The 72089-nt window shown below is 38.1% G+C and overlaps 1 protein-coding gene across 1 annotated transcript; it reads right to left on the bottom strand.

Moving 5' to 3' along the window:
- Positions 1-22339: 22339 nt before the first annotated feature.
- Positions 22340-35153, bottom strand: LOC108997872 (zinc finger CCCH domain-containing protein ZFN-like). The gene is made up of 7 exons (XM_018974261.2): positions 34778-35153; positions 32609-32766; positions 31736-31798; positions 30335-30454; positions 25337-25627; positions 24170-24499; positions 22340-22893 (listed from the first exon to the last, which is right to left on the bottom strand). The coding sequence occupies exons 1-7, from the start codon at positions 35133-35135 to the stop codon at positions 22612-22614; spliced, it is 1602 nt and encodes a 533-aa protein (XP_018829806.1). The 5' UTR covers positions 35136-35153; the 3' UTR covers positions 22340-22611.
- Positions 35154-72089: the final 36936 nt, after the last annotated feature.

Genomic DNA, 72089 nt, shown 5'->3' with positions numbered 1-72089 from the left:
TTAGTTTCATATTTTCTAGAATAAAATTGCTTTTATGACATAAATTTACTCAATTTATTCATTTAATTTTTTTGGAAGATATTTTATTAGACAAATCTTTTATGAAATAAATGCTAATTTCATGTTATTAAATATGATATCTCTTGCCGAGTTTATTTTATGAAAAACACGTGACACTCCTATCCTACGGGAAGGGGGTGTTACAAATTTTCTCTCCTAATAGTTAGCATCCTGAGGCGGATCTCCAATCAACAAGCTCCTCATCTCCTCCAATAGAGATGGCAAATAGGTTTGAGTCTTGTGGCTTAGAGAATCAGCCCCAACATTAGCCTTCTTGTAGTGATATTTAATCTCACATTAGTAATCACTAATGGTCTCAACCCATCTTCTCTACCTCATATTTAGATTCTTCTTACTGAACAAATACTTGAGGCTCTTATGATTCGTGTATATCTCACACTTTTTCCCATACAGATAATGCCTCCAAATTTTCAATGCAAAGACTACAACAGCTAATTCTAAGTCGTGAGTAGGGTAATTTTGTTCGTGGTCCTTGAGTTGTTGTGAAGCATAAGCAACGACTCTTCCTTGTTGCATCAGAACACATCCTAATCACATCTTAGAGGCATCACTGTAAACTACATAAGACTTATGTGGTTCAGGTAAATCCAACATAGGTGCTGAGGTTAATCTCTTCTTCAGCTTTGGAAAACTTTTCTCACATTCTTCACTCCAAACATACTTGGCATTCTTTCTCATAAGTGTCGTCAAAGGGCTAGAGAGTTTAGAAAACCCTTCTACAAACCTCTGGTAGTATCCTGCTAGTCTGAGGAAACTACGTATCTCATGGGCATTAGTTGGCCTTTGCCATTCTGTTATAGCGTCAATCTTAGCAAGGTCTATTGCCACTCCCTTACTAGAAATGGCATGTCCCAAAAATTTCACAACATATAAGCTAGAACTCATACTTACTAAGCTAAGAGTAAAGCTAATGTTCTTGCAGCGCGTCTTGAATACAATCCTTAGATGCCTTTTATGTTCTTCATCACTTCAAGAATATATTAGTATGTCATCTATGAATACCACTACAAAATTGTCTAAGTATTGCCTGAAGATTCGATTCATCAAATCCATAAATGTTGTTGGAGCATCTGTCAATTTGAAAGGCATAGCCAAAAACTTGAAATGCCCATAACGAGTTCGAAAGGCAGTCTTAGGTACGTCCTAATCCCTGATCGTGAGTTCAAAAGGCATAGACCTTAGCCTTCACAGGGGTCTTTACTTTGCCACCTGGCATTGCTGCTCCTCCAGGCGTGTTCTGTGGAAAATTCTGAATCATGTGGCCGGTTTGACCAAATCTGAAGCAACCTCCCATAGCCAGTCGACACTCATCGTTATGCCTTTTTCCGTATTGTCGACAAGGAGGTAGAGTGACGGGTGCTGGGTTCCTAACTACGACGCCCTTCCCTTTGTTCAAGGTAGCGGGGACCTTTCTTTTCTCCATACTTCCTCCAGGAGAATAAGGCAATCCTCTTTTTTGATCCGCTTGGGCTTGAGTGATCAGCCCTCATTTCTCCACTTATGCTATCGAAGCGACATTGACTAGTTCTTGAAAATTCTCTATTCGCAGGTAGGCTACTTGGTTTCGAATATGAGGTTGCAAACCATCCTGAAACTTCTTCGCTTGCATTTTATCCATACCGATCAGATGAGGTGCGAATCTTCCCAATTCCATAAAACGAGTAGCATATTGATCGACCGTCATGTTACCTTGGGTCAAGTTTGCAAAACCTAGGGCCTTATGCTGTTTGGCCATCTCTGGAAAGAAACGATTATCGAACTCGGTCTTAAATCAATCCCATGTGAGTGCAACTAGACCACCTAACTCTTGAGTCAATAACTGTCATTTGGTATCTCACCATATACCGGCTTCTCCCTAGAGCATGTGTCCGGTACATTGGACTTTCTATTCCTTCGTGCATCCACTGATATCAAAGGTTCTCTCCAAATCCACAAGCCACTTATTGGCCCTTAAAGGTCCTTCTATTCCCATAACATTAGGGTATCTATATACTAAAAATTTCTCATACGGACATCCTTGATTTCCTCCTCTGGGCGGTTCTTGCCTAACGTTCTACCCTTGTGCTATCTGATTGCGCACTACCTCATTCATCTAGTGAATAGCTTCCACTATTGCCTGTCCTACTTATAGTGGAGGGTTTTTAGCCTCTTGGTCTCTACGTCTTGGAGAAGTATCCTTACGTCGTTTTCTTACCATGGTTCTTTCTTTCTCCTAAAACGTAAAAAAATCAGCATAGGTTAGTCTCCTTCTTAGAGAAATTCTATCTTTCTTCAACTTGCATTCGTGATCCTATACGCGCATCTTCCTTGATTTTCACTTCCTCCAAAATTCAAGCCTATAGTTATAAGATCAAAGCCTATAACTACAGATCTCAAACCTAGTTGGTGGAACCATGTATTCCTAGGACAATGTGTGGGTTTACCTAGAGACGTAATTGCTCTGATACCATTGCTCTATGGCGCCCCCAACCCTCGCTTGGAATTGGATGATGACTGAAACACTGGGACATACAACACAAGGCTATATGCCCCTCATGCATGACAGATAATATGCAATGCACCTATGTATACTAGCAGTATGTAATAAATAACGTAGCAAAAAATGTAAAGTTCGTTTAAGACTAGGCAATGCCTAAAGCAGTTGCCTTAGCACATCGTATCGTAAGACTAAACATAACCCAAACATTGTCTTTAACATAACATGCTTTTCAAAAGTGCCAAATAATATATATAGTTATTGTCTCCCAAAATATAAGTACCCAAAACTTTTTCCCAAAACAAAGGGACCAATCACAAAAAGGCCTTAAATCTTTAGAAATCCAAAACATGTTTCATGGCACAGGGAAAAACAGTCCCTCTCTCTTTTTTGTTTTTTTTCCAGACTAGTCGAGTTTCATTCTTTTGTCCAAAAATCGATCCTTATCCCGATTCATTAATCTCGTCAGATCGTCAATGAGCTGCAATGCCTAAAAAATGAGTCAGTCGACATTCTCTACCCTATCCAACAAAGAGGGCTCCGTCGAGCTCTCATTGTTCTTCGGTACCTCCTCAATGGTTGGGGGTACCATCCTCTTCAGTTTCACCATAGGGGTGATCTTCTATACCTATCACAGCTTCTACCATTCCAGGTAGAGAATGGTAGTGGAAACCACCACAATAAGATTTCGAGAAATTTCAGGAAGTAAACATACAACATATAACAGTTAACATAAGCATACAAATGGCCAATCATAGTGTGATGGCCCCAGCCCCCGCTTCCGCTTGGGATTGGACGGTGGTTGAAGTGTTGAGACATGTAACTCAAGGCTACATACCCCTTGTACATGACAGATAAGATGCAATGCACCTATAAATCTAGTAGTATGTAGTAATTCACAGCGAATAAAATTTTTTAACTACATAGGACTGGAGGTAATGTAATAATCATGGTATCAAAGTGTAAGCATCCCAAAAATCTGAACTTCATTAAGGTACTCCCAAAATAGTTATTGTTTTCAAAAGTCTCCCAAAACACGGGACCATTTTAAGACATATCTTTTACCACAAAACATTCTTAGGTTCTCAATCTCCCTACTACTATAGCTCTATCTTGAGCTAAATACAAAAAGATTCCATGTGACTTCTGGGGCTCAGGTACCAGAAGTCCTACGTCCCTTGCAACCTCTTTTGCCTCAACAGTGGTCTCACTAGCTCCCTTAAGGAAACTTGATATTTGGTCCATATTCCACCAAAATATTTTCTTTACTGGGTCAGAAAGCATAGTATCGAACTCAGCCTCGCTAAGACTATCTAATATTTCCAGGAGAAGCGGGGTCGTGTACTTCAAAATGTTGACAGTAAAGTCATGAAGAGCCTTCATAGTGAACTCGTCCTCTATCATTGTGCCCTCTAGGTTCATGGTTCTATAGTATCTAGGGTAACTGTGACAGCTTCTACCATTTCGGGTGGAAAATAGTAGTGAAACAAGCAACATACAACAGATATCACAAGCAAATAAGAGCAAACCACAAATTAATGCATGGACATGTACTTTCACATAAAGCTGACATATGCAACATAGACCTTAAAACATATTTTCATCTTTTAAAATCTTAACACATGTTTATATCGTTTGAGCTCAGGTTCTTGTTCTTGTTATAACATATCATGCCAATTCTTATCATAACGTATCATGCCATATCATAATCATATCATATCATGGCATATCATAACATATTGTATCATATCATGTCATAGAGCTCAAACACCTTAATCATTTCTTATAATACATGGTTGGATACCTCACAGTTCCCCTAAGCATCGTGTGTTCCCTGCTAGTTACCACATCATCCAACAATCCACTTTGATTGAGGTGACTACGTTATATTCTTAAACATATTCATTACGGCAATTCACTTATTTCGCCTTCACCGTATGGCACCCACTAGCTTTAGGTGAAACCTCACTCCGGCATCCTTTCTATAAGGAACCATTCGAGACCTGTCGACTGTACTTCGTCGACCTAGGGGTCTCCACTCGACTTTAAGCACTCCAAAGTGGAAAGGGAGCTCCGTTAGGGCATTTCCTTTCCTAGCATTTGGGGTCGTGAAAAAACATGCCTTAAGTCTTCTTTCGAAAAAACATACCCAAATGCATGAGACATGGACTTATGATGCTACACTCTCTTATACTCATGAAACATGCACAAATTGAGACATATAACACTAAGTAGCAACATGCATCTCATGATAAGGCTTGAAATCATTAGAACATACAATCACATGATGAATAGGCATAAACATAGCCGATTCAGGATCAACGAAGCATAAAACAGATTTGAAGACCCTAATTCTAGCCTTGGTCGATTCATATAGGTCCTCAAAACATAAATTTTGATCATCACAACACGTGCTTGCATTCTTCCACACATTCGATTGATCTTATGAGCAAACAACGCAACCTTTACATGCAGAAACCGAAATCAAAACATAGCATATCAAAGATAAGATTCAACTAATAATCCCCACAATATGGTATCATATCTTCCCAATGAAAACCGAGTACATAAAACACAAGAGAAACAAGATTCAAACAAGAATAATCAAACACGAGTTCACAATATATATACAAGTGTAATCAAGAGTAGATTGAAGGTCTACTTACAAAAATCCAACGAATACAATAGCAACAATTTGAAAAAGCATGTTAAGAATCATTAGACAAGAATAGGAGAAAAATCCAAATCTCAAAGGTGAGTGTGAGTGTGTGTTTAAGGTTTTGTGAAATCATCTTATATGGCAAGAAAACTCCATAAACCGAAACCTTTTAAAGATAAAACCCTAGCTTTTCTACATGTGCTGGTCGTGGCTCTCCTCTCCAAAGTTTCATGCTCACTTTGCTCAAGGCAAGAAAATGCTTCGGATCCCTTCTTCCCTTAGAAGAAAAACCCTAGTTTCCCAAGTGAACGTGTGTGTTTGTGTGGAAAACCCTAGAACCGAAACTTAGTTGGTGTTGTTTTTCCTTTTGGTTGTGCGTGTATGTGCAAGAAATAGTGGGATGGTTCTTACTTCCTTTCTTCTTGAATGCTGTAGGAGAAATCCTTGGTGATTTTTTGAAATAGTGCTTGAAGACTAATGGTGGTGTTTGGTTTATGAGAAAACTTGAGAAAATGAAAACTAGAGAGAGAGCTATGGTGTGGCCGAATGGGTGCAAGAAGCAAATTTAGAAATTTTTCCCAAAATGGACCCTTCACATTCGGCAACCCCCTTTTATAAATGCCTCTCCCTTCCTTGGAAAACCAAAGGAGAAAAGCATGGATGCCACTTGGCTCGTTGGCCTTTGTCTTTGTCCCTTCCTCTTCTTTCAAATCAATGCGATCTTCTTGGAACTTGACAAAATGTGAGAACTTGAACTTTGCCAAGTCCCCGTCCCTATTTTATTCAAAGATTTAGTTTAGTTATTGGAAGATGTTACATGTTAGAGGAGAGCCTTAAGGTATGTTTTATTTTGGACCTTAGAGTTCTAAACTTGGGAAGCCCATAAGAGGAAGGAGAGGAAAAGGCCCAAAAAATGCCCATGTGAATTTTGGCCAACAAGGTTAGAATTAGGGTTTGGAAGCCCAAAGTGATTTCTAAGGGTTGGTAGAGGTGCCACATGGCACAAGAGGAACAATTTGATCTTTTCTAGAATGGAACCTAGGAAAATGGCAAGTGTGACACTTGTCCAGCATGCATGAGGTTCTAGAAGGTGTGAGTGGAAGATGAGGTCATCAGGGTTAGGGCTTACACACTCACATGCAAGGACAACTTTTTTGAGATTGACACTTGTCGAGCATGGAGAGAGAGAGACCTTTGGAGTTCAAAGAAGATCTTACTTGGGAAGAGGAAAGGACATGTTATAGAAGAATGTTGGAAGAGCAAGAGAGGAGAGAGGGGGCGAGAGAGGGGGCGATGGCTCAAGCTTGAGGAAGGTCAAGGATCACCTTGGGAAGGCCAAAGATCACCTAGGGAAAAGCTAGGGTTTCGGCCAAAACAAGGAACACACACTCACTTACCACATGCCAACCATGAACCCGAGGAAGAGTTCCAAGGAAGATTGGGTTATGTGTTTTAGCCCTTTTACCACCAAGTACATTGAACCTAGACAAGTGAGGAAGGGCATAATGGGAAGGTGAGGCAAGTGAGGGTTTCGGTTTTAAGGAAGCCATATGCCACATGTAAGAAAGGCTTTCGGTTTTCCAATGTCATCCTAGGAAAAAGGAAGAAACCCTTTTGTCTAGATGCCAAGTGGCAACCATGCACAAGCATGTGAGAAAGGCTTTCGGTTTTCCAATGTCATCCTAGAAAAAAGGAAGAGACCCTTTTGTCTAGATGCCAAGTGGCAACCATGCACAAGCCTTTGGCATTTCAAGAAGGGATGGAGGCTTCTATAAAAGAACATTGCCAAAAATTTGGGAGGTCTTTTGCTCAAGTTTTAACTTTGTTTCTAAGGGATTTCGGCTACCACCACTTGCTCTCTAGTTCTTAAATTTTCTCACACTTTCTCACCAACCAAATGCTACCATTCTCTTCAGTATTTTGAAAACCACCAAGAATACTTCTTCAACCATTCGGCTAGAGGAAATACAAAAGGAGGTAAGAACCATTCCACCATTTCTTGCACATACACACACGGCCAAGAGGGAAAACAACACCAACAAGTTTTGGTTCTAGGGTTTTTCCACATGTACACAGTTTCACTTTAGAAACTAGAGTTTTTCTTCAAGAAAAGGAAGAACCGGAAAATATTCTTTTGTTTCAAGCTCTTGAACACGAAGTGTAGAGGGAATGAAGCCCACGACCACCACTTAGAAGAAAGGCTAGGGTTTCTTGTCTTTAAGGATTTCGAATTCTAGGGTTTATTCCATGGAAAAGCATTTTTGAAAACCTTAGACACTCACACTCACCCTTATTCAAAGACTTGGGTTTCTCTATTCATCTTCTAATGTGTTTTATATATATTTTTCAGATTTGCTATTTTATATTTCAGATTTTTTGTAAGTAAACTTCCAACTTACTTTTGATAGCGCTTGTATATATTTTGTGAACTCTTGTTTGCTTATCATTGCTTGAATCGTGTTATCTTGTTATATGTATGCTTGATTTTGATGAAAGCATGAGACGCTAATGAAGTTTGTTGAAGTATATTTCGAGTATGCCATGTTAGGGTTTCAGTTTTGACATGTATATGTGCTATAAAAGCTTGTTTAGATTTATGAATGTGTACAAGCATGAGAATATGTGTTGTGATGATGAAAATCCATGTTTGGAGGACTTGTATGATTCGACCAAGGCTATGTCAAGGGAATCCGAATATGTTTTGTGGTTGGACAAGTATGATTCAACTATGTTTACATGTATTCATCATATGATTGCATGTTCTAATGTTTTCAAGTTGTATTGTGAGATGCATATTGGGAATTGGACTCTATGTGTTTCGGGTTGTACATGTTGCATGAGTATGATAAAGTGTAACATCATGTGTTCATGTCTCATGCATTGGAGTTTATGCTTTCAAAAAGAAAAAAGTCAAAGTATGTTTTATCACAACCCCAAATGCTAAGACGGGTAAATGCCCAAGTGGAACTCTCTGTCCACTCTAGAGTGTTTAAAGTCGAGTGGAGACGCATGGGTTGATGAAGTACGGTCGATGGGCCTCGAATGGTTCCTTAAGGAAAGGATACTGGAGTGAGGTTTCACCTAAAGCAAGTGGGTGTCATACGGTGAAGACAAAGTAAGCGAATTGCCGTAAAAGAATGTGTATGTTATGACGTAGTCACCTCGATCAAGTAGATCGTTGGTTGATGCGATAACTAGTAGGGAACACACGATGCTTAAGGGAGCCATGAGGTATCCATCCATGTGAATTATGAAATGAACAAGGCATTTGAGCTCCATGTTATGATACGACATGACATGCCATAATATGTTATGATATGCCATGATATGTTATGTTATGTCATGATATGTTACGATGTGATATGATCTCAATATGAAAATATTATGAAATGATAAGAATGGCATGATATGTTATGACAAGAACAAGTACCCGAGCTCAAATGATATGAACATGTGATAAGAAGTCTAAAAGATGAAAAGATGTTTTATGCAAAGTCTATGTTGCATATGTCAAAATTTTTATGTTAAAGTTCATGTCCATGCATTCATTTGTGGTTTATTTGTATGCGCTTGTGATATCTCATGTATGTTGACTGTTTACTTGTTGAGATTTCTTGAAATCTCATTGTGGTAGTTTCCATTACCATTCCCCACCCGGAATGGTAGAAATTGTGACAGGTTTAGATGACGAAATGCAAGAGAACCAAGGTACCCCCGACTAGAGAGGAGGTGCCTAAGACTAATGAGAGCTCGACTGAGCCCTCTCCTATTGGATAGGATAGAGAACATCGATCGATTCATTTTTTAGGCCTTACAGCCTATAGAAGAGACAAAGAGGCTGAAGAATAGGGACAATGACCGCTTTTTGGAGAAGAGAAAGAAGTAAAGAAGTACCTTGGAAAAGGGGAAAAAAAAAAAGAAAAAAAAAGACCATGGAAGTAGTAGTACAAACAAGGACATGACTTATGGTTTTTTGTGAAAACAGTGTTTTGATGGTCCCGTGGTTTGGGAGTCTTTTAAAAAAATTATCTATTTTGGAGTACAATTATGAAAGTTTAAACTTTTGGGATGATTACATTCAGTACCATGATTTTTATATTGCCACCCTCCTTATGTAGTTAAAAGAATTATCCGTTGCAAATTACTGCGTACTGCAAGATTTATAGGTGCATTCCATCTTATTTGGCATGTATGAGAGATATGTATCCTTAAATTATATGTTTCGATGCTTCTGTCACCATCAAATCCCAAGCGGGGGCTAGGGGCGTCACATCACAACACATATAATCATACTTCTATATATCACAACAAGCATGCATAGCACATATACAGGTCAAAATCGAAACCTTAAAATGGCATATTCGAAATATACTTCAACAAACCATCATGAAAACATGACATCTCATTTTTTCATCAAAATCAAGCATATATATAACAAGATAACAAGATTCAAGCAATGATAAACAAACAAGAGTTCATGAAATATATACAAGTATTATCAAGAGTAAGTTAGAAGTTTACTTACAAAACTCCAACGTATAAAATAGCAAAATCTGAAAAATGTATATTAAGACATATTAGAAGATGACTAGAGAAACTCTAATCTCGAAATAAGGTTGAGTGTGAGTGTCTAAGCTTTCCCTCCTTGACAAATCTAAGAGCCATTGCATGCTTGACACTAGGCAAAAGACTCTTCCCTCTCCCTCATGATAGGATCGCATTGGAAATCCAAAGGTTGCTTCTTACAAGTGGTGTGTGGCTCTTCAAAAACTGAAACATTCTCTTGCCTCACCTTCCAATTTTGCCCTTCCTCACTTGTCTAGGTACTATGCACTTGGTGGCTCAAAAGGTCAAAACACAAAAACCTAATCTTCCTTGGAACTCTACTTGTGCGTATGGTTGCCATGTGGCAAGTCAAGTGTCTGTCCCTTGTGTTGGACAAAACCCTAGATCTTCCCAAGTGATCTTTGGTCTTCCCAAGGTGTCCCTTGAGTTTTCCCATGCTATTGTCGTCGCCCCCTCTCTCTCTCTTGCTCTTCCAAAATTCTTCTAGAACATGCCTTTACTCTCTTCTCAAGTAAGATCTTCTTGGAACTCCTAAGGTCTCTCTTCATACTTGACAAGTGTCAACTACAGAAATGGGGCCTTGCATGTGGGCATGTAAGCCCTAATCCGATTACCTCATCCTTTGTCTCTTCCACTCACTCCTTCTAGAACCTTATGCATGTTGGACAAGTGTCACACTTGCTATTTTCCTAGGTTCCAAATGATGAGTTTCTAGAAAAGAACGAAATGCTCCTCTTATGCCATGTGGCGCCTCCACCAACCTTAGAAATCAACTTTGGGCTTCGAAACCCTAATTCCTTCCTACTTGGCCGAAATCCACATGGGCCTTTGTGAAGTTTTTCCTCTTCTTTCTCTTATGGGCTCTTTAAGCCTAAAACTCTAAGGTCCAAAATAGAACATACCTTAAGGCATTCCTCTAACACCTAGCACCTATCCAATAACTAAAATAGTATTCAAATAAAAATATGAACGGGGACTTGGCAAAGTTCAGGTTGTCACACTAGTACAGATTGTGGATCGAAAGGAGTAAGTAAGAATTAAGGAATCGAAAGATACCTTTAGTGAAAGTACTTTGGAATAACCTAGATTTTCAAGAAGCAACCTGGGAGAGAGAGATTCGATGAGGAATAAATACCCTCACTTATTTGTATGTTAGATCTAGACATTGGATGAATATATGTGTTTGACTGGTTGTATGTTTGACTTGTTTATATGGATTCTTGTTTGATTTTTGTCGAAGCTAATTGTAGTAACTTTGTGTGCACCTAGCATACCCTTGAAATAGGGCATGACGTGACCTAGAAAAACCCCATGTATGTCTGTCTCATCAGTAGCTTAAATTAGAGAAAGATGAGAATGTAGTCACATAAATTGACGTGAGAGAAGAGATCGGATGATGGCTGCACACTGGCAACAACTAGAGAAGTTTGAGCACCATCACACCCATGTGATGGATGCAGATTCTCAAGGAAGTATTTTCCTATGGCAAGCATTACCGCATGAAGAGTGACAACCCCCATGTGACTCGTTGGTATGGAAGGACGCTGAGAGAATTAGGTTGCTTGCACTCAACCGAGAGGCAGAAACGAGCTGCGCTGCGAAAACTCATGCGAATAGTTATACCCCTTTTGAGACATCAAATACATCTATGGACCATATTGAGTTCTGTGAGGAGGAGCAACCCATTAAAGACACTGAGCTTGAGATAAAGCATAAGTTGAATGTGATGAGGGTGAACATGTACTATGACTATGATTTGGACACTATTTTATTTTTTCGCAAGATTCAGTGATGGAAGAAGAAAATGAAGTACCATCCCCATCATCATCATCTAAAGATTCCACGGCTACAAGTAATAGAGGTAATAATCCCGATATTACGTGTTGCGTGTTATTTTTAGTTGATAATTACAGTGCTAATTTCGAGAACAAAATCTTTTCTTAAGGGGGAAGGATGTGATAACCTGGACTTAGCCAAGTCTTCGTCGCCAGTTTATTATTTATTTTGTGGGCCATGAATTAGGTATAGAATGTTTAGAAGCCTTGGGGCTCATTATTTCTTTAGTGCACTAGGTACCCAAGCCCATGAGATACACCACCTAAGCCTTAGAATTTCGGCCAACCCATTTGGGCTTAAGCCCAACTGTCTCAAGGATCAACGAGCATGCCCAACACCTTGTGGCCTTGCCACTTGTCATGCATGCATAGCACAATGAACCTAGACATGATACTAGGCTAAAGGGGAGAGAAGCTTAGGGTTTTGGAAACCCAAAAGTCTTGCACGCCTACCATGGTAAAAAGCCACTTGGCTTGCCACATGTCACTCATGCATGGAGCTTCTAGAAGATTATCATGAGGACACCTAGGGGAGGCCTAAGGGCCACTTGGCCAACACGCCCACTCAACCACCACCACCTCATGCCACTTGTCAAAAGTGATGAGTCCCAAGGGGGATATGCATGGGAAATGGTGCATGGAGAAACTAAAAGGGGGATTCCAAGGCATTTACTTGGGAAAGCTCAAGGGACAAAAGGGCATTTTGGTTTCCATAAGCAACACGCCTACCCAAGGAATTTCAACCCTTTTTTGCCAAATGTCACTCACTCTTTGCGTAGAGGGACCTTCTAGAAGAACAATCATCTGGAAGTGTCGGAAGTGCCAGAGGAAAGGACCTTTCTAGCCCTAGGGTTTCGGCCACCACACCCATTCTCACCCACTCACTTGCCACATGTCATTCTAGGGATTCAAGAAGGCTTTGGGTAGTGGGAGAGTCACCTAGGGAACATGCAAAGAAATAGGAAGGATCCTCATGGGGAAAAGAGAGACGGGGCGGCACCATGCACTCATGACACGCCTATGCCACTTGGCATGCATGCACACACCCACTTTCTTGGGGTGAAGGGACTTTGTGGATTTTAAACTTTTGCACCTAGAGTATATTGAACCTAGACAGAATGGAAGGGACTTAGAGGACTTTAGGGTTTGGCTTGGGGCAAGACACATGCCACAAGTCTAATGTGGCCCTTGATCTTTCCAAAGTCATCCAATGATGGAAGAAGAGGAAGGAGTTTCGGCCAAGGGAAGGGGCACATGCCACATGGCCTACATGCAATGGTCCATAAGCAACCAATGGGATTCGTTGGAAAAATCTATAAAAAGGGGGAGAAGCCACATGCCCAAGGGCTTTTTCTCTTTGGCACTTTCAGATTTCACTCTTTCTCTCTTCCTCTCCACACTCCCCTACACGCCACTTAGAAGATTTCTCTCTTCCAAGTTTCAAACACCATTTTCTTACATTTTCTCCTCAAGCAAACAAACACTATTTTCTCCCCACAAGCAAGAAGTCATGACTCCAAGTAAGGAAGAATCACACGGTGAGAATCACACTTTCATCCATCTTTTTCCTCTAAACACACATACACGCCTATTTCAAAAGTGATGAATCTCAAAGGGATTTAATCACCAAGAACACACTCACACGAAGGGTTGTTTCAACCTTTGAAATACTCTAGGTTTTTTTCTGGGGGGTGGGAGATCGAAAGTTTGAGGATCCAAATCCTCATTTCTTCTTCAAGCCATCCAACCATAACACATGCTCACCACCCACACGTTCATGACCTAGATAAGGTCGAATGAACTCAATGGTTTTATTTTCTAAAACCTCTAGACCAATTGTTTGAAGCACCATCATGAGCAAGACAACAAACCCTAACAACTACACACACAGTGGATTGGGGTTTGGTCCTTTGTTCTATTGAGTTACATAAACTCTATTTCAGCTTACTTATAATAACTTATGACGGATTTGTGGTAAGTAGACCCCCAACCTACCTCGGCTAATATTTGTATATGGTTGCGTGGACTTTGCATCTTGGTTGCTATTGTATATACTTGTTACTCCATGATTATATGAATATATATTGTTTCAATTTTTCCATGATCTATAGGCTATAAGTGATTCGTGTTTGCTCATGTCAAAAGATTATTTTTACATGCTTTGTGAACCTTGGTAGTTTTGGCCATGTCTATGTGTATATGTTCGGATTGATCATTGTTATTTCGTGTATGATATGTGTGACGCCTCCAACCTTCGCTTGGGATGTAACGAAGACTTAGATTATCGGGACATGCAACACAAGATTACATACCTCAGTACATGATAGTTAATATGCAATGCATCTTAGAAATGCAGCTAGCAGTATGCAAGAATCGCAGCAGAAAGTAAGGGTGAAAATGAACTTATGCCAAAATAACTAAATCATCCCAATAATATTGATTAAACCATAAGTTTCAAATCATCAGGTAGCTTAATCTTAGTACAGAATACCAAGTTTCAAAAAAAAAATCTAAACTAGCTTCTTCATGCTCTATATGGCACGAAGGGTTATGCCTAGAAATATTAAAATAAGATCAAGTCTCCTGTCGACATCTAGTTCCTCCTCAATCCTCTTGATCCACTGGTCCATTGGGTCTATCTGCATCTACAATTTCTATCATTTTGAGTGAAATGATAGTGGGTCCACAAAGGGTGAGATTTACTTGAAACCTCAGTAAGTTAGACAACTAACGTGCACAAAGATAGACTATGCATGAAGAATGATAAACATGCAATGCAAAAAACTGTATTTGTCTCACATTCAGATTTCTCCAGAAAAAATGACTTTTGATGCGCATTTTCTTACAGAGAACATAATTTCACTTCCGTCGTTAAAAACTTAGTCTTTCATCAAGAATTACAATAAAATCATGGAATTAACATAATGTATGGTATCATCATAGTTCTCCATATGCACTGTGAATACCTAACAATGACTGTAGTACAACTTATGTTGAAACTACGTTGTCTATAGACTCATTCCTAATGCATTGGTAATATAACATAACATAACATCGTAAAAATCATAACATGTACACCCACCAGCATTAGGTGTCATAACGTATGACTTCGCTCTAGCATTCTTTAAAAAGAATCCATTCAAAGTCTGTTGACTGTTCTTCGTCAACCCATGGGTTACCACTCTATATTTAATCACTCCAGAGTGGACGAATGAGTTCCACCAGGATACTTCCCCATCCTAGCTTTTGGGGTCGTGATAAAAATAATTTTTCATGCGATACTTAAAAAGAATTGCACTAAGTTAAAACTACACTTCAAAGAAAAATTAAAATCTTCTAGATAAAGAGAAATTGTGAAAATACCCCTAACTTCCAAATACTGCTACTAATGCAAATGTTCTCCAAACTTAACTAGAATCCAAAGTCCTCATATCTTGAACGTTCTAAGATCGTCTATGCCTTAAAAATCAAAAGGATCTTAGCCTATTCATCCTCAATTCGTGGCATGCTCTCTAGTTGATGCCTATATAAAGTTTTGACTATTGATCTTCATGTATGCATGCATGAAAAATTCATCCAATAAAAAGATGATCATCGGAAATCCTCAATGATGAATAAAAGCTTAACCTTGAGCAAGTTCATCCCAACACTTATTCATGCCTAATAAAATTCTTAAATCTAACTAAACCTCAAGTGATGCGTGATATGACATCTCTATCAATGACATGCTAGAATTAAATCATGCATTAATCTTATCCCAATCATAGGGCTTTCTAAATGCTCATATTTCAAGCCTAAGTAAAATAAGTTAATTTCCTCAAATGAAGCATGATAAGTCAAACCATACATGCTTTGATGATCAACACAAGATAGAAATTAAAACATATTATGACATGTTTCAAACCTCGAACTAAACCTTCAAAGATTATTCTAAGACATACTCAAATCATATCAAGAATTATCAAGGTATACCATAACTAATATCTTCACCAAAAATAATTTTAAACACTAAACCTATCCACCAATATTTCGACTTCTAGCTAAACACAGTATCTCATTCTATATTCACCCAAGATTGATACTAACACTCAAAGACACAACTTAACACATAAACTAAGATCTAGAGAGAAAAACTTACAATGATATTGTGGCCCTCCTAAGCTTCCCACTCAAAACTCACAAACTCAAGAACTCACTTAGAACTTCAAGAACACTCAAAGAACAAGGGAAGAGAGGCTCTCAAGAACACTCAAGGAAGGCTTGAGGAACTGAAGTGAGGAACAAGTGAAGGGGAGATGAGTTTATATTGGGCTCAAATGATTGGTGAGTCGCGGCCAAGAAGGCTTGCCATTGGTTGGGTTGGGCAGTGGGTGATGATGTTGCCTAGAAGCCTCTTGTCGTGTGTGGTTGGTTGATTTTTTCATCATCATTGCATCTATGTAAGCCTAAAATGGCTAGGGGAAGAGGGAGAGTTTCTGTGGGGGAGTGGAGAAAGGGAGGAGAAGTAAATGCATGGCATGAAGGCAAGCCATCATGCCGCCAGGTAAGATGCATTCCCAAGGCCAACCATTTTGTCTTATTCATTTGGACACATCTCTATGGTTGTTATGCCTAGATTTAAGGCACTCTTAAGTGCCCTACATAGGTGATAGACAGTGGGGAGTTGGTTGCCAAGTGATGATGCACACAAGAGTACACATGGGTGACGATTAGAGTGAATTCGGGTTTTGACATGTCATTATCTTTAATGACATGTATAAAGGTTTAACTAGAGTCCTAATATGATCTAAGAATAATGGAAATGGATACCCAAATAAGGAAATCTTAGAACAAAAGGATGAGAAATGATAAAAATAAAAATCAAGCTTACAACATAGTTTCAAGATCACTAATCATGTGGTGATCGATCAATGTTCTTAACCTAAACTTAATTTAATTCTTTCTAAAGCTCTTAGGGTCATGGACTACTCTAATGAACTAGTCTTCTAAAATCTAGTGTTGATCTAAGAGTTAATCTATAAGGATAAATAGGTGGGGCGTTACAATATGTTTTAAGTGTTTGCCTACGTAACATGTTATGCATATGAAAGTTCTATTGTTGTTAAGCTATAAACCGAAATGTGCTATGCTTGTTTTCATGCATACACGACATCTCATATATCACATGTTTTATGAAAAGAAAAGAATTTCTCAAGTCTCATGTCACATGCATTTGAGTAAATGATGTTTCTCGAAAGAGGAGTCGGTACATGTTTCTATCATGACCCCAAATGTTAGGATGGAAGAATGTCCTTGTGGAACTCTTATGTCCAGTCTAGAGTGCATAAGAATGGAGTGATAACCTCTAGGTCGACAAAGAATCATCAGCATACCTCGAATGGATTTTTTTGGAAGGGGTGCCAGAGCGAAGTAGCACCTAACGCTAGTGGGTGCCAAGAATAAGGCAAATAACTCGATGAAATAATGTTGTGTTATAATGAATATGAACATGACGTATTCACCATGGTATACGGACCATTGGCCATGTAGTAACTAGCAAGAACACACGGTGCATAGGGGAGCCGTGATGTGTCCACCCATGTGTTATATGAAATGAACAAGACCATGAGCTCATATGATATGATATGATATGATATGCAATGATCAACATGAAAAAGATGTCAAAGATGTTTTTCTAAAAAGTCTAAGGATCTCCATTTCATGTTCCAAAAAAGGTCAAGTTGCATAAGTCAAGTTTTATGTCAAGTACATGTCCATGCATTCATTTCATGGTTTTCCATTATATGCCCATGTTATCTGTTATATGTTGTATGTTTACTTGCTGAGATTTTTCGAAATATCAATGTGGTAGTTTTCACTACCATTCCCCATCCGGAATGGTAGAAGTTGTGATAGGACACGAAGAGATCCCACATGGTGAAATGCAAGAGGTCAGTACCCCCAACAGTCAAGGAGGTGTCAAAGAGCACTGAGAGCTCTTCTGAGCCCTCCCTGGTAGATAGACTAGAAGTCACCGACCAATTTATCACTAAGGTTTTACAGCTCTTCGAGGAGCTAAGGAGGTTCGTTAATCAGGGCAAGGATAAATGAAAGGATTAAAAAAAAAAGGAGAGAGAGAGAGAGAGAGCCATGTTGTTTTGAAAGAGACCATATTACTTGTAATGGAAATGAATTAAGGTTTAAGCTTTTTGGAATGGTCCCTTGTTTTGGAAAAAATGTTAAACACTTACTTGGGTTGTTTTGAAAAATATTATATGCGATGCCCTCAGCCCCGGCTTAGGATTGGACGGTGACTAAAGTATCGAGACATGTAACTCAAGGCTACATATCCCCGTACATGACAGTTATGATGCAATGCAACTAATGATCTAGCAGTATGCAATAAATCGCAACAGAAAAATTTTCTCAACTATATCAGATTGGTAGTCATATACTAACATGGTACTGAAGTGTAATCATCCCAAAAGTTTCAAACTTCATCATAGTACTTCCAAAATAGACAACGTTTTCAAAAGGCTCCCAAAACAAGGGACCATCAAAAGTTGATTTCACAAAAATCCGCTCATTTCTTTTTCTACCACTATTTCCATGGTTCTTTTTTCAAAATACAATTTTACAAAGCTATCCCTATTCAGCCTTGACTTTGTTCAAAATTCTTCTCAGCTCCTCGAAGCGCTGCAACACTTCAGTGATGAATTGGTTGGCAGCTTCTAGCCTATCTACTAATGATGGCTCTGATGAGCTCTCATGGCTCTTCGAGGTCTCCTTGACTATCCGGAGAGATGGCCTCTTGCGTTTCCCCATTGTTGTTCTATTGCAATCCTGTAACAACCTCTACCATTCCGGGTGGGGAATGGATAGTGAAAACAACTACAGTGAGATTTTGAGAAATCTCAGTAAGTAAACAAGCAACATGCAACATATAACATAAGCATATAAGAGCAAGCCATAATGAATGCATGGACAGTTGGGGCCGACTACTGGATTGACATTCACCAAAGGTAGCTAAAATGTTAGTTATAAGATCTGAACTCAAAAGATAGTTAATCTTACAAAAAAGCCACTGCTCTAGTACAATTGTTGCCCAGATGACTAATACAAGAGGGGGTGAATTGGGTTGATTTTAAAAATTTAACAATTATAAAACAAATACACAACATAAAATGTGAATAAAATATGAAACAACAGTAAATATAAAAAGTAAGGGTAAGAGAGAAGCAAACTCAGTACTTTAACGAAGTTCAGCCCCATTGTCTGCGTCCTCGCCTCAAGCTACCCCTTGAGGATTCTCAAATTCACTATTCAACCTCCTTCCAATAGAGATAGAAATCTATTACACCTTTGAGCAATACCGCTTTAAATAATCCGTGTAGAATACCTTCTACACTTACAATCACCTTACATGTGGTGATTCAACTATTCCCTGTGTAGAATTCCTTCTACATGCACAAGGGTTATACGCATCCTTTTACTGATCCAAGAATTGATAGTAGGTAGGTTATCAGAGAACACTCTTCAATGAGTGAAATAAAAACAGTACATCGCAAACTATATCTATCTCAAGATGAACAAGGGTTAAGACTCATTGCGCAGAGAAGAGAGATTGAAAGTTTTAAATGAATGTTGTAAAGCTTGTAATTGATGTGTAGTGTTCTAATTTTGAAGATCTTAAGTGAGCTATTTATATACACATGAGACTTCATTTTCAAATTGAAAAAGATTCTTAAGTAAAAAAGGAGCAACACTCACTTTTCAAAATTTTCAAATAAAAATTTCTCATTTTTGCAATTGTCAAAGACAACATCATTCACTTTTCAAAATTTTCAAACCTAATTTGTACTTTCTGCAAGTCACAATATGAGCATTATTTACTTTTTAAATTTTTAAACAAAATCATCTACCTTTTGTATAAGTCAAAAAGAACATCAATCACTTTTCAAATTTTCAAACAAAACAGCACATGTGAAAGATGACAATCAATCATCTTTCAAATTTTCAAAATTCAAACTTTTAATTATGTCATGCACATGTAAAAGATGACAATTAATCATCTTTCAAACATTCAAATTTCAAACTCTTAATTTTCAAATATATCATGCACATGTGAAAAATGTAATTTGATGCTCTATAAGAGAAGATTAATTTTGAGTTTTAATTCAATTTCAAATTTTTTCAAGAGATGTACAAAATTAATTTAAGAGTTTTATTTGTAAGCTTGTTCCATATCTTTCTCATACTTGATTCTTTGATGTGATTGGCTCCATTGTGTAGACAACTTGAGCTTGAGACTCCTTTATGCTTAATTCATTTGTTATTATCAAAATCTATATGTAGATATATAATAATATGATACTTGAAACCTTAGGTTCAACATATACTATTAATACACCAAGTGTGGTTAAGATCTTGCCAAGTATCCAAATGAAATTTCTCTAGACTGATTTGGACATTCAACATTGTGATCTGAAAATAACTGGATTGCGTGCCACATGGTGCTAACACAAGTTACTATTCACTTCGAAAATAATGAAAATAAATTTGCACCATAAAATCTTGAATAATCCCACAAAATTAGGAGTGCACTTTGTTTCGCGAATTTCGACTCTTAGGTGCCTCGAATAAATCGAAATGCATTTTCAAACAACTATCATCCGAAAATCAAAAATCGTTTTATTGTACCATAAAATTCTCAATATTCATCTCAGACTAATAGCGCAAATTCTTTCTCATTCACAAGCTCCTAAGTACCTCAAATAATTAAAATCGCGTTTCTAACACCAAGTAGGTAAGAAACTGACTATGCTGACAAATTCAAACTTACGCAATTGCTCGATTCATGAGATCTTTCCAGAATTTTCACTACGTTTTTAAAACCTAAAGAAATTCATCTACTGAGTTTCTGGCAATTTGTTACATGTAGTATTAAGCATTTTAATTTCTGTTTTGTTTAGTATTTTCGAACAAGGTCATTTTGGAAACTTTTGTTTAATGAAAATATTCTGCTTTATTTTACAAATGTAAAGAATCATTTATGCTTGGTGGAAAGAAGGCATGTTTTGAGATTAATAGCATCCGGTTAATCTAGCTTTACAAACTACAAAGGGGTGGATTGTTACAATTCCACTTCATTCCGGTGCCTCCAATTTATGAGCCTCGTACCAAAAGGCAATCCACATTGATTTCTACCCGAAGAAATCCATCCAGCCACGTAATTAAAGGGATAAAAGATATAAGATGATTCTACACAAAAGTAGAAAGACAATATAATAATACAAGAAAAGGTAAAAAGAAACTACTTTATGCAACAGGAATCATACGTTTTCATCAAGAACTAAAGTTGAAATCATTAGCGGTAGCAGTAAGCAAATGAAGAGTGGCAGCTGTCGCTGATGATGATTATAACTTATAAGTAAGATCCACTTATTTCTGGCTTTCCACGGGCCGGATTTTTTTTCAGTCCGGTTCAAATCCAGAATTCGGGTACATCCGGGCGGTTTAGAGAAACCCGGATCCAATTATGGATCTGGGCGATAAAAATATTTTTAAAAGTTTAAACAATTTTTTTTTAAATAATTATTAATAAATTCAAATTAAATCCGATTACAATTCGAATATTTAGATTTATAGTCAAAAAAATTTTTTTTTGAGATATTCGGATATCCAAATTGAATCTGGTTATCCGCCCAGATTATTTTCGAATTAATCCAGATGGATAACTGCACGGTTTTTAGAATTCGGATCTTGACAAATCCGGATCCTGTTGCACACTCCTACCGCTGATGAAGAATTTTAACTGAAGTTACTTTTGAGTTGAAGATGGGCTTGGTTCTGGACTCAAGGCCCAGTTGCTTTGCATTCAGACTTACGTTTAATTTTCTGTTTATGTTTGTATTTAAAGGCCCACGGCCTCTACTGTAGCTTTCCACTAGAGTCGCCTGAGAGTATATGTACCGAAGGCTGAGCATTCTCAATAAGTTATGTAAAATTCACACTTTTGTAAAATTTGATGGAAATAGTTCAATATAGTCCATCTAATAGATTATGTATTTTATAACTAATATACAGTTTGCTACAGTACCCTCTCTACATCTATGAAATACTATTCACACTTGTATAAATATTTAATAATTTTTCTCTACTTTTTACTCTTTATTCATTTTACTTTTTACTTTCTACTTTATTTGAAATGAATAAAATATATTAAAAAAATATAATATTTAAACGATATAAAGAAAAAATAGATAAACTGATATATGATATATTGTAAAAATCAATATATAAAATAGAAAAAATAAATTTTAATAATGTATTTTAAAAGATATGATAAAAAATCCATTGGGATATAGACTACTTATTTCTCTCCTATTTTTCTTCTTCATGTTCTTTCGGAGGCTCCCCCCATCGAGAGAGAGCATTTTTCCGGGGTGTGTTATAGATAGTCACCGAAAAGAAGATTCCTATCAAAACTTGAAAAATGTTGTTTTACATAAAGGGTAGTACTAGTGTGTCGCCCAACTTTGATCACTGAGCGTGCCTACTACAAATTTTACTTTCTTTTTTTTTTTCTTTACACTTTTTTAATATATTTAAATATTTTTAAAAAATAAAAAAATACATTAATACACTAATAATCAATTCCTTAATCGGTAAGTAAAAGAAAAAATTAAATGCATGAACGGTCAAAATGAGACGGCACAGTAATATTATTCTTACATAAAATACTGGAAGAAAAATTAGAACATTAAAATAAGAAATCAGCTTTTCAGGAGATGAAATGTTCACTATGGATTTTACCATATGCAACAAGATTTGCAGACTTTTTTTACAGTTCAGCAATATGAAATTCAGGAGAGCCAAGTCTGTCAACTGAAACACATTTCAGAATAACAGAATTACTTGACATGAACTCTGTACATCTCCAGCAATAGGAAATGAATTTACAGAACTTATGCTTAAACCTCCAAAAGATTTGAGAATGTAAATGACTCGTATCATCATTTTTCTGTGTCAATATTATCATCACCAGAAGGCATCTGTCTAGTTTCTGACAATGAAAGGCGCCTGGGCTTTCCAGAGACTGCTTCAATAAGTCCCTCTGATGAAAAATTTAATGCAGCAGTCGATGAAGATGACCCCAGCAAATGCCGGACAGGGACATCAGCTGAAGATGACGCAGAATGATTGTATGTGAAAATTCCCATTGGGTGGTCAAACTTGCAACTTGGACCAAATTTGCAGATACCATAACGAGAATAGAAGATGCATAGAGGCTCTCCCTGTTAAAAATGAAAGAGCAGCTCCAATCAATATGCACTGAAGAACATACAAACTAGTCTGAAACAAAACAACAAAAGAGGGGGTGGAGTTCGTGAACCTTTTTTTTTTTTTTTTTTTTTTCCTCTCTATGCAAGCATATTCATAGATAAACTAAGTGGTTATATGATACGAGATTCAAAGGGGGGAGAGTCCCATCCCAAAACAAACAAATGCAACGTCAGTGAAATAAATAAATAAATAAAGGGATTTGGAGACAAAAATTGGGTCCCACCCATTAGCCGCTTGAAGCGGTTTTTGTATAGTCTGATAAACGTACTAAAAATCTCTCAAAACACATACTTTGTACTTTACAATATATATTTAGAAATCCCAAAAGGAAGTTTCCAGGAAAAAAAGACAAAGGAAAAGAAAAATCTAGCTCAATCAATAGTTAGGAGCAGAGCATGCAAATAATGCCCTTTAAAATACCTTATAGTATCTTTTTATATAATTAGAAATGAACTGCTCAAGTGTATATGGGAATAGGTAGCTTAGCGGATGTTATTGCCGATAGCAATTTTAGGAGTACAACCAGAAAGAACATAAATATAAAGTTAGAAAACCCTCAGAAAGGTATCTTTAAGAATCAAGCAAGCCAAATGGCATCCAACTATCGTAATCTCATGAATTGAAATGTTGTATAGTTATGAGACACCCCCAAGTATACTAAAAAGTGTAGGTTTTTTTTATAAGATATTAAAAATTTAGTTAGTATAGTTGCAATGGCTTCACTTTTCTTCTATATTGTTCTCTCTCTCATTTTTGCTACTTCTATGAAATACTACAAGACTATAAACATGGTAAGAAGCATTGAAGGACTATTACAAAATTTTTGAATGCTTAAAAAAACCATGACAGCTATACTTCTGGTATAAACTTGGCAATTATGAGAGTCATGTAAGAGATGTAACTACAGTACAGTTACACTTCCATCACTTTAAACAAAGCACATCCGTCATCAATCGTGCAAAGGCTGGACTAAGGCCTCAAACAGAGCATATTCAGTTTGCAAAGACTAACAACTAATTGCCTCATATGCTATTCTGAATTACTGCAAATTGTTAAGCTTGTAATTGTTTTAATATGATTTTATGCTTGTCATGAAAGTCAAATAATTGTCAGATATTTATTCAAGAAAATTTCACAAGTGACAAAACAGAGACTGATAACACTTGGCATAGCTAAATACTGTTATGAAATAAGAAAGATTGAATCAGCACTGATGATGCAACTCACTGGGCGTAAGGGAAGGCCTATGGGACTCAAGACACAGTCAGGAGCAGGAATTTGTCTTTCCCTCGGATGATGGAACCGACAAACTGCACCAAACTTACAATCACCAGTCTTCATGTAAAACTGGCACTCAGGCAGGCCAGGTCTCTCAGGAAATACATTCTCTCTCTGCAATGCGTAGAACCCCACAGGGATAGAGCCTGAATGAAGTGGAGAAAATGTCCCCTGAGATCCTGCATTAGCTGATTCACCCTGTCTTGATGTTCCATAGATCTGACTATTTCCTACTGTTTGCTGCGGGGTCTCCGAAGAGGAAACTGATCCGAGCTGACCCTGGAAAGAAACCATCCTATTAGCATTTCAGAATCAGTGCTCACAAGTTCTATGTTTATTTTCTCTTAGAAGAAAAGTCATACAATGAACGACATAAATTAAGGGTTTGTTGTTTGTTCTGCATAGTATAGGGATGGAGGTAGCTCTGTTGATCCCTTGTATTGAATTGAAATTCACCATCTGCAAGTTCATTAACTTATGGCTGTATGTTCATGAAGCTCGTTTTCCTCTTGATCAGATGCCTAGCACCATAGACATGCTTGAATGCAATTGAATCAAAATTTAAAGCAGAAGTCCAATTAAAACGCAACCTTTCTCTCAAATAAAAAATACAACTAATATGTGGGAAATTGTTCAGTTTCAAGCCTCAATAATATCTCAATCGCAAAACATCCATCTGAAAATCATATTAGCACATCCATCATCACTGCCACAAAATATCACCAGCAATAGCTGTTGACAACAAGGACCACTACACTACCGCAGTTGGCATCACCCCAACCATCTGTAATTACTAGTGAAATATAGGCATAACAAAGATAAAGCACAAAAAGGACTTGAGTTCCACTAACCATTAGATTACAAAATTTGGAGGAAGCAAAAGATAGAAAGTTAGACTTATAGGCCCACCATGTGAGTCATTGCTCTACATATTTCTCATAAATACTAAATCTCCTAGATAAAATATATAATTCACACTGCTTCCCCCACCCGCTCCACCCTTCCTATACTTTTCTTTCCCTCCCCCCTTAAGTTACCTAATATAGTATAAATGAAAACAACTAAACAAGCATACAAAATCTGAACCATATTTTGTGGAAGGAGCAGAAAGCTTACGCTGTATGCATTCCACCCAGGAACTGACAAAACTCCCTGAGGTAGAAGCAAAGGTGTGTAACTCGAAGGACCTTGCCAGCGTGGACTGGGGATATAAGATGCTCTCGACCAGTTTGTAATTCCTCCCGGGTATGACTGTTGACTAGGCGTAGTTGGAGACTGCATGGTAGGATACACAGAAGAGCCACTCAATGAAACCATCATATTTGTTGGCTGAGGGTGGTGGAATTTACAAGAGCTTCCAAACTTGCATTGTCCCGTTCTTAAATAGTAGGCACATTGAGTCTCATTCTGCATTGAGGAAAAAATTTCATCCATCAAAGAAGCAAAGATTCAGCTAGAAAAGAGCAATGCCATTTCATATATGAGGCAGATGCTTCCAGCGCCACATAACATATTGAACTGAAACGCCCAAATATAAACTTTCAGTAATGAGCCAACCATGCAACTGATGTTGACCAAAAATGGTCATAGCCATGACCTTGATATAGAAAGGTCATTTTTTGACATCAGTGGAGAAGCATGCATGATACCCACGGGAGTTTTATAAAAATAAAAAGTAAAAAATAAAAAATAAAAAATTGTTTTAACTTTGATTTTCATTTGATTTGCTATATGGGAGGCTTTAACGATGTGTTAAAAGTTTGTGTAGGACCCAGAAGTAAGGAGATAGTAAGGAAACCTAGTTCTATTAGGATTAGCTAAAAAGAATCCATAAAAGCTTCGAAATCCTAGTTCAACAAGGATTTTTTTTTTTTAATTTGTCAAATTTGTTTAAAAGTATAAAAGGAAGAAATCAAAGTACACACTGTATACAAGAGAAACCACCTGACTAGAGAAAATAAGGAGAAGAAAAGGACATGAAATCTAGATAATCAAAGAAGCCAAAACTATTTTGAGCCAACATCCAAATGGGAAGAGTTTTTATCACTATGGATCAAAGCACAATATGCTTTTGTCTTCTCACAATCTTCAAAGTTCCGAGCATTACATTCCTTCAACACACCACGTCACATATAAAGAAACCATCTATTAAACTTCCGTGTTGCATTGACCTAAATTATGACTTCTCTAACAAGCTAGCACCTCAACCACTCATTAAGGCATCACCTACTCAATGCCAAAACAAAGGAATGCCAAGGCCCTTATTGTTTATCATGCCCTGATGGAAGATCCAATCCACATGGCCTATACTCCAAAGGGATCAGTCAATGATACAATTGGAGCCCCATTGGAACTTTATAAAGAGCAATAAATTTTCCTTCCCAAGCAATGTGAGATCCCCCATACACCACCTGCCCTTATTATTTATAAGAATGGGTTATCACACTATTCTAGCCATTTCACACTATAGCATAAGATGATCAATTGTTCCTCCGCTCTTCTTGCACAAACAACATCAACCCATCACAAGATTCTCCTCCTAAAACTATCCATACTTAGAATCTTGACAAATGCAGTTATCCAAACAAAGAACGCCATTGGCAAATGGAGTTGGGTTCCATGAAACGCATTTTCTTGAAAAGGAGTACCTATAGGATGCAATGCATGTAAAAGATTTTGACACCAAACTTCCTTTACTTGGATGGAACCCACGATATCTTATCATCATCACCACCTTCCAATGTAATAGAGAGTATGAGGTTAAAAAATGTTGAAAACAACTTCACAACACTACATCTTGGATTGACCAAATAAAAGTCAAATTCCATATTCTACTATCATTGGAGAGATGCCAAGTGTACACCATGGAGGCCTCTAGACCACAGGAAATTCCGAACACCTCTGAATAATCTACCTTCAAGGTTGTTTGCCGCACAAAACTTCATACCAAAATCTAATTTTGGCTAACCCAACTCGAATATGAAAAAGCTAGAGAATATCCATCACCCCTTGTATTTTTCCACACTACAACCGCTTAAGACCCGCTTAATTGGAGAACCACTCCCCACCTAGTGTCATACTATACTTCCACCACTGAACTACATAGAGCCACCCCTTTTGTGGCAAAGCACCATAGCTATTTTCTCAACAAGGTGCAGTTGAACACCATCAAATCTCTAATTCTCAGCCCTCTGGAGGAAACAAAGCACAAATCTTTGGCCAGCAATTTGAGTTATTTCTTCGATTTGAGTTGGCCCTTGATAGTAAAAAATCAGTATTCTTATCACCTTCACACAATCATAGTGCCCTTATTTCTATCGTCAACTTGCCTCATTTAAAAGGTCATTGATAATCTCCTTTCTCAACTCCTATGCAGTAGACAAGGATCTCTCTCATGCCAGCACACTAATGTCACAAACCTTTCAGAAGAAGCGTGCTTTTCTCAACATGGCCAAACTACTCATTTCATTTCTTCAAAAACTTTTCAAAGGCTTCAGCTTGCTTTCCAAGACAAAACTAGGTGAGCCATAAAAATTTATGACAACTGCCATTGTTTCACCTTATCCACCAAACTTTTAGGTTGAAATACTGTTTAACCATATATTTTCAAACTTGAAATACCGTTTGCAACTGTAAAGTTCCCTACAATCAAATAGAATAGGAAAATGGTATGAACATGATCTGGCCAGCCACACAGCTCAGATACTCCAGGAAAGTGTACTTCACACCCAGCGGAGAGAAGAAATATGTCTAATCTGGACCAAGTACGGGTAACTTAATTGTTCAACCATGTAAAAGTGCATCCTGCTAGCTATTAATTAAGTTCTCAAAATATAAGGTTAGAAAAATCCACCATAATTGGACACAAGCGAACAATTTCTCACTAAGAAAACGAGACACAATAAAATCTCCCCAAACTCAACAAGGCAATTCCACCAGATCACCAAACCTACAAACTCATCCCAAATAAAGCTTCTCCACAATCAAAGTTGGGACCATAAATCTTGCAAAGGCCCACTTAAGCTTATCTCCAATAATCCAAAAAGAGCATGCAACAGTAAATCCCCCAACACAAGTATTGAGTTTTCCCACCACCGTTTTGTCCCAAATATGCAAGATGCCGCCCACCTGAGGTGCCTCCTGAATCCAAACAACACCAATATACATATTAACACTTCCAAAAATTTCGTACCATATTACATGACATGTAGACAGATCAAAATAGTTGTCATTGAACAATCTCAAGTTCCGCAACAAAAGCCCAAGTTTCACAAGGAAACTTGAGAGCCCTTCCCCTTTGCCTTGGCACTCAGCTTTAGAATCATCACTTATGGAGCAACTTAGTTTTTTAATTCCCTAATACCTCAAGGATTGGAGATACTGATATTCTACTAGCTTCAATGCAACAAGTAAAGAAAGCCATTAAATTAATTTTTAGATCAGATCTACCACCTTCTTTAACATCTAGGAAACACAAAATTTCATATTTTTCCTTCGATTACTTTCTGCCAGCTTGACCCAAAAACCTTAGGAGTTGAGTTTTCAAACTTATCTCAAAAGAAACTTATCCCTATAATGATTTCAAGACCCTATTTGTGCAAGACTTTATATAGCCCAAGAAGCCCTAACTTTTTCTAATAAAATGAACCCTAAGTCTCATTTTATCAATTGTGATCTCCATATTGAGCGATTATAGAAAGGTGGTGAATGAGATCCCTCATTGTTTAAGAGGGTGAAGTTCTTGCTCTTTATAATGATTCGCTCCAATTATACCATTGACTAGTCCTTTTGGAGTATAAGCCCAAATGTGGCTTGAGATTTCCTTAGATCGTTATAGATGGTATTAGAGCCAAACCCAACAAGAAATGCGGGACTTGAGCCGTGCCACCTATGATGTAATGACCCCAACAATGACATCAGGGATTCAAGGGGAGGAGATTGTCATACCCAATATTGGGTGAGTATAGGAAGGTGACAAGTGGGATCCCACATTGCTTTGGAGGAAGAAGCTCTCGCTCTTTATAATAATTCCAATAGACTTCAACTATGTCATTGACTAGTTCTTTTAGAATGTAAGCTTAGATATGGCTTGGGCTTTCATGAGGGCGTTGTAAACTCGGAAATAAGACAGGGAAGTTCATCATTCATTCATTTCTCAAGTCCCTTTTGGAACAAAAATAGCATTATATTCCCGCTGAAGAGCATTTGGAATACTAAGGCGCCCCCTAAACGTAATCCTTTTTGTAAGGACTTCTTCCTTGGGGGAAGTTCCTCATATTAGACAACCCAAGGAAACACCGCATCATTGTCATGGATTGGTCTTTCATTTGCAAAAGAAGTGGAGAGTCCATTGATCATCTACTACTTCATTGAGAGATTGCTACAACCCTATGCAACAACTTCTTCACTAGAGTGGGACTAGCTTGGGTAATGCCGAGAAGAGTGATTGATCTCCTAGCATCTTGGAAAGGCTTTCAAGGTAACTCAAAGATTGTAGCAATCTGGAAGATGGTCTTGTTATGCCTATGGTGGTGTCTTTGGAGGGAGAGGAACGAAAGAAGGTTTAAAGATCATGAGCGGTCAATGGATGAACTTAAGACTTTCTTTTTTGTACTCCATTGGTCAATATAATTGATTTTAATGGCATAAATTTCATGAATTTCTTGTATCTCTAGATTACAATGCATAGGTAATGCTATTGTATATGTCCTTTATACTTGGGCTCTAGCCTATTCTTATTCTCAATAAAATTGTTTATTGATAAAAAAAAAAATTAACTCGGCAATATTTTTTACAACTGTCATATATTTAGAATGCTATTTTTGTTCCAAAGACAGTTTAATGATTAAGTTTTCTTTCAAAGGTTGGAAAGACAAGGTATGCTGTTCATGTTTACAAATAAAGATTGCTTTGGTTTTTTACTTCTCAGAAGAAAATTCTTTGGTTTTGGTTTACAGAATTCTTGAATCTTTGCACTCCAATAAAAACGGTGGTGCATCCTATCCCTACCAGGGAAGGGGGTGCAACAAAACTGGTTAACATACAATGATGAACACTAAGATGATGTGCTACTGTGTGAACACATTGTTAAATCAAGCAAAACACTTAATTTACCGGGCGAAGTGGATAGCCTAAAATATTTAAGGCAACTCTTCCAGCAACCCCAGCCTTGTCTCTAGGATGATGAAACTTACACGTTGCTCCAAACTTGCAAGTTCCTGTCTTCAGATAGTACTATAGAAAATATCAAAGCAGAATATTAGTTGCTCAAGCCTCAGAAGAAGGATTAAATATCTAAGCAAACTGAGAGTTGGAGTAAAATTGGTTTCATACACCTTACTATTAAAATACAAGCACATATTGTCCAAGTAAATGACCATTGGCATATTGCAAGTTCATTGTCTTTATAATGATAATCACCAGAAAAATAATAAGTATTGAGATATATGAAGGAAAAATAATAATAGGAAGTAATAGAATCCTTTATAGCATAATTTTGGCAATTAACATTTGTGAGTCAATTGATGTTTCTTTACCAGATTATATCAATTATTGTCTAACATCCAGTAGTCCTTTTCTTGAATATTCCTTTGTCTTATCATAATATTTCTCCCACGACATGGAATGGATAGAGTGAGGGCTGTATATAGGAAAATAGCTCCAACTTATTTAATAAATAAAGAGGGTGACTTGCCCTCCCTTTCTGTATGTCCATGCACCATTTGTCTTCATCAAATTTCTTAAAGCTTCCTGACCGAAAGGAAATATAGGCCAGTGGGTGGGGATACCCAACAAGAATAGATAGCCATAATCATGCACATGCTGAACCAGTGTTGGGTATGCTCTGAGAAGACAACCAACTGAAGTAGGATTTTCATAACAGTAATACCGAAAATTTCTCAAAACAGATTGGATCAGGGCACCATCTGAATAGAAGGTAAAGTTCAGCTTCATTTGAAGCTTTTTCAAATGAAGAGGTAACAAGAAAAAAACACATTATATACTGCATGTGAAGTCTGAATTACGTCTCTCTCTTTTGAAGATGGGTTTTATTAATGTCATGATAAGCCTAATAGAATGATTTGTGATCAACATGCTTTTAAGTATGCTGAGAACAACATACATACCAATTGATCATCAGATAAAACTTGAATATACTATCAAATTTCAAAGGACAACATAACATAAATTTGCAGTGGATTGGGAGGTTCATCCACTGCCTCCTGCCCCATCCCCACATCCATAAGGGCTTAGGTAAATTTATAAGATTTATCAAACAAGCTGGCAATGCCAGGAGCCAGCCCTAGTCAATACATCTTGTTCATACCTCTCTCTCTCTCTCTCTCTCTCTCTCTCAAAATTTTATGGTTTTTCTATCCAAAAATTTATTGCCTGGACATAAACAGGCCAAACCACAATACCAATATTACAAATATACTATTTCACGCCCAATAGTAAGTATACATGACATACTTATTAAACAAGCAATTCTGCCAACTGGATGGAAATACATGCCTGACATTCTGGTTGTCCCACTCTTTCTGGAAACTCCCCCTTCATCCTTGCAGTTGCAATAGCCTAGAATAAAATAGAATCTCGTTAGTCAAGCTCCCCAAATATGAACATCATATAAAGTTGAAATATTAAAATATGAGACTCAAAAACTTATTGTGTGATGAACTCAACATCAAATAGCTAATACACGAAGTATACCAGCTAAGCAAAAGGTGCAACAAGTATACCAAAGTCCAGAGGAGCATGCAAGTGTGTCTGTTGCAAGCATCCATATATAATGAAAGAGTAATGCTAGATACAGTTATGGGTTATGTAAGCGTCGCGCACTCCTTTAGAAAAAGAGTGGGGGTTCACCATTAAAAAATTAATTTTCTCACGTGCATCCCATATTTACTCATTTTTTTAAAAAGAGTGCAGGACGCACATTATGACTACAAATATCATTTCTCTTAATGAAATGTATGTCATACTCAAGACAGCATCTAATCACGCTGGTTTACTTGTGTATAGGAATATATGCATATGCATATAAAACAATGCTACACCCATCCCTTACTGCTCTGACTTTCCCTGTACCTAAAAAATTAACAAAACAATCTACTTGCATATTCTAACCTAGAATCAGACAATAACTATTTTTAAATCTATTTCTTCTTGTAATCAATGTTAGAGGCAATATTTAGTTTAGAAAAAAAAAAAAGTGATAAAGATAAACAATAACAGAACAAATAACACATTTGATAGCAAGGACCACATAGTGCAGTGGTTCCGGAGTCTATAACAATCTAGCAATCTCATAACAATGCATCAAAGCCATATCCATCATATAAAATTGAGTTCAAAAGATTATTCCAGATACGCCACAGCTCATACCAGCTTCCTATTAGGAGGATGATTAAATCTGCACGTCGCCCCAAATCTACAAAGACCTGTTCTAATGTAATAAGAACAATCTGGCTCTCCAGGACGCTCAGGATATTGCCCAGAGTCCATTGTTTCACTTGATATCAACTTCATTTTCCACATTGCATCTGAAAATACACTAACGTAGTCAAACAAAAAGAAAGGAAAATAATTCCCCAGCATTCATTCATCCAAAATTGATATTCCAGAAAACTGATGCTATGCTTTTCGCGTATTGGTCTCTACCTTTAAAATAAATCGTCACTTAAAACTAAAATACAGAGTAATTGATTACAGCATAAAAAACCATACAAAAAGCAAACAATTCCGGATTCAAAATAGGGTACGACCGATGATTAGGCAGGGCGGGATGAAGCAAACAGCAAGGGATTGGCTGAATAGAACAGATGTGACAGGAATAGGATATTGAATGGAAAGCAGACCGTTAGCCAAGCGCGCCCATTACAGCACCTCTATTATAGAAGTGAAAGCGATGTGCCTTATTGACCAGCCGAAGAGAATCCTTATAAAAGAAAGAATGGGAAGCAGACCCCGGTAAGCCACTCATAGGAATGGTCAAGTAAGCCACCATACACAATTAAAAAGCTTTCTTTCTTAAAATCCTTTCCTACTTGCATATAGTGGTTACATCTCATATGCATCCTTGTAAAAGGGAAAAGGCACCACTTGCTGTGGATAGAAAAAGAGAAGGAACTATTTAATATGATGTCGATATGGCTGAAAAAGAAAAAAGAGGATATGCACAATGCTACCAGATAAAAAAGATTGTTTCATTCAGTCATAAAGAGGATGTTGAAGGAAATAAATTTTAGAAAATTGACAACACAGGGCAGCCACAATTACTACTTTACTAGGGCACATGCATAACCATTTAGCATGACTATTATGAACTATTCATTTAGTAAGCCATTACAGGACCCAGAACCTTTATTTTTCTAGTCGACCCAAGTTTTTCACGCCTATGAAAAAATAAAACAGCTATGAGACTCAAAGCTTACATGAATTGATTAATTCAAAGATAGTCAACCCATTAGAAAAATATGATTAAAGAAAATCATGTATTGCCACTAAAACATTTCAAGCAAAAAAATAAAGCTTTTAGACCAATAACTGACAAAAATAACGAAAAGGATGGATAAAAAATTTAAAGAAAAGATAGAATCACATCTTCTCTTTTCCCTAATCTGCATGGCACTCAAGTGAAAAATAGCATATTCACTATACCAGAACTGTATACGATTACTCACATAAAAAACTGTAATTTTTAATACATACCAATCAAGAAGAGACAAAGGTCAAAATTGAATACTGGTCAATCCCAAGTCAAGATAAAAGGTCAAAATCATTCAAGGAACCAAAAGATAGGCAATAAACCTTTGAAAATGATATGGACCAGAGAATTGGAAACAGATAACAACACAACATGTTCCTTCAAAATAAAGAACACAAAATGTTGGCATACATTAAACTTCATATCTGTAACCATTGATTCAACTAGACTAATATTTAATACTCTCATAGAAAAGCTCAAATTTAATATGTATAAAACAAATCTATAGAAATTTAAGCTTCCTATCAATCACAAAAGGAGCAGAATGGACATTTACACAACGTAAATATGAACAGAACGTGTATCGAATTAGGAAAAAAAAAAACACGTAACAAATAGAGCAACTAAATTGTATCTAAAGAAAATAATTATGAAAAACAAAAGCATGATAACAATATCAAACGTAAAACTTTGGGAAGAAAATATGCAGAGAGAAATTTTCTAATTTAAGAGCGAGGAGAAATTTTGGAATGTTGCAAAAAAATTAAATAAAAAGTTAGAAATTGAAGGAAAAAAACACGAAAAAAAAGAAGAAAAAACGTTGTACAAATAGAGAGTAATTGCAAACTCTTTTTATCCATTATTTAAAACGAAAATTTACTTAAGAGAATTAAATTTCTGGCATTGGCCCAAACCGAATTCATCAGGGGAAAGAGCAGTGACGACAACTCATGATCACGAAGCAGCCATCACTACCAACAAGCAAGTGGAATTTCTGCAAGCAAATGAAAGACAGAAAACGGCAACCACGAAATCACATTTTGAAAACAAAAGAAACATAAGGAGACCTTCGTTCAGCGAGGCTCCTTCGGTCACGGACCCCGCCACTGCTGCCGCCGCTCGGGACATCGGAATTCCGGCGTCGAACTCCATCGCTCCATCAGCACAGAGATGACACTCTTTCACTCTCGACCGGAATTGCCATTCCCCCAACCAAAGCAACCAATCACCACCACCACCAACTTTCCCTCTAGCTCTCCCCTTCCCGCAGTGCCGAGAAACCGATCGACCAAAACTAATCAGGAGGCCCAACAAGAAAGCTTGTTGGAGAGAGAGAGAGAGAGAAAAACAGAGTTTTGGAGAGAGGGGGAAAGAGAGGAGCGTTCTCTTCTCCTCTCCACAGAAACGAGAATAAAAACCAACCATCCAACCAGACAAAAGCCTCTCCCCAAGTCATCTCTTTCTAGTTTGCTTTTTCACCCGCGTTTTGTCCAAAAAACACAACCTTTTCAAAAATAAAACGGACGCACGTTGTCTTACCCACTCGCGAAAATGGGCCACCTATGTCAAATCGCTTGCTCCGATTGACGCGTTTTGGAATCAACAGCATTTCCCATTCGTTTTCAATTATTGCGCGGTCTATTTTAAAGTTTATATGCTTCACTATGAGATCCACCAAATATTAAGTGTGACACGTGGCTGCTGAATGGAGCGAGTAATGGGGTTTTGAAATGGTGGAGAGTGGGGCTGAGGCTGTACTAATTTTCTAAATACCTGAAACTCCTACCGGTTCACATAACTGCTTTTACTTTTTCCACCTTGTTTTATCATTCCAGTTAGAACTGCCAAGGTTCCGATTACTCAACTGGGAGAACGAGAGTTCAATACCCCGCCCGCACCTTCCTTGTAATAATAAAATAAATAAATAATATTTATAATTATAAAATATATAAATATTATATAATTTTTTTTATAAAAAATAAATAAATATAAAATTAACATAAAAAATTTATTTTTTTAATAATAAATCTATCTTTTTTAAAATGATTCGTGAGCACACAACTTCATCTACTATTATTTGTAAATAAATAAATAAATAAAAATTTACTATTTATGTTGGCCTCTCTTCTTTCTCTTTACTATTTGTGTTTGTCTTAAAGAATAAATATAGATAAAAGTCACTATTGAGAATATCTATTTTACATATATAATATGACATTATTTAGACCACACATATCCTCAAGTGAGTGTTGAAAACAATCAACTAGAAGTAACCACATGGTGAATACAAAGTGTGCATTATTATAGTAACTTCCCTCTAACATTACTCATTAATATTTTTGTTAAGTTTTTGTTACTCATCATTTTTGTACTTATACACCATAGGTAACACTCATTTTTATCATTTTTTTAATTAATGTTTTTTGTTTTATTTGTCATCAATTAATTGAATTTTTTTATTTATTATTTATATATTATATATTTAATAAAAAGAAAAAAAAATCATATATGATATGTAATATGAAAATGAGAGTTTTTTCTATTTATAATTCAAAAGTTGTCATTTTCGCGTTAGAAACAAACGAGAGACCACATCATATCAGTCTTTGATTGACTGATATGTAATATCAAAATCTACAGGAAAACCAATTGAAAGCGACCATGTGGCAACATTCCTGTTGATTTTATAATGAGAGATTGACAGAGATCTTAAATTGCAAAAATACGAAAATAGGTATCAAGTTTGTAAAAGTTTAAAATTAAAAAAAATGTTATAATTATAAAAATAAATTTATAAAAATTTATATAATATATTTGATTTATTTTATAAAAAAATTAACGTTATAATTTAACGAATTATATCAAATTACGTCAATTTATACATTTATTTCTATATGATTTTTTTTAATTAAAATATTTTTTTAAAAATTAAATATTTAAATTAAAAAATATAAAAAAAACTCAGATGCTGATTTTACATTTAACCTTTCACAATAAAACATAACCACATATCATAATTTCATATTAAAAAACCTTAAAATATAAAACCTAAATTCTAAAATCACAAACTGCAGCCGCCCTAAGATCAGTGGCAGGAAAATCACACCACTACAGGGGGGCAGCCAACCACCCTCACCGGAGCTAAACTGGCTTGAAGATGTTGACACTGACAAGATTGGACACATACTCGGACAGATCTGGCCACATCTGGTTAGACTCGGTTGGATCCGCGACCTTGCGAACAACCCTTCTCGTAAACTACTTCTGGTAGCCCCTCTTTATATAATGTTTTCTAAATTTAGTTTTTGATTGGGTGTGGGTGAGCTTATTTGACTTATCATGAAAGCACTGTTGTGATGTGACGGAATTTAGTTGGACTCCTGTTTTAAGATTAATTCATTATTAAATTATAACTCTTTCCGTTATGCTTTAACAAATTATAGAAATTCTTATTTTACACATGAAACAATTATATTTCATCAATTTTCTTCGTCCCTGCAACTAAAAGTTATATCTGACAAATCTTAAGAAAAATGAGTATTTTAAAAATAAATAAATTAAAATATTATTTAAATTAGAGTGTCAAACTAGGATTGTGCGTATGACTCGATAACTAAAGTTGTGTTTGAATGTTGAAGTGAGTTGAGTTGAGTTGAGTTGAGATGATAAAATATTTTTAGAATATTATTTTTTAATATTATTATTATTTTAAAATTTGAAAAAGTTGAATTGTTTATTATATTTTTTGTTGGGATTTGAAAAAATTGTAATGATGAGTTGAGATGAGTTGAGAGTATTTGAGGAACCAAACGAAGCCTAACATAATCCAATCCAAGTCAAAGTCAAAGTCAAAGTTTGAAGGCTAAGTTGCCTAATGAATGGGGCCATTTTTGTTAACCGCGTGAATGTAGTTCGAGACACCACGAGACCAACATCATGCAAATTTTTATCATATATATATATATATATTTATATATATATATATGTATGTATGTATGTATGTCTTTTTAGAAAACCCTAAAAATGACGTCGGAAGTCAACATCCACATAAGTCACATGTTTGACCCCATCATCCTCTTCAACCCAAGAAATAACAATGAAGGATAAGATTTTGTTAATGAGTTCTCTTCTAGCTCTTTTGCTTACTGAGGCTGCACACAATTGAAAAGAAAACAATTGTAAATTAAACAAAGTTTTTGGTGCTGAGAGAAGCAGATTAGAGAGAGAAAGTGTGTGATATCGGTATAAATCGAGAGATAGAGAGAGAGTCTTATTGAGAGGGAAAAACACCGTGCAACACCGAGAGAAGAACAAGGTGCGACATAGATGGTGGCTGAACCAAGATCGACAGCAGCACTATACATCCTCCTCTGTGCATGGTGGTTGTGTTCAAGAGAGAGGTTAGATAGGTTTCACTAGGCCGAGAAAGCTGAGGAGATAAATCGGTGTGGGCTTACCAAGAGGAAGGGAAGAACGAGATTGATTTGTGAGCTATGCTACGCTTTGTGTGTGGTGGTGGAGCTCATGAAGGAGGAAAAAGCGACAAATCTAGGTAAGAAATGTAACATCCTAAAAGAAATTCAAGGGATAAATTTTTTTAGACTTTGGAAACGTTGTGAAATCCTGAAAAAATTTCACGAATCGAGCGACCGATTAGGTTTTATTCTGTCAACATAGTTGGATCACAAACCACTATGGAGACAGAGATGACTTTTTATTTATTTAAGACACTTAAGAGTATATCTGTTGGCAAAATGAATTACACCATCAGTCTATGATTATTTAGGATTTTACAGATGAATAGTAACATGAGTGCCTTTTAGTTAATTGAGGAACTTAGAAGTCTAATTTTATAAAACGAATTCACTACTAGACTCGTATGATTATTAAAGATCTTATCGTGCAATAATATTTTTTGCAATTTTTCAGGTAAATAGTAACACCCGGGATAGCGCCTCGTGGCTCCCGATTCAAATAATTATCAAATTTCTACATAGAATGTCCAAATCCAAAATCACTAGAATTACTTTTGGAACGGACACTTGACACACTTCTAGCCACTCTTTGGAATGGTAATAGGACACTTGTCACTTAGAGAGTAAAGTGTGATGGAAGGAGGGCAAATCAAGCCATGTGATCTTGCCACTTATGCAAAAACTATTCTGACCAACAAAAACACTTTCTAATCAACCAAAAGAGGATTCCAAACCTAGTGAAACCCCAAACCTTTGGAATCTAAGTGTAATCCTAAAACTTATGTGATGGTCGAAACCCTAAACTTTGCTTCAAACCCTAAAGTGATCGGTTTTGAGTAAGTATTTAATCATATAAACTAATTACTTTCACAAGCTATTAATCACTCAACTTTTCACCCATACACCTTTAACAACTCTTTTATATCTTATTAATCACATTGTGCCAATAAAAATTTGATTTGCACTTGATCCCAACCGAAACCCCAAATGAAACCCCATCCATACCCTAAATTGAAGCCCATCGGTTAGGCCCATCTTTGGCCCAACGAAAACTACCACAAGCCAAGGCTTCTTGAGTAAGTTTCTTCCCCCTCTCAAGGCCAAGTCTAACATCCACTCAAGTGCTAGCCTCCAATAGTCACTTGATGGGAAGCAAAAGGCCTACACCATAACTAGCCATCCACTCAGTCAGTTTTGGCAGCATGAAGCAGCAGTTGTGCAACCCCTTTGTCCCCACCTTTTGGCTGCTAGCCTCCCATCCAAGGATCACTTAGTCACATCATGTCAGCCCTCTCTCAAATAACCCACACTCCATGCATTTCCATTCCACACATGCATTTTTCCTTCACTTTCTAGAGAGCAATTGAGAGAGAGCTTCAGATAGTTTTTCTGTCAATTCTTGATCCATTTTTTCCAACACTTTGTAAGTCGATTATCTTGACACTATCTTGATGTACTTTGTTCTTTTTTATAGTTTATGTCGATATATTTTGGATAATTTTTTATGGAGTATTGATCAGTGAAAGTCTAGTTTGCACATAAAAAGATCACACTAGGCGAAAATTTTGATGTTTGTGAAATTTTGATATTTTGATGAAGTTTTTAGTGAAATATTGGGTATATCTTACTATGGTAAAACATTAAAATGTTAATATGAAAGTTAGGTTTGGATTTATAGCTTGTTAATATTTTTATAAAATAGTTTTGCATGATTTTGAAAAGTTAGAAACTGGAAGGGTCAAAACAATTTCTATTTTGGTGAAGTTGTGAGGTTTGGTTATGGATACTTGATCCAATGGCTTTGATATTCACATATGATGTTCTTAAGGCTTTGATCTATGTTATAGGAGTTTAGATTTGGAGAATATTGGTTTTGATCTTTGATAGAATAATTTTATACATGCAAGAGATTGTTTAGGACTCAATCTAGAGGCTCTCAGGTATGAGTTATGTTTTACTGCAGTTTTTACCATGTGATGCTAGATATAATGCTTAGATCAAGTTAGAACTTGAACATTAGGTATATGGTTTTATTTCCTGAAGTTTTATTTCATGAAAATCAAGTATCTAGTATTTTTGGTTTCAAGTCAAAAGCATGTTATACACAATTTTGGTGATTTAGTGCAAACTGATTATGTAGGCTGTATTTTTGTGATATTGGTTGTTTAATCAAGCATGCTATCACTTAACTTTGAATGATGAACATGTTAGGAGTGTGATTATGGACTTTTGGAGTCCTTGGAGTTGATTAGGAAATCATTAGACCAAGAACATCAAGAGTTGGTCCTATTTGACTTAAACTTGGTGTTTTGGAATTTTTGTTGATGTGATGAGTTTATGATTTTGGTGGACAATGTATTTTGATATCTTAGAATGATTTTAGAACCTAGGATGAGTTTGATGATTGGTCAAATTGTAACAAAAATCAAGTTTTGACCAATATTTGAATCTACCTCAGCATGGTTCTCATAGTTGTGTTGTGTTTTAAATTTTTTTTATTGGATATTTGGTTTTAATACAAAATTTACATGAGGAATGTAAATTTTTGTAAGATTATGGGCAAAATTGTAATTTCCCACAAACATAGGGGTAACTTTGTAATTTTTGCTAGAAGTTCGAATTTTTATGTTTCTAAGTGTTTAGTAGATATTTTAATCCTTAGAAATATCTCATTTCAGTTCACGTTTTTTCACACTATGCTCCGGTTTTGCTTTACGTGAAAAATTTGTAAGTTAGTCTCTAACTTACTCTAGGTATATTTATGTATGTACGATGGTAAGACTGTTACGGTTATATATTTGTCACTTATGATTATTATAATTGTTATAATATGATATTCCATGTCATTTACACTATACATGTTTATCTATTATATGCCATGAAATGCCATATCATCTGATACATGTGTAACAGTTACATGTCATGAATGCCATGTGTTCTAGTTGTATGATTGACATGATTATAATATTATGCAATGTCATGTATTTTAGTTGTATGATTGCAATGATTATAATGTTATGCTATGCCATGATATTTAGTTAAATGTTATACCATGCAATATCATTATAAGCATAAATTGTAACAGCTTGCAAGAAACTCAGTGGATAAATTTCTTTAAGCTTTAAGAACATCATAAAAATCCTGAAAAGGTCTCACGAATCGAGCAAGTTTTAATTTGTCAACATAGTCAGTTTCTTACCCACTTTGGTGTCAGAAACGTGATTTTATTTATTTGAGATACTTAGGAGTATATGATTGAGATTGGTTTGTGCCATTAGTCTCATATTAATAATTAGGATTTTTCTGCACAATAATTCAATTTTCTTTTTTCTAGATGATAATTGTTCAAAACGGGTTTATAAATCCATAAGCCATTTGTTAGCCCTTAGAGGTCCTTCTGTTCCCATAAAATTTGGATATTTATACACCATGAATTTCTCGTAAGAACATCCTTGTTCTCCTCTAGGCGGTCCTTGTCTAGAGTTCTGCCCTTGTTCCATCTAATTACATACCACCTTAGTCATTTGGTGAATGGCTTCAGCTATAGCTTATCCCCCTTCCAGTAGAGGATTTCCAGTCTCCTGATCCTTACATCTCGGAGAAGTATTCTCGCGTCAGTTTCGAACCATAATTTCCTTCTCCTGAAAATGCACAAAACCATCGTGGGTCAATGTCCTTCTTAGAGAAAGGATAACTTTTCTTCACTTGAACTTGCAATCTTACAAGCGTATCCTCTTCTATTTTTTCTTCCTCTAAATTCAAGCCTATAGCTATAAGATCCAAGCCTATAACTACAGATTTCAAACCTAGTTAGAGGTACCATGCATTTTTATGACAATGTGTGGGTTTACCCAGAGACGTAATTGCTCTGATACCATGCTCTGTGGTGCCTCCAGCCCCTGCTTGGGATTGGACGGTGACTGAAACATCAGGACATGTAACACATGGCTACACACCCCTCATACATGACAGATAATATGCTATGCACCTAAGTACACTAGTAGTATGCAATAAAATAATAGCGGAATAATAGTAAAAGTCAGATAATCTTAGCAATGCGATAAGCAATTGCAAAGCACATGATACCGTTACTAACAAAATACCCCAACATTATCAATTTCCATATGCATGCATCATAAAAGATATAGTATCCCAAAAGCATAGAGTATATTTTTAAACTCTTAAAACACGGGACCTTCTCAAAACATTGTTCCTCAAAAGTTGAGACTTAAGCCATAATTTTTTTTCTTCTTTCTACAAAATATCTTAGGTCCCCGCCTTTTTTTTTCATTCTTTCAAGAGGGCTCGGGCTTCACACACTTCTCTAAGTTTCAATCCTTATCCCAATTGTTGCGCCGTTTGAATTCCTCTATAAACTGGAGTATTCTAGTAATCTCCTGATCGATGGCCTCAAGTCACTCCAGGATGGAGGGCTCAGGTCGACTCATATCCATCTTAGGCACGATCCTATGAGGAGGAGGTGTTGTTCTATTCCATTTGGCCATGTATGTCGTCTTCTATTCCTATAACAACTTCTATCATTCCGTTTGGGGAATGACAGTGTAAACTATCACAATGAGATTTTGAGAAATCTCAGCAAGTAAACAAGCAACATACAATAGTTAATACGAGCATACAAAAGGTATATCAGAAAATGCGTGCATGGACATGTACTTGACATATGACTTGATCGGAACTTGACTTATGCATTTAACCATTTTCAAAGGATCTGTAATAGAGACATTGACATTTTCAAAAAACATATTTAACATTCCTTTTTACGTCGATCTTAATCAGAACTTGCCTTATCAGAGCATATCACAAGATTTTCATCAAGTGATCCATAACATATAAGCTCTTATTCTTGTTCAGAGGGTAGACATAACACAATTCCTCTTTGCATCGCGTGTTCCTGCTAGTTACTGCACCATTAACGGTCTGTGCACCATGATGAATATGTTATAAATAGAGATTTCATATTAACTTGACAGTACTTCGTCGGGTTACATGTCTTATGCACCCACTAGCGTTAGGCGCTTTCTCGCTCCGGCATTCTTTAAAAAGAATCCATAAAAGGCTCGTCGATGGTTATTTGTCGATCCAGGGGTTACCACTCCATTCTTAAGTACTCCAGAGTGGACAAAAGAATTCCACTAGGACATTCCCCCGCCCTAACACTTGGGGTCGTGATAAAACTTTTAAACTCTTTCATTGGAAAACACTTTTGAAAACACTTCTCCCCAAATGCATGTGACATGAGACTTAAGACATACGTTCTTATACTTGACATATGACATATGAAATGTTGTGCATGAAAAACCAAGCATAACATGTTTAATTCATCGCATGATAACATAGATGCCATGAATTATCAAAACACATACTTGGAACTATAAAAAAGTGCCTTGGCCGAAACATGTAAGTGCAAAAACATGAAGAATCATCACTTAAACATGCTTCAAACTTCAAACATATTGCTTAGAAATCAAAGCATAATGAAACGAAACATAAAATCATGACATTTGGTTAAGATCCGAAACTCCTAAGACATGGAATAGCCGAATCATCAAGTATAACAAATTAACAATATTGTTTTCCTTAGAACCGAAACATGCAAAGGACATTATTGCCATTTTCATCTTAAACCGAATCATACCATTCATATCATATTCATATTTCAAGATCACATAAGCATATTCAAGCAAACAAACAAAAAATAGCAATCAAAACAACCATAACAATGAAATGATTTACCCAAATATATACAAGTATTAACCAAAAACAAGTTGAGTGTATACTTACAAAAATCCACGAAATGAAATACTAGAAAGCTATAATCCGAAATGTATTACATTATAAAGAGTGTCTAAAAACCCTATTTCATGTTCTTGAGTGTGTGAGGGTTTCTAGGGCATTACTTGATCTTAAACCATTCAGCTTTTAGGGTTTTTAGGTAAAAAAACCCCTTCTTTTCACTCGTGCTATTATACAAAACTCAAAGTAGGGTAAGAACACATGTGGTGATCGAAAACATGGAGGATAAAAATCTCTTACTATTCGTCTTCAAGGGTTTGTTGAAAACCCTAAAATATTTTTCATAAAAAACAAGTAAAAAACAAATGTGTGTGGTTCACCACACTTGAAATCCTTTGTGTAACAACCTGCTAAAAATTTATTGGTGAAATTTCTATAGGCTTTAGGAACCTCATGAAAACACCGTAAGCTTTCAAGATTCAACCAATCGCGTAGGCTTTAGTCTGTTAGCATAGCCTGAGTTATCACTCACTATGGTGCTAGAAGTGTGATTTTATTTATTTGATGTAATTAGAAGATTCAGATTGGGTTATGATCTGCGCCATTAGACTCCTTTGATTATTTAGGATTTTATGGCATAATAAACTCACTTTTAATTGGACACTTGGTGAATAGTATTGGACACTTGGCACAAAGAGGAACAATAAGATAATTTAGGAAGGAATCAAGGTGCAAGATCATGCCACCAAAGCGAAACCATATTCTTTCTTCATCTGATCAACCAATTTGTGCCAGACAAAAGAGGGTTTCAACCCTAAATGGTTACAATCCAATTGAAATACTAAATGGTTACAATCCAATTGAAACTCCAAAAACTCGGTTGAAAATAAAAACCCTAAACTATTTTCCCAAACCCTAAAGTTGGCCTTTTATAACACCTCACCTAATTAACCCTTGATTAATCCTTATGTACTCTAGATTAGGCTCTTAATTATGGATTAATTACTTACATTAAGGTTAATAGTGAGATTATCATTAATGTTGGTACTTAGTGTTTATGAGCTAAGGATTAGAGAAGTAAGCCCATTAGTAATTCTGGTGAGGATTTTTAGGATCCTAGTGCATTTATGGGCCTAGCCCAAGAAAACTTTGAACCAAGCGCTTAGGGAATCAAGACTAGTTTTGGCCCAAGTATAAGGAAGGTATTGGGCCTTTAGGCCAAGCTTGGTATAGAATGGACCCATGGCCCAATTAGGCCGAGTCAATCAAGCCCAATTTAGTGGATCTTGAGGTTCCTTTTTAACCCAACAAATCTGAAAAATGAGGCCCCTTCATTCAAAGCCCAAGAAGCCCTTAAGCCTTGAACCCATACACTTGGCCTTTTAAGCCCATATGACCCAAAACCATGTTTGGGCTCATTTTGCCATTTAAGACTAAAGACCCAATACACCATACTATTGGTTTTCTTAAGCCAAAATCATACCCAAAGTACCCAAATTAAGTTTTGAAAATTGGCTAAGGCCATTAACCAACATACTTGAGGTTAGTACACTTTAAGTCATGCTTTGAAACTTAATTGAGTTTAATCTTTTCTTAAACCTTTTAATTCAAATTTTCTTGAATTAATACTTCATTAAACCATAATTAGACTATGTTAATACCCTATCTAAACCATCCTACATCTCATTAAGAAGCATGACATGATAGGTTTGAATCTATCTAGTTTTGATTATCAAGCATGTATCGGTTTTAAGCTTTTTCGTTTTTACCCTTTTCACTCCAAGGAATAGGGTTTCCTGCTACCGCACGGGTTCTGGCTTTCACGTGAGGCTACATGGCAGCTATTGATGGTGGCACCGGTCGGCCTTCCTTTGCCGATTTGGTGGCTGTCGTCCCTCAACCCATACCTAAGATGATCCTTGCACCCAGACCTCCAAAGATGGTGGAAGGAAAGGTTTATTTCCAGTTTACCAAAGAAGAGATTGCACAATCAGCGGAGCCATTCTGCTATTCTGTTGTGCTCAAGTTTCTGAAGAACAGATCATCGTTGGATGCTACGAGGGCTTTCATTCACAGTCATTGGGGCCTTACGGCCATTCCAGTAGTTTCTTCCATGAGGAGACCTCATAATGTTTTCGTACGCATGGCTAATGAAGCCAACTTCACCAAGGCATTATCGTGGGAGGTTTGTGAGATTAATGGGATCTTTTACCGTGCATTCAGATGGTCACCGGATTTCAATGAGGATGCTGAACCTTCTAGGGTCCCAATATGGGTTTCTTTGACGGGTCTCCCTCCAAACTTTTATCAAGAAGCTTTCTTGAATATTCTTATGGCACCCATTAGAACTTTCATTTGCCGTGATAATCCTACTCGGTGCGCAACAAGAACGGATGGAGCAAGATTATGTGTGGAAGTTGATGCTGCAAAACCTCTGCTGTCTCACTTCTGGATTGGAGCGCCGGGGTTGCCTTCTAGTCGAAAGCAAGAAATCGTCTATGAAATGCTACTGGCATACTGTTCTTCTTGTAATATGCAGGGTCATAATGCTCGGACTTGTAATCCTGGAAGAGCTGGCAAGAATGGGGGAAGAAAATTGAGTAGAAAAGGCCACTCGGAGACAAAGATTCTGATAAATGATCAGGGGGTAGAGCAAAATGATGATAATGTGGAAATACCCCAGCTGGTTAATGTGGAAAATACTGCTGTTGTTGAAAATTTTATGAGGATGGAAAGTGAAACAGAGGATGCTGGGGTGGACAAGGTGATGGACGTAGCAGCTGCAGATCATGTGCAGTTGGTTTCTGAGACGAAAGATATGTCAGTGCATGTGGTAGATCAAATGGTGTAGTTGATATCTGAGAAGGATGATCAACCGGTACAGATGATTGAATTAATTCCTCCTGTGATAAATAATGTGGTGTAAGTGATGCCTCTTGAGGAAACAGAGGCTGATACAGAATTAGTGTTAAATGTTGATGACCCAGATTGTGCTGGGAACGTTACGGATGCGCGTCATGTGGAGCTTTCTATGGATGTGATTCAGGTCTTGCCTGCGGAACGGATTGTCGTTAATGGTCCAAGAATAGAGCAGAAGCAACCAGTGGTGGAAGAGGAATCTGATGAGGAAATTGATGTAGAAATCCTGATGGAAGAGAATTGTTCCTCGGAACCTGAACCAGAACAACATCCAGAGGTTTTTTCACAAGCTAATGAGTATTTTACTGAATTTGAGGTGAAGGAAGGTAAAAAGAGGTACAACAAAAAGAAGTTTATTAAAATGCGTAGTTCTTCTTGGGTTTTTGCCCGAAATTCTAATTTTGCTCAATGATTGATTCCATCTTGGTATGGAATATTAGAGGGGTTGGGACCTCTAGAAATAGACTAAAGACGTTGGTGGGAAGATATTAACCGAAAATTGTTGCTCTATTAGAACCTTTTCAAAATTTAGAGGGTGCTCGTAAATTGGCAAGATGTCTAAATTTTGATAAGGTTATTTCTAATGAGGTGGAAGGGGGGAAAATATGGATTTTGTGGAGTACTACTTATAAGGTGCAAGTTGCCAAGATGGGTATACAATTTATTTCAGTTGTTGTAGAGAATGGTGCGGAGAAGTTTTTGATTCATGTGATTTATGCCAAATGGTCCTGGGTGAAGAGGCGCTTTCTATGGGAAGAGCTCAGCATTAATCATGTGGGTTTAGATCCTTGTGTTGTTGTGGGGGATTTTAATATTATCCGGAATGATTCGGAAAGGAGAAGAGGAAGACCTCGGCCTAATGTTGCTATGGATGATTTTAATGATTGGATTCATCAAGGGGGTCTTATGGAAATGGCTACGAAAGGGAGCAGTTTCTCTTAGTGTAATGGGCAGTCGGGTATGGCCCATTCGTGGGCTCGGCTTGATCGCGCTCTAATGGATAGTTCATTCAGTAATTTGTTCCCTAACACGATTTGCTCTTATTTGTCTAGGTCTACTTCAGACCATGCCCCCATGGTCATTGAGTTCAAGAAAGATCCTTTTTCCTATGGGCCGTCTCCATTTCGTTTTCAACAAATGTGGGTGGATCATCCTGGTTTCCTGGATTGTGTTCAAGATGCTTGGAGTTTATAGTTGGTAGATTCTCTGATCCTGTGTTTAAGTAAGAAATTAAAACATACAAAGGTGATGCTTCGGGAATGGAATAAAAGAGTATTTGGCCACACTATAGGGCGTATTGATGCCCTTGAAAACAAGTTGAGGTGATTGAGCTACAGCTTCAATCAAGTTGTGAGATAAATTTGGAGAGAGAACTGCATGAGGCAGTCTCAAACCTAGCTGGTTGTTGGCGTCGGGAAGAGATGAGATTGGCACAAATGGCTAAGCTTAAATGGAAGTTGGAGGGTGATTGTAACTCAAAATTTTTCCATGCTTGTCTTGCCAATAAGAGAAGGAAGAGAGTGCTGGAAATGAGATCGAATGGGGTAGCTTATGAGAGTTTGGAGAGCATACACCAAGGGGCGGTGGAGTTTTTTCATAATTCTCTTCGAGGAGAGCCACCCATAGAGCAACCTAGCCTGGAAGGACTCATTGATCTGGTCATACTATAGGAGGAAAATGTTTCTTTGCTTAGGCCGCCTACTTTAGAGGAAGTGTTTGAGGCCTTATCATCCATTCCAAATCAAAGCTCTTCGGGTCCTGATGGGTTTGGATCGGGTTTTTATAAACATAGTTGGGAGGTGGTTAAGGTTGATGCTTGGAAGGCAGTAGTGGAATTCTTTATGACCAAGGATCTTCCTAAATTTTTCACGGCCTCATATTTGGTTCTAATACCAAAGATGGAGTCACCCACAAGTTTTGATAAGTTTCGTCCTATCAGTCTTTGTTCTGTGTTTTATAAAATTTGCTCCAAGATTATTGTCTCTCGATTAACTGGTATTTAACCTCGTTTGATTTCTTTGGAGCAAGGAGCCTTTATTCCTGAAAGGAGTATTTTTGAGAACATTAGCCTCACTTAGGAGTTGGTGCAATCTATTAATAAAAGAATACATGGGGGTGATATTCTGTTAAAAGTGGATATGGCGAAAGCTTATGATCGGGTGGATTGGGGGTTCTTGATAACGGTCTTGCGAAGGTTTGGCTTCTCGTCTCAATTTTGTGATTTGATTTATTCATGTATCTCTAGCCCTTGGTATTTAGTCATGATGAATGGCACTGTGAAGGGTTTCTTTCCGGGTGGTCGAGGTCTCCGTCAAGGTAATCCTCTATCTCCTTATTTGTTTATCATTCAACAAGAGGTCCTTTCTCATTTGATCCATAGGAGTGTGCAAGAGAATCTGTTTGGTCTTTTCTCTCAGGCCCGAGGTATGCCTATTATCTCTCACTTGATGTATGCTGATGATGTCATGGTTTTTTCTAATGGAAGTCAAAGATCGGTGCGAGTTCTTCAACAAATTTTGATTCAATATAAGAGGTGGTCAGGACAAACTATTAATGTTTAGAAATCTGCATTGTATTGTTGTAATAAAATTCCAAATCGGCGTAAACAATGGATTTTACGTCAGATGGGCTTTATAGAAGGGTCTTTCCCTTTCAAATATCTAGGTGTGCCAATAATTCGAGGGCGGTTGAAATAGGCTCATTTAGAAGACATGGTGAATAAAGTGAGGTAAAAGATCAGTGGATGGAAGATGAGGCTTCTTTCTTTGGGAGGAAAACTTGTTCTTTTGAGACATGTTATTTCTAGTATGAGTATACATCTACTTGTTGTTTTACAGGTACCTCAAGTTACTATTGCCAAGATTCATAGATTGATGAGTTCTTGTTTTTTGGGGAGAAGCGGATGGGCGGGACAAAAAGAAATGGTTGGCTTGGAATAAGATTTGTAAGCCTGTGGAAGAAGGAGGTCTTGGTTTGCGGAGCCTTGAGGACATTCAGAAAGCCTTGCATATGCGCTTTGCTTGGAACCTTATTCAAGGTAATTCTTTATGGGCTAATTTTTTCAAAGCCAAATATGTTGGAACGCAGCCGTGGTCTCTTATAGAAAATAATAAAGAATCTCGATTTTGGAGAATGGTTGTTAATTGTATTCCGTTGTTGTTAAAATAATTCTAAATGGAAGATTATAGAGAGTGATCTTTTTTTCTGGTATGAAAAATGGAGGGATAATGGTCCATTGATTAATGAGTTGACGGTTATGGGTTCTCCTCTTTTGAAAGTTAAAGATTGTAGGTTGACGAATAGTTGGGATGTGGAGTTATTGGAGGAGTTAGTAGGGCAAGATAAGGTGGATGAGATAGTAATTGCTTTAGCTGGGCCGAAGAATGGGAAGGATGTTCTAATTTGGACTCCTATGGATATAGGTATTTTCTCTACAAAATCTGCATGGAATTGTATTCGTATTAGAGGTAATTCTATGGACTGGCATGCATGGATTTGGCATAAGAATCTTCCATTAAAAATGTCTATCCATTTTTGGAGGTCATGGTTTATGGCCTTGAGTGTGGATGATAGATTACGCCGTATTGGTATTCCTCTTGTATCCAAATGTGATTGTTGTAATCGTGGTCATATTGAAGATATTAATCATGTGCTTTTTTAGGGTGAATTTTCACAAAGAGTGTGGTCTTTTTTTGGAAATCTTATTGGCATACCTCTTGGTAGAAATTGGAAACAGAATGTTGAGATTTGGTTTAGGCGTGCTAGCTCTTCTTCACAGGTGGGCTTTATTGTTGGCATCATTCCCATTATTGTTACTTGGCGTCTATGGAGGAGGAGATGTCTTGCTAGGATGGAAGGTATATTGGAATCACATAATTCTGTTGTTCATTCTATTTGTATGTGGTTAGGGTCTCTTTCACATGTGGCTAAGCAAAATAAGAGTCTGTCTCGTCGAGATGGCGTGATCCTTGAGGCCTTGCGGATAATTCCGGTGGTTTCGAAAGCACCATGTTGTAAAATGGTGAGGTGGGATAAACCGCCGTTGGGGTGGTTTAAATTGAATATGGATGGTAGTAGTATGGTTAATCCTGGTTCTTGTGGCATTGGCGGGGTTATTCGAGATGCTTCCGGTGGGATGGTCCAGACTTATGCTTCTCCTATTGGCTTTGGTTCTAATAATAAAGCGGAACTTATGGCTCTCCTTCATGGGTTGATAATATGCAAATCGTTGAATATCTCAAATGTGATAGTTGAAATGGATTCTATGGTAATTATCTCTTGGTAGCTCAGAGGGAGATGTGGTGTGTGGTACCTTGAGGATTTTTGGGAAGAAATTGTTGATTTAGCTTGCACGGTTCAATGTCGTTTTCAGCATATCTTTCGTGAAGGTAATAGGGTGGCGGATTGGTTATCTAAGGTAGGGGCTTCAGGTTCTGATTGGGATTTTTTTAGTAGTTATAATTTGCCTCGGGTTCTTAGAGGCCTGATTCGTTTGGATTCTTTGGGTTTTCCATCTTTAAGATGTTAGTTTGTGAATTTTTGGGGTTATCTGTAAACCTTGTTTTTGTTCTGGTTTTTCGTGGGTATTGTTTAAATAGTGATCTAATATTTTTGTTCTAGATTTTTTTCTTGGTTGTGGGCCTATTTCCATGGTCATTTCTTATCACCACGGTATTCCTCCACCATAAGTGAGGGTATTATTAATAAATTTGGGAGGGGTCACTATTGGACATGTGACTTCCTGCTCTTCTTTAAAAAAAAAAATGTATCAGTTTTAAGCATATTGGTGATTAAGGATTTCTAAGCTATAATTAAGTGTTGGAATGAAATTGATTATTTAAGGATTAGACTTCTTCATGTCATTAAAGAAGTTAGTGATCATTTCTGATTAAATAAAATCTCATATGCATGCATTCATAGGGATCAATAGTTGAAAACACACTTAGACATCAATCAGGATGCATGCCATGGGTTGGGACTGTTTGGACAAGTTTCACTTTGAATTTTGAAAATCCAATGGCATATCTGGTTTTAGAATGTCAAAAATATGAAGTTTATAAAGTTTGGTTAAATTTAGAGTTCATTTGTAATTAGTGAAAATTTAGGGTCTAAATGACAATTCTTAAAAGTCTAGGGGTATTTTTGTAAATACCCAATTTTTGAAGACTTTGATTTTGTACCTATTTATATAAGTATTAACCCTAACTTAGTATACACATGATTTATGCAGCTACGACGTTATTTTCAAATTTTCCCGGAAGTTGGTATGTTGGCCTCTAACTTACACCATGATAAATTTCTAAAAATTATTGATAAATGCTTAATTTATTCTTCAATTATCATTTTGAGCATAAATGTAATGCTCATCCTTTTGGTGGGACTTTTATAAAATGATTTTAAAATGGATGACGGGAACTATCGTTCGATTTAAAACTTTTTACTTCCATACCCAGGGTGCAAGACTCTACGTTATAAAATAAAGTGTGTTTTGAGAAATAAAAGAGCTTTATAGTGGAAAACATTAATCTTACAATAAAAAGGCTTCTCATACATTTAAACTCTCATGCCTAGACTTCCGTGCTCTTCCCCATGGGTCGTGTCGGTCCTGACGCGTGCTGCTCATTCGGTTCTTGTGGGGAAGGGGCATACATAAAACTAAAATGAGTAGATGACTCGTAAGTATTACTTCATACAGTTAAAATATAATAACATAGGTTTTCATTCATGCATTCATCATTCCATACATACTATACGTACATGCATACATGCATAGGTGCGTTCATTTGAAAACATCACTGGACGAGGTTTTTCTTTAAAAATGGGCTTTCTTTTCGTAAAACATTTATCCCTTCAGTGCCTTCATTTCTTAAAGAGTTCGATGCATTCATGCATTCATGCATTCATACATTCATACATTCTTCTTATCACTTTCATTGGCCGGTACACATTGTTACATTCCGTGTGTTGGGGTTAGCGGTCTTCCTTTGGATCCGGCTCTGCCTGTGGCTACAGGTTGGGAATCCTTTTTCAATCAGGGGCAGCACTGGGTGCACTACTAGTACTACTTACCCGGCATTGCAATCTGCCCATTCCTTTGGTACCCTTTGCATTCATTCATGTGGCCGTTATGTATTTTCATACATTAAATGTTCAATCATTTCTTTCGGTTCAGTCATTTTTCAGTTCATTTCAGCTCTATCTTTTCAGTTCATGGAAAAACGTCGTTTAAAAGCATGGGCTTAAACATCATCTTTCATGGCGTCATTTAAAGCATTAGTACATGGTATCCTTAAAACATTAGTTCATAGGGACCTTTTAAAACAATATACTTTCTTCGCGTCGTTTAAAGCATCAGTTAAAGCATCAGGCATAAGCTTCGACATTTCTTTTCTTAGAAAATACATACAATAGATACAACGCATAGTCATCCATTCACATGCGTACAATTAATACTTTTGGTTGCGTAAAAAGGGGCCGCCAAGGAAGGGCCGTACATACGTATACCTTTGAACACTTAACATGCTTTCTTAAAACATCTTTTGTGTTGTTTCGTAAGGCGTCGTAAAGGAAAAGCATTACGTTTTCTTTTTCTTATATTTTAGAAAACTCTAGAAGAGTATGAACGTAATACTTACCTGGCTAGATGCTTCCAGTACTTTTTACACCTGGTTTAGGTACTTTCTCTTGTAACCTCAGGTGCCAATCTGTAACCACGATTTTCCTCTACCATAAGTGAGGGTTTATTAATAAAATTTGTTACAGGGTCACTCATGGACAGGTGAACCTTGGCTCTTCTAAAAAAAAAAAAAGTAATACTTACTTGGACTCCATACTACTGTCAGATCATGCAGTCCATTCATGTGCGTGCCAGATGGCAACCTACATGCATACACATAACTTTGACATCATTCTCTATCTAATGCATAAGCAACTTAAACTTAGAAGACATAAGCTACACTTCACTTGAAACACTCTCCTTCTATCTCGTGCTCTTTACTATGCTAAAACCTTCGAGGTCAACTTACGGTCACTACCTCTTCCAACTCAAGGTCTTACCTCTAGTGCTCATCCACTAAAGTGAACCTATGATTCACCTTAGGATTAAGACACTAAGACCTTCATCTTACTTTTCCTATTGACCACATTCCGACTGACGGAATCACGCATCCCAATCCTAGACAATACACCCATCATTGCCTCCATGCATCTTAGCTTACACTAAATCCTCATTTCCATCCATACACGCCACACGGCTCTAAGCTAACTCTGAGGCTTAAGCACCATGTAACCATGCTTAAGACAGATTACCCATTACATATGGTGAATCCGTCTGGCACATGCGTCTCACTAGATTACACATGTACCTTATTCCTTTATCACCTAAGACCAACATATAACACATTGATCACCTGCTCATATGGACAAGCGCCATACTCCGATACCAACCTTCTCTTAACCCAGCTAGCATGACTCTTCATGCTACCCATCCCTTCTGACAGTTCATCCCAACACTTGACAAGACTCCATTCACAACTATGCCTTACGTCACGTCATATAGCTCGAGACTACTCCCAAGCTACACTATGACCTTGTCACGTCACATGACATCCTGCTACGTCATTTCTACGCCAACTCCTAACTCATCATGAGTACGGTCCCTCACGTACTCTTATCAAATTGTGACATCTCGTCACGATCCTGCTGCGCCATTCTTGCGCTAACGCCTCGCCCATCACAAGCACGACTGCCAGTAACCATGTCACTTCGTGACATCTCTCAGTCATGCTTCCGCTGCTCACTCTTACACTTGTTCTGCCACGTCACACATACTCCCAACCATAAGTCAATTACGGTGACACTTGTCACCTTAGATTACAGGCCACATCACACCTACTTTGGGACACTATTCCATAGTTCCCGACACTACTCACCACGTTCTATGCCCATCAACCACACAACCATCCTTATCTCCGCGATACGCCACACGGTGTGTCACTGCACCTCTTGGAGTACACTGCACGTGTACTCCTTCTCACACACTACGCCACATCACCACTATGTTGTACACGCCATATGGTGCATCACTCCATCACATGGAGTACACTCTGCTTGTATTCCCTTCATACACGCTACGCTAGACAGAGTATACCTAGCGTGTACTCTTCTCATTCCACATTACACCAGGAAGGTATATTTTACATATACTCTCCTTATCCCACACTACGCCACGAGAGTACACACTCTCTTCCCAATCCACATGATGCCACGCTACCATTACAACACAGTCCACAACACTATACATCACACTACACAGATATGCCCAACACTTCATATACATAGCACATCGCATCTCCAAACTACGTAGCGAACTCCACAATACTACCAACACAATCCACAACCTAACCAATCAACTAATAACATAAATAATGAGGGATAGAGGGTTATACCATCGACGGGATAACCCGTGCATTGCTCGCTGATTGTCACAGTCGATGACGTTAGAAGGGTTGTATGTGGCGGCTAACCCATGTATAGTGGCTGTTTGGGCATTTGGATAGCTAAGTGTGGTCTTGGAAGGGTTCATGGTCGCCTCATGGTCGCAACAAGGGGCGTAGCACGGTGTATCTAGCCGTGTATAGTGGCAATCAACCACATACAGTGGCTATCTTGGCCATTGGAGGTGGCTAGAGGTGCAGGTCTAAGCGTAGGAGGGTTGGGTTGTGGTCCTAGAGTGGTGTTTTCGTGGTGGTGCCAAGGTGGCACACGTCGGAGACACGGCGGCTCGTGGAGGAGTTAAGGCCTGGGTCTCCACATGGGAAAACCGAGGGGGAGCTAGGTGGCTCAGCTAGACTTAGAGGTGGCTAGGGGAGGTCCCTGATGGCCAGAAGAGGCTCCGGTGGTGGTGCAGTGGCCTGGGTAGCTGTGCACAGCAGCGCAAGGGTGATAAACCCATGCGCGTGAGGGAGAGAACCCGTGCGTGTGAGGGAGGCTATGGGCCTTGGGTCAAGTGTTGGAGGAAGGGGGAGGGAAAGGGAAGCTCATGGTGGTGCTTGGTGGGGTTGAAATCGATGCATGGTGGCGCTAGGGCCGTCAGTGGCATTGAAGCTGTGTGAAACCCATTTATGGGTTGGGTGCGTGCATACGACGGAGGGGGAGAGGGAGGTTGCCATGGCTTGGGTTCCATGGAAGGGGTTCACTGGTGAGAGGGGAGGCCGTTGGTGGTGAAGCGGTGGCCATGTACGGCGGCGCACGGAAGAGAAATGGGTTTTACCCATTTCAGTTGCTTACCGTGAGAAGAGAGAGAGGGTTGCGCATGGGGGCTGGCTTTGGTGGTGGAAGCTTGCAGGTGTGAGAGGATTCCGGTGGAGGAGGCAGTGAGGTTGGGCGGCACGTGGTGGCACTAGGCGGTTCTGGGCTGGAGGATGAAGAACTGGGTGAGAGGGAGAGGGAGGCTTGCGACGTACGGGAGAGGGAGGAGAGAGAGAGGGGAGGGAAAAGTGAGGGAGAAATAAAAGGGGTCTGGGTTTTAATCTTGATCCCTTCATCTTGGGATCTTCAAAACGATGTAATGGTGGAGGATTAGAATATTGATTTGAAAATGCGTAAACATTAACTTAATTAAAAGCATTGAGAGGAATTAAGGTAGAATATTATTTAAACTAAATTTTTGTTTATAAAATAATATTCCTTCATCATTAATAAAATGATGAAATCTTATTTAATATCTTTAAAAGAATAAAACTATTTAATTAATTAGAGTTTTCAACATAATTCAAATCCCATTATATTTTAAATAACTGAAATAATTTTAATAATAATATTAAAATGATTTCTGATAATTATAATATTTTTGGAACTATTCAAGAACATTATAATTGTCATATTTAAAATCACGTTTAGTTTAGTAACACTGGAAACACCTCATATAAATATTTCCAGTGCATTTAAAACAATAGGTGTACTTTAGAAATCACATAATATCTTTCGGAACACACCATCGAGGTTCGACACGTATAATGAGACTCGCAGTCGCTAAAGAGAAGGGGCGGACTGTTACACAATTTCCATCCTTGAAATTTGCTTACGCCAGAAGGAAGGAGCGCGGTGTTACATTAAATTATCATGTTATATGACACATTGAGTGCATACTTATATAACATATGAAATTTTCACCATTTTTGCATAAAATTTACTACATATATACATGTTATGAAAAATATTTTTCAAATCATAACATGAAAATCATTTTGTCACGATCCCAAAGGACAAGGTGGGGAATTATCTTGGTGGAACTCCTCTGTCTACTCTGGAGTGTTTAATAATGGAGTGGTAACCCTTGGGTTGACGAAGAACAGTCAACAGGCTTCGTATGGGTTCTTTTTAAAGAACACCGGAACGAAGTCAACTTGTTATGACACTTAACGCTGGTGGGTGTACATGTTATGAATTTTATGATGCTATGTTATGTTTGTCAATGTATTGAAAACGAGTCTGTAGACAACGTAGTTTCAACATGAGTTATACTACAGTCACTGATAGGTACTCACAGTGCATATGGAGAACTGTGACATTACCACACGTTATGATGTTAATCAACAATTGCTATTAATGATGAAAGTTTATGATGAAATTTTATAAAGAATTTATGTCTTTTAAAAAAATATGACGAGATTACTTACTGAGTAAAAACCCCGTGTCTCCATTTTTTCTTTTAAAAGATGTTGAGGAATCTGGATGGGAGACATGCATACTGATTTTTCTGCATCTCATGCATTGCATATTTATCATTTTTCATGTTTGATTCATCTTTGTGCTAGTTGGTTGTTTAACTTACTAAGATTTCGAGTAAATCTCACCCTTTATGGAACTACTATCATTCCACTCTAAATGATAGAAGTTGTGTCAGGACGAGATTGATAGAGCACTGGATCCGCATGATTGAGGAGGAGCCGAATCTGGAGAGAAAGCTGGACTTAATTATGTTGTTCATAGCCCAAGTCCTTCATGCTTTAGATATCATGAAGAGAATGATATGACTTTATATATAAGTCTATGCTACTTTGGTATTTCGAACATGACGATCTTCTAATAAAGTTGAGATGTTTTTAGTTATTATGGCATATCTTATACTTTAACATTTTATTTCCACTACGATTATTGCATACTGCTAGTTGCATACTAGGATGCATTGCATATTAACTGTCATGTACGGGGGTATGTAATCTTGTGTTGCATGTCCTGATGCTCTAAGTCTCCGTTCCATCCCAAGCGGAGGTTGGGGGCGTCACAACGATGGTATCAAAGTAGTTCTTCTTTGGGTAAACCCACATGTCCTTAGGAACCTTATGCCAGAATATAGGTTTGAATCATTAGTCTTGCATAGGCTTGAATCCTGTAGTTAGAGCTCGGTCTAATATGCATACATCGCAGGAGTCAGAAGGATTAAGACAAGATGACACGTGGCAAACAAGAGAGGAACGCTGATGGATCTAACACTCGAAGAGATCAGTATCGTTGTTTTGATGGAGGATGTGATTTGGCGGATTCGATTCGTCAAATGACGGAGACTATGAAGCAGCAGTAGGAAGTAATCCTAAGGCAGAACCATTAACGCCCGTAGATTGAGAACTGAGGGTGTTCCTACGAGAAGTTCCTAATATATAGATACCCCAATTTCATGGGAACTGAGGGACCCATGAAGGCCAATAAGTGGCTATTAGATCTTGGTGGGACCTTCGAGATCAGCTGTTGTACTGAGGTGCAAAAGGTGCAGTATGCAGGGCACCTGCTTTAGGGTGTAACTGGAATCTGGTGGGACACCAAGAGGCAGTTTTTGATTAGAGAATTGAGAAATATCACCATTTTGGCCTGGGAGAGGTTTAAGGAGGAATTTGACAATCGTTTCTTCCCAGAGTCAATGAAGACTCAGAAGGCCCAACAGTTTGCCACGTTGGTAACTTGGTACTGGGCAATCTCACTGTTGAGCGGTACGCTGCAAAGTTTATAGAGTTGGGAAGGTTTGCCCCACACTTGATTGCTATTGAGAAAATGCAAGCCCAAAAGTTTCAAGGAGGGCTGAATCCTAGAATTTGCAGTTATGTGGCTGGGTTTGGCATCCACGACTTTCAAGAGTTGGTTAATGTGGCTGCAATAGCGGAGGCGAAACAGCGAAGTGTGACAACTCAGATAAGCCTCGAGAGAAAGAGGGCTTCCACCTTCACTACTGGCAGGAATAATGCTAAGATGAGGATTATTCAAGGAGCTAACAAACGAAAATGCGTTATAATAGCTCCACCTGTCACCTACAAAAAATGTGGAAAGAACCACAGTGGAGGATGCCATGTGGGCTTAGGAGTGTGCTACCGATACGGTCAGTCAGGACATATGATCTGGGAATGCCCATAGAATGTTCAAGGAGGAAAGAAAATTCCTAACAAATAGCCCAATCAGAGGCCACCTAATCAAGCCCACGTTTACGCCATCACCCCTGGTGATATCAGCGAGGAAATCCCCGAAGACGAGGAAACATACGTTATCACTGGTATTTTTCTTTAATACCTCTCTTTAGAAACTAGCTTTTTAAATAGCTGCTTAGTACTTAGTAGTTGATTACATCTTAGGAAAAATTGCGTTATATATATATATATTTTTTAATAAAAAGTTAGGGCCCTATGTCTAGTAGAGGCCCTTACCCAGAGTATTATTAAATATCCCTCACTTATGGTGGAAGAATATCGTGGTAACAAAACACTCAACCACCTAAGCTTACAAAACAAAAAACACCCAATAATTTCCAAACCAAGGTGATACCCAAACCCCTGAACCAAAAAACAGAGTCGACCTCTCCATAAAAAAATCCGTGAACAACCAACCTCATTTCTCTCTAATAGAAGGAATTCCCAAACGATCCATATGCAACAATCCTCTCAATCGAGGTTGTAATATTTCAGCACCAATTAAATCCATAGTGACTCCATGCGACCCTTCTTTCGCCAAAAAATGCACTACCATATTTGCTTCTTGGAAAATATGCTTAAATCGTACATTGAGCTCATGAACAAGTTCTTTAATCTCCTCCCAAAAATCCCAAAGAAACCAAAGTTGACAAATTCCATAAGCAAGCCAATTTATGATAACCATCACGATTCTACTAAGACATCCTGCAAACTTAAACGTTTACATAACCGAAGCCCATCAAGTAAAGCTCAACACTTTGTGATAGTATTAGTTGCAATTCCGTAGGAGCGCGCAAAACTTGCTATAACTCTACCATTGGAATCTTGGATGACCCCTCCACCCCTTGCCTCTCCCGAATTGTTACAAGCACCACGTCTACGTTAAGCTTCATCCTACATATCGGCCACAAGTTCCATTTAATAAACGAAGATCTTTTTTTATGAATAGGGACTATTGGGATATTTAGGCTCTCCATCACCGACCTCTCATTCTTGCTCATATGCTGAAATTTTTTCCGATTACAATAAGCATCTTTAAGTAAAAACTTCACAGTTCTGATTACATCTTCTATTTTAAACAACACACCTTCCATTCTAGCCTCACAACGAGACTTCCATAAGGCCCAGGAAATAATAATGGGAAGAGCTCCATGTATCCACCCAGCTTGAGATTGAGTCGTCGCTCGCTGCCACCAATAAACACCATACCCTCCCGATTCTGGATTCGTGGCAATCTTATCTGACATAAAATATGATGCATAGTTTCCACTCGAGGCATGCTACAATAGTAGAATTTAGAGACCAACAGGATGCCCAGACGTTGAATAGAATCATCAATCGGCACAGCTCCTCGCTTCGCCTTCCAATAGAAGAAAGACATTTTCTTGGGTATGTCCACTCGCCAAAGCCACTTTCTCCATTCACAAACTTGACCACATTGCCTAGAAATATCCCAGGCAGATTTAGTGGTGAAATCTCCATTCACAGACTACTTCCATACCAACACATCCCTCCCCTGTAGAAGCCTCACACCCGATTCATAAATTAGTTGCAATACCTCAGGCATTACCAGGTTCTAAATTTCTTCAAGTTTCGGCCCCCTATCATAAATTACTTCAACTACCATCATATTACAACTTCCTACCATTGGACAAAGACTTCTCAAAGGACCACACCCCACCCAATTATCCATCCAAAAATTTAACTAACCATTCCTAATTGAACCACTAAGAGTTCAGCATCAAGTTTGGCAATAACACTGTAATTCCCTTCGAGAGCCAAGAACCTTTGTTCACCTGCATTACGTTATAAATATGATCCCGCCCACATAGATTCCCGCTTTAGTAATTTTCAACCAAGGTTCATAAGTAAAGAATCTTGCACCTCCATCAAACCTCTAATGCCAAGGCCTCCCTCCTCCACTGGCTTACAAACACTCCTCCATGATATCCACTTGCACTTTCTAATCTCCATCGAAGAGCCCCAAAGGAAATCAAAAAATATTTTTTTAAGAGTTGCAAACACAGCTTTCAGTACCTTCAAAACATATAACATGTGGATTGGCATGTTGTTCAACACATGTTTATATGAACATACGGCTTGCGCTTTATTTGACTCTGGCGCTACTAAATCATTTGTGTCCACGATGTTTGTGCGTACGTGTGACCTGCCGACTCAAACACTACCCCAAGCTATAGTAGTGTCGATCCCCAAAGGAAGCATGATCACTTGCACCTATGTGTTGAAGGACTATCCTTTGACCCTGAAGGGAAGATTGATGAAGGCTGATCTGATCATCTCCGATCAACTAGGGTTCAACGTTATACTAGGGATGGACTCGCTGTCCAAACATTGCACTAGGATAGATTGTCGAAATAAGGAGATAATCTTCGATTTGCCCGAGGGTAGACATATTCGTCATACAAGAGGGATGGTAAAGGCTACCCCCTCTCCGATTTAAGCTTGGCAGGCAAGGAAGTGAATCGCTAATGGTGCCATGGCCTACTTAGCCCTCATAACGGAGAGTTATGGTGGTGATAAGGAGATACAAGAGATACCTATAGTTGAGGAATTGTAATACCCGAGTCCTACTGCGTAGACCTTTATGTCATTTATGTTAATTCTTTTACGTTTAATATTCTTTTATGCATTTTAAAGTAAAGATTTTAATTATTTTATTTTAAGATGAGTACGCTTTATTTTAAAATGAGATTTATTAAAATAAATCAAGGGCATGATTTTAAGACTTTACAATATTTTCCCTAAATTTTCTAATTTTATTTATTTAAGAAGTGGCACAATTATTCTCTACCATTAGATTGTTAGGTGAAAAATATCTTTGAGGTGGATAGATCTCCACCATCCATTAGCTTCCTTGTGATGGAAGAAGGGAACAAAAACCAAAAAGTCCTTGCCCCTTCTCCAAGTCTACGGCTAAGGCAACCAAAAAGGGAAAAAGGCAATTCAATCCCTTAGTCTTTCCCTTACCTGTCAGTCTCCACTCAAGTAACAAAGAAAAAAAATCTCCATCTTCCTCTCCAAGCAACCAAGCCGACACCACCACCCTCTCTTCTTCTCCTCTCTTCTCATCTTCAAGAAACCAAGCTCATATCATCTCCTTCAAGCTTTGTGACTCCATAGCAAGGGAAAAAGAAAAATATTTCTCTTCATCCTCATCAAGCCGTGTGAGAACTCCCTCCATACCCAATTTCGGTTTTGACTCAAAGCTTGGAACTAAAGCTTGATTTCATATTCCAAAGGGTGAAATCTTGAAGGTAATAAACTTTTGGTTCACTTCCTAGCATGATTTCCATATGGGTTTTGATTTTCATCATTTACCTTACCCATTGATGTTTCGGTTTTGGGGTTTAACACAGTGCCATCATTTCATTCATCATCTACACGGCTATACCACTATTTGGTCCTCCACTTGTGTTTTAAAAGGGGCCAAGAGCTTAAGGTAAAAACCCTAATTTGACTCATTTGTTTAATGTGATTTTGGAAGCCAAGTAAGTTGTTTTAGCTTGTGTTTTGCTGTGTTTAAATTCCTATGTTGCAAATAAATATGTATGCCCTGTTTTTGGCACAAACCGAATATGTTGAAGTAGTTTTTGTTATGTATTTTCCTAGATTTTGAAAATGCTATGTTGTTATTAAACTTGGTTTAATCATAGGTGATGACTAAAGTGATTTTAGTTTATATATATTGGTACCATGTGTCTTGTGTTGAGGTTGGCTGGTAATCTATTTTTAGGATGCTAGAGGTTCGGTTTAGAGGTTTTGCTTGGGTCTTGTAATTTTATATCTTGCTTTTGAAAGGTATTAAGTGAGTAAAGCATAAGCTTGAGTGTTTAAAGGTTTTAAAGTTGCTTAATGGGTTTAACCTAGTTGTTTTATGCTATGTTTAACCAAATAATTATGTTTTAACAAACTTTTTTTTATTCCAATGTCACTAGATTTATAGTATGAATTGGTATTAGAAGTAGATGATTATTTGTGCATGTTATACGATTCTGTGTGAGCTGTCCAGCAAGCCTAATCCCATGTGTATACCCTGTTTTGATGACAAGTGAGCCTTTTCTAATAATGGACAACTAGCTATTTTAAAGGGCATGTCTTTCCAAATTGATTAGTTTGTTCGAGATGCCAAATCTATCCTAAGCCCCTTTATTAAGCAAATTTCCAGATTTGAGCCTTTGTCTCCATTAATTTTTATTTTTTATTTTTTTGAAGAGTAAGGGACACATGTTCAATAGTGTCCCCTATCCCAAATTTATTTAAAAAACCCTCATATATGGCGGAGGAAAACCATAAACAAAACAAACTTTACACTTGGAATAAACTAGAATGAACAAAATAAACCCCAAACCCAAGTGACCAGACCAAAATTCAGACCAAAAGCATATTAACAACAAAACCCAAAGCTAAATTAAAAACGTAAAAACCAACAACCTATACATCTTGACCAACCCAACGATACTCCTTAATGACATCTTAAAGACGGAAAAACACATCTATCAAGCCTGGCCATCCCTCTCACCGCCTAAGGAAGCCTATCCATCTGACCATATATCCTATTAACCCCAGCTCCACCATCTCTAGCAAGCAAATAAGCTACTCTATTTCCCTCACAAAAAATATGGGAAACTTTGAAGTTTATTCCTTCCAAATCCACTAGTAAAGCTCCCAAAGTAAACTTTGAAGTTTGAGACATTGGATCACGTTTTATGTAATGGAGATATTGCTAAAGCCGTGTGGCATCGTGCATCTGTGGAATTGGGTCTTCGTTGAATGGAGAGGTTGACTTGGCATGGACGTGTCTCAACATGGTTTCGGTGTGCGAGATGATGTTCTCAGAAGGGTATTCTGGTGGGTTTAATTCCAGGCTTGATTTCTTGGAAATTATGGGTGAGAAGATGTAAGGCTAGAATGGAATCAGTGGAGGAATCGATTGAAGCTATTTGGAGGGATGTGAAGTTTTGGTTAGGCCAAATTTCTTCCCAGTTGAATAAGTATCGTAAGATCTCGTCAAGTGATATAAATATTCTTCGTGCCATGGATATGCTTTTAAAACAAATAAATGACCGGAAATTGTTTGCAGTATCATGGGCTAAGCCTATGGAGGGTTGGGTAAAATTAAATGTAGATGGGAGTTGTAGGGGAAATCCAGGGACATGTAGAAGGGGTGGTGTGATTAGAGATCATGCCGGAAATGTTCTGGCTGCTTTCTCAGAATATATGGATTTCAGAACAAATAATAAAGCTAAGTTAAGGGCTTAAAATTTTTCCGTAATAGCCGAGTAAGAACTTCTTGCATGATAATAAATAAATATGGCGAAAGGGGATCCCCTTGCCGCAATCCCCGTGTAGGCTTAAACAACCCTTTATAAGTTCCATTCATCATGATTGAAAACCAAGGGGATTCCTCACATGTCTGAATCAAACTACAAAACCAATCTGACAAGCCAAATCTCTTCAACACCAAGCATAAAAAAGACTAGTCCACTCTATCATAAGCCTTTGCCATGTCAATTTTTAACATACCATTTCCTCCATTAGCTTTATGATTTATAGAATGTACCATCTGTTGGGCAAGTGTGATATTTTCGAAAATACTTCTACCTGGAACAAAAGCACCTTGTTCCCAAGATATCATACGAGGCATCAACCTAGCCATTCAGTTCACAATAATCTTTGAAAAGATTTTATAAGTAACACTACAAAAGCTTATAGGTCTAAACTTGTCAAAACTTTTAGGGTCCTGCACTTTAGCTATAAGCACTATATATGAAGCAGAATAAAATCTCGGTGAAGGAGTACCTTGGAAAAAGTCACATGCAACTTCAACAACATCCTTTTTAACCGTCTCCCAACAATGCATAAAGAAAGCAGAACTAAATCCATCCGGCCCAGGACTACTATTCTTAGGAATAGACGATAAAGCATTCCAAACCTCCTCTTCAGATGGCTCTTTGGAAAGAACCAAATTTTCTTCATCACTAACCACTGAGGAGACTAAGTCCCCCAAATCTGGAATAACATTCAGCCCCTCTTCTGTAAGGAAGTTCCAAAAATAATTTAGTGCTTCCAAGTGAATCATTTCTGGCATTTCCAATACCACCCTATTTGCTAAGACCATTTTATTAATCACCGAGGATTTCCTTCTTTGATTCACAAAATCATGAAAGAATCTCGTGTTCCCATCACCCTCTTTAAGCCACTTCCTCTTTGCCTGCTGAGCCAATCGAATTTCTTCTCTATGTTCCCATAACTCCAAATTAGCTTTAGCACGTAAATACTCAACTTCCACATCCTGTGCATGTCCATCCTGAAGTTGGCATTCAAGAAAGTCCATACGTTCTTCTAAGACCTTGATCGCATGATCCACTCGACTAAATACTTCTTTATTCCAAACTCTAAGGCCGATTTAAGCCTCTTAAGTTTGGCTGCTAACTGAAACAAACCCGTCTCAAGCACCTCCCCACACCACACATCTCCCACACATTTATTAAAGCTTTCATGTGTGCACCACATACCTTGAAACTGGAACGGATGAGGTCCATATTAGGGGTGTGCAGAATTCCGAGAATTTCGACTCCGTCCGACCTCCAGCTCCGATGCCGACTCCGACGGAGTCGGAGTTGTCGGAATTCGGAGTAGCTCAAAATAATTATTCAGAGTCGGAGTCGGAGTCGGAGTCGGAGCTCGAAGGAGCTCCGACTCCGACTCTGAATTTTTTTTTTAAACCCAGCTCCAAAACGACGTCGTTTTGGAGCTGGGTTTAAAAAAAAAATTATTGAACGACACCGTTCCACTTAATATGGAACGGCGTCGTTCGGAAGTTCCTTCTTGAAGAAGAAGCCTTGCATTCTTCTGATTCCTTCTTCACTTCTTCTTCTTCCTTCTTCCTACTTCACTTCTTCTTCCTCCTTCACTTCTCTCTCGCGTCTCCCGTCCCAGTGACTGAACCAGTGAACCCTCCGTCTCGCGTTCTTCAGAACACCGTTCATCGTTGCTCCTCCCTGCCGCCGTCCCTCTGTTCAGCTTCCAGCCTGCCACCTACGGTGAGCCCTAAATTTATGAGCCCTAAATTTAATTCAAGCACGTCTCTTATGAATTGGAGCCAGCAGTTGTGATTCTTGTGTATTGAATATTCAATATAGTCCCCAACACGGTGCTCAAAAACATGAATTTTACATTGTTTTGAAGACTTGCGCTCGAGCGAGGTGTCGAGCGCAAGTCGAGCGCACGTTGTATTGAACATTGGCTCGAGCGATATGTCGAGCGGAAGTCAAGCGAACCTCTCTGGAAGAGTTCTGCTCGAGCGCTACGTCGAGCGCTCATCGAGCGAACCTCTCTGGAAGGGTTATGCTCGAGCACTACGTCGAGCGCTCATCGAGCGAAACTCTCTAGAAGGGTTCTGCTCGAGCGCTACGTCGAGCGCTCATCGAGCGAACCTCTCTGGAAGGGTTCTGCTCGAGCGCCACTTCGAGCGCACATCGAGCGAACCTTTCTGGATGGGTTCTGCTCGAGCGCTATGTCGAGCGCACGTCGAGCGAACCTATCTGTATGGCTCTTGCTCGAGCGCACGTCGAGCGAACCCATCTGGATGGGTTCGTCTGAGTCAAGCGCACATCAACCGAACCTCAATGTAATAATACATCGATACATGTATTATTATGATACAATAATACATGTCCTATTGTATAATACAATAGCCTAGTTTATTTTTAAACTAATTTTTTGCTTCTAATTTAATTTTTTCAGCTTCATTGATTGTGATATGGATCCTAGACATAGTGGAGATGATCGTCCACAAGGGGATGTGGCGGATGCCAATGCTACAACTCCTACACCGGTGGGTACTTCCACCCCTAGAGCCACATCTAGGGCAGCTACATCTAGAGCAGCTACATCTTGTGCGAGTAGTCGACTCCCACTCCCAGTTGATATAGAGGATGAAGATATGTTCAACGAGGAGGAGGAGATGCCCATTGAGCAAGATCAACCACCACGACCTTCTAAAAAGAGGTCGTGGACATGGGAGCATTTCACCAAAATTCCTGGTGAAATTGCGAACCCAGTGGCAAGATGCCATTATTGTGGATCACTTTGTGGATGCCATTCGAAGAAGCAAGGTACCAGTGTGTTAATAGCACATCTAAATGGTTGCCAACGATATAAGATAGCGAAGGGATTGCAAGCCACTGATCAGACCAACCTCAGTTACCAAACTTCTACAGCCACTGATGGTACACAGACTAAGAAATTGGTCATCCCTCAATACAGTGAGAAGATGTTGAGGGACATGCTTGCAGAGATGATAATTACTGATGAGATGCCATTTACCACAGTCGAGAAAAGAGGCTTTCGAAAGTTTCTAAATTTTGTTGAGCCACGATTTCCCATTCCATCACGGTATACAGTGATGCGAGATTGTATGAAGAGGCATGCGAAGGACAAGGAGGAGATGAGGAAGATGTTTATTACCACTGGCCAAAGAGTGTCTTTTACGACTGACACATGGACTTCCATACAGAACGTCTGCTACATGTGTATCACGGCACACTACATTGACAGTGAGTGGATTTTGCATAAAAAAATTATTGGTTTTAAAGAAATTGTGGATCATAAAGGTGCATCCATTGGGGCGAAGATGGATGATTGTTTAAAGGACTGGGGAATTCGAAAAGTGCTGTGTATTACAGTTGACAATGCCAGTGCGAATGAAACAGCAATTGATTGGTTTAAGCGGAACACGACGGTGAGAGATGATGTCATTCGGGCCCACGAGTTTATTCACGTTCGATGCTGTGCTCATATCATTAACTTCATAGTTGTTGAGGGATTAAAAGAGGTTCATGATTCCATAACCCGAGTCCACAACATTGTACGATATGTGAGGGGTTCCCCTCAAAGGCTTGCCAAGTTTAAAGCAATAGCAGAAGATTTGAAGATTGAATGTTCTAGTATGCTGTGCTTGGACGTTCCGACTCGATGAAATTCTACATACATGATGTTGGATGTGGTACAGAAGTACCAAAAAGCATTCGAGCGGATGGAGGTCGAGGATGGGGGCCTGAGGTATGCTTTGTTGGAGCCAGCAGGACAGGGGCTCGGTGCGCCAGACGCACATGATTGGACCAGTGTGAGTTATTTTGTTGAATTTTTAAGAACTTTTTATGAGATAACCATGCGACTATCTGGATCCAAATATACGACTGCGAACTCATTTTTCAGTGAGCTCTCGGAGCTTCACTTCCAGTTGGAAAATAGTTGTACTGACTCTGCTGGATTGTTATCTGATATGGCTACGAGGATGAAGATCAAATATGATAAATATTGGGGGAATATTGAGAAGATAAATAGATTGCTATTTGTGGCTGTGATCCTTGACCCCCGAGTTAAGTTGGCCGTTCTAGAATTTTGGATAAATTCCGTCCTCGGGGCAGTGAAGGCTGGAGAGTTTATTAGATTGCTAAAAAGTGATGTTGATGACTTATATCATCACTACAGTACTAGTGCTCAGCCTTCATCCACAGTTGGTAGCTCCTCACATTCGAGGCCGACAGGATCGACAGTTTCCTCAGGTGATACTGACCCATCTGTAGGGGTTAGAGGCAATCGTGTCATACGGCAGTATCATCAACTCATGTCAACAAGGAATATTATGCATTGTACATCTGAGGTTGAACGATATTTTATGGAAGCTGTCGAGGCACCTAGTGATGTATTTCAGTTATTAACTTGGTGGAAAGTTAATTCCACCAAGTATCCAGTCCTTTCCCGTGTGGCCCGAGATGTGCTAGCCATTCCTGTCACTACGGTTGCCTCAGAGTCGGCATTTAGCACTGGAGGTCGCGTGTTGGATGCTTATCGGAGTTCATTGTCACCGTCAACCGTGGAGGCCCTCGTTTGCACACAGAATTGGATAAGTGAAATGCCCATTGGACTAGATACCGTTGGCGTTGATGCCGAGAGCTATAGGCTTGAATCGGGTAAGTTTATATACTTTTAAATGATGATTTAATTATTTTTAATGTTTCTAACTTCTACTTTTTATGATTTTATAGATCTAATTGTGAACCCTAACATAATTACCGATGATTGAGAGTTTGGAACGGACGCTACTTGAGAGTTGGGATGGAGTTGAGAGAACCTCCTTTCTTGGTAAGAATCAAATTATTCTTTTACCGTATATAATTTTTTATTATCAATTTTTTTTCATCTATTGATTGCTACTTTCTATCTTCATTTCAGGCGTGACCAATGGAACATTGGGGTTTGAGTGAAACCCGTGTTTAATTTTTATGTAGTTATATTTCAAGACTGAGTCATATTGTTATTACGTTATAAATGAGACTGTTATAACTTATGGCTGCATCATACATGTTATTTACTTTTTAAACTATTTATATAGTTATATTTATGTACTTATATCCCGAGCAAATACGTGGGATAAGTACTCTTTATTCTATAATTTCTATTAGTACTTATCCATCCTCTCTCAAAAGTTTATAATTTATTATCCAACTGAAATTAATCGAATTATACAAATTCGTACCATCATTCTTTTCTATAAAATTTTAAATTTGTGTAATTTTCAACTCATGAGTCATGAGCACTTTTAATGCTAAATTTCAGGCGGACATAAAACAAATTAAAGATATAATCAAAATTCAGTAACAAAATCAGAACGAATATTTAAATTATTGAAAACTCTTATAAACCAAATATTTGTAGATGGTGCACTTTTAAAAAAATATATATATGTTGCCCACTATCTGAAACGAAATTGAACAACAAAATTTAAATAACAATAATAAAAAAAAATCTGAAATTGAGTTCAGAGTCGGAGCTCTGACCTCCGTTCGGAACTCCCTCCGACCTCCGTTCGGAGTTCCGATCGGAGGTCGGAGCTCCGACCTCTGATCGGAATCGGACTCCGACTACGTTCGGAGTCGGAGTCGGAGGGGAACTTTGGCTCCGACTTTTGTCGGAGTCGGAGCCCACCCCTAGTCCATATCCAGTCGTATCCCCTACAAAATTTATCTACATTGGACAATGATCAGAGGATTTCCATTTCAGATACTCCATATGAACCTGTGGCAAGCATCGGATCAGTGCAATATTCGAAAGGGCTCTCTCAAGGAGCGCCCAACTTCGCGACGTGCCCCTGTGTCCATTGCACCACGACATTTTACAACCACTATAATTCAACTCCACAAGGCCACATTTATGGATGCACGAGTTAAACTCTACCATTGCCGACAAAGACCTTTGATGTCCTTCCAACTGCTCACCATTATCTCTGATAGAGTTGAAATCCCCCACCACAATCCAAGGTACATCATCCACCATTGCACCTTCTATATCATGCCATAATTCCCTTCTTTCCCCTTGCATACACTTTGCATATACAAAAGTCATAAATATTTTAAACTCATTCACTGTGAAGCAACTCGATATTAATTGATCAGACATATCGCATACATCAAACTTTAATTCTTTCTTCAAAAAAATCCAAAGTTTACCGCCCATGGCTTCATTAGCGCAATAATAGGAAAAACCAAGATAATCAGCCCAATAAACCATGCACACCTCTTCCCACAAAAGGTTTAGAAATTGCCAGAACAAGAGGATTATACTTCCTTACCGAACTCTTTAACCTTCTTTTGGACGTGCCCAAGCCACGCACATTCCACACCAAAATTCTTCCTATCATAAATTTAATTTCTCAGGATGGGACGCAACCCATCTCGAATGTCTTAGATTATAATTTTTAACTTTTTGAACAGATGAAGCCGAAGACAACAAGTCTGAGTCTGATCTATACCCCTTGTCACTTGCCATCTTATGTGAATTCCCATGTTCTTCCTGATCTAAATAAAACGCCTCATCCACTATGGCCAGATTGCCCCTGTTCTCACTTTCTAAAATTTCGAACATAACATCCTGTTGCTTGCCTTCATTAGTTAGCCTTTTACAAACAAAGAATTCCTGCACTGCCATATCCCTTTCGAAATTTTGAACCTTTAAAACCTGCTCTCCAGATGTCTCAACCGCAACAATATGACTTACTGGGCCATCTTCATGCAATGCACCCCTCTCCGCTTCGCTACCCTCTAGCACTTCCACCATCTTCCCGTTATCGACCCCATCAACAACCTGTTCATTGTTCTCTGGTATTTTCTGGGTACAGTCCTCTAGGCCTTCATGTTCAACGTCCTCAGGCTCTTCAACAATAAAATTCTGATCCGCATCGAGTTGTTCCTTCCATCAGCAACTAGATTATTACTTATTTCCTTCTCCTTATCGCCAACTGGATCTCTAACCTTCCACACTTCAGTTTTTTTTCCTTTCTTGTCAAACTTTTGTGCCTCTCTATTTTCCACCTTAAAGTCTTTCAATCCAACCCTACAAACAACGTCCGTATGACCTTGACGACGACATTTTCAACAAAACGCGCCCTGCTTCTCATATTGCACTTCTTGCCAAATTTTCTGATGCGGCGAGACAACAATGGGAAAACTTTTAACAGGCTCCTCTAAGAGATCGATCTCCACACAAATACGTGCACCTGACGCCCTAGTCTTATTCAAAGTTGCATTCTCAGTCCCCAGTAATATGCCAAACCGCGTTGCCAATATCTACAGACAATCAACTATATACATATGCGCCTGTAAACCTGGCAAAAAGATCCATTGCACCGCTGTAGAGGGCTCCTTCTTAAGGTCAAAATCTTTCATCCACCTAAATAGACTCAAGGTGCACCC

The sequence above is a fragment of the Juglans regia genome, unplaced genomic scaffold (genome assembly GCF_001411555.2).
Source record: "Juglans regia cultivar Chandler unplaced genomic scaffold, Walnut 2.0 Scaffold_650, whole genome shotgun sequence".
Lineage (NCBI taxonomy): Eukaryota > Viridiplantae > Streptophyta > Magnoliopsida > Fagales > Juglandaceae > Juglans > Juglans regia.
This window is presented reverse-complemented; position numbering and strand designations above follow the sequence as displayed.

Bases quoted from the DNA above. Each gene is read 5' to 3' on its own strand.
- LOC108997872 (XM_018974261.2), bottom strand. From the start codon at position 35,135: ATGGTTGGTTTTTATTCTCGTTTCTGTGGAGAGGAGAAGAGAACGCTC. The intron at 31,799-32,608 runs GTATGAGCTGTG...ATTTTATTCTAG, and splicing joins ATCCTCCTAATAGGAAGCTG to GCTATTGCAACTGCAAGGAT. The intron at 25,628-30,334 runs GTAAATTAAGTG...TCCTCAATGCAG, and splicing joins TAGGCTATCCACTTCGCCCG to AATGAGACTCAATGTGCCTA.